Source organism: Natrix helvetica, assembly GCF_964273705.1.
Source record: "Natrix helvetica genome assembly, chromosome: 5".
Lineage (NCBI taxonomy): Eukaryota > Metazoa > Chordata > Lepidosauria > Squamata > Natricidae > Natrix > Natrix helvetica.
The window spans coordinates 116,988,085-117,060,173 of NC_138551.1; the positions used below are offsets into that span (position 1 = coordinate 116,988,085).

Below are 72,089 nucleotides of genomic sequence, written 5' to 3' on the forward strand. Positions count from 1 at the left end.
CTTCTCCTCTCCTTCAACATGGTCTTTTGTCTCCAGAGGCTGCTGGGGAAGGTCAGCCAGAGCTATGGAGTTTGGTGACACTACAAGATGATCTCACTTAACTCTATTGCTGCCTATGGTTGAATGCCGAGGAAGCAATCGGTACCCTTGAACCCTGCCTAATGTTAAATGTTGGCCCTGTTGGGGATTTTCTCTTCTATTAGATCTCCATACACGAATCCTAAATTGGAGCTGGTTTTAAAATTGCTTCTGGCTGAAGTGAAATGTCATTTCCCATCATTTCTAGCAATATACATTTTTGGATGAGAGCAGACTAAGAGGCAGGAAACTGGCAGTCTGTGGATTGTATCATTGGGTAAACAGTGGGAAAGTTAGGGAGTGGGTAGAAATGTTTTTCTTTGCCACTCTCTCTGTTGTCCCTCATAGTTCATTTAAGACATTCAGATCCTTTCCATTTTGAAATTTATTAGTTTATGAACTAAACTGGGTGCTTTGAGGTCTGTGGGTGAAATCGTGGAGGTGTCCACTGTGTGGTGGATGGTGCAAAGTGGTTTTTTGCCACACCCATCCAGAAAATTGTTTGGGGGACTGGTGACCCTCCCTCTGGTTGTGTACTTGGTGTGGTGGGACCAGGGGTGAAATTGAGCAGGTTCTGACAGGTTCTGAAGAACGAGTAGTTTGGAGAACCACAAATACTACCTCTGGCCCAGGAGTGGGCTGAGAATGGGGAGTAAAAATATTTGAATGTCACCACTGGGTGGGAGCTCTGTGACATTCCCATCCCTAAGGCTGTGTAAGAATGCACACAAAAGACCTCCAAGGGCTTTGAAGGAGCCGTTGGGAGTCCCTCTGTTCCTGGCCTATCTGGGTTGGTTGTTCAGAGATTACTTTTCTTGTCTGGAGGAGGACATTAATAAGCATGACTTGGCCTAGAGGGGAGAACTGGAAGGCTGGGTGAGAGCAGGGAGCTGAAGGGACAGGCAGGCTCATCCTGACAGTGAAGAACTGAGGATGGCCCATAGCCCAGGTCCATTACTTGAAAGTTCTCCCACTGAACGTCCCTCAATGCATGGAGACCAGATCCTCGGTGGCTCTGGGTTCAGGCTGTTCCTCTTGAATGCCAGGTTGATGCCTAACAAAGCTGCTCTCCTCCACAATGTTCTCTGCCATGTCTCCCTGAAGCTGGTTTGTGCCCAGAGGGGAGGAAGCCCCTTCTCTGTCAGAAAGGGCTCCCCACTCCACCCCAGTGGAGACCCCAGAGGAGAGGAGGAGGGGTGGCTGTTGTCATCTGTGGTTTGTTACAGGCTCTGTGGAGGCTTCACCTAGAGCTGCGTGTTGTCTCCAGGTGGCTGTGAGAACATTTCCTTGGCCTGGTGAGTATGTTGTGTGAATATGGTCCTTGCAGAAAGAAAATTACCCCCAGCTTATTTCAGTTATGAGTAATTGTTCAGCTGGTCTCCACTGAATTAATGTTCTGAGGAGTATAGAATCAAACTAATATTGGCTACCTGCTTTTATTATGATGCTATTATACAACTTGGCACAAATGATGATGCTATTATACATCTTGGCACAAATGATCTGTCCCAAAAAGATGTACTTTCTGTGAAGAATGATTTCCAGAGCTTGGGGTATGAACTTAGTAGTATAGGTTGTAGGCTTATCTTTTCAGAGGTTTTACCCGTATATAAGGAACAAAAAGGGAAGGGCCAGTGTGTATCAGAGTTTAATGTTTGGCTAAAGGAGTGGTGTAAAAGGGAAGGCTTTGGTTTTATTAGTCATGATGCCTGTAGCTGGTCCAATGAAAAACTGTACAAAAGAGATGGTTTGCATCCATCCAAGAAAGGGACTGAGTTACTTGGCATTAAATTCAAAGATTTTCTGGATAAACATTTAAACTGAACAGTGGGGACAGAGAATTAATTGATACAGAACATTTCTGTCACCAGCAATCTAAAATTCATAGGATTATCAGTGCATGTAACACAGATGTTTGTGCGGGTAAGATTATCACTCCCGCTGTCATGCAAAACCAAGCATTTAATAGTGAGTGCCATACCATGTGCATGAATCATACAAGTGGCAAGAAAATAGGGGCAGTCATGTATAACACAGGTTATGTAGACAGTAAACACAGGGTCAATCAAAATGGACTCAAATGTCTATACACCAATGCATAGAGTATGAGGAATAAACAGGGTGAATACGATATTGTTGCCATTACAGAAACTTGGTGGGATGAAACCGACAAATGGAACATACAGCTAGAAGGATTTAAATTATTTAAAAGAAATAGACCAAATAAAAGAGGAGGTGGAGTTGCACTATATATAAGAAATAATTACCTCTCTACAGAAATAGAGCACAACAATGATGAGAACTATCTTGAATGCATTTGGGTCAATATTAAAGGTTGGGGGGGGGAATGACATTGCCCTAGGTCTATACTACGGGCCACCCAACCAAGCAGAGGAAGTAGAAAGGAACTTTTTGCTAGTCAGCTAACTAAGGTATATAGGAAGCACACACAATAGTAGTGGGGGATTTTAACTATCCTGACATCAACTGGGAAACAAATTCTGCACCAATTGGAAGATCCAACAGGTTCCTAACAAACCTAGCAGACAACTTTGTTTCCCAAAAAGTAGAGAGGGGAACAAGGGGATCAGCCATATTGGACTTAATTCTCACTAACAGAGAGGAAATGATAGAAGGTGTTGAAGCCACAGGAACCCTGGGGGCAAGTGACCATGCAATATTGGAATTCAACATTATGCAAACACAAGTAGTAGAAAAAAGTGAAACCAGAGCCCTGGACTTTAAGAGAGCTAATTTCAATAAACTTAGAGAGAGCTTGGCAAAAATTCCATGGATGAGAATCCTCAAAGGGAAAACAACTCAAGAAGCGTGGGAAATTTTGAAAAATGAGATTACAAAAGCCCAGTCTAGCACAATACCAATGAAGAAGAAAAATAACAGCTCCCAAAAGAAACCAGCATGGCTGCATAAAGAACTCTGACAAATTGAAAGACAAAAAAGATAAGTACAAAAAGTGGAAAGGGGGGGGGGGACATAACTAAGGCAGAATATCAGCAAATAGCCCGAGCTTGTAAAGATGAAGTGAAGAAAGCTAAGGCTCACAATGAAGAAAGGCTTGCCACAAAAGTAAAAAATAACAAAAAAAGCTTCTTCCAACATGTTAAAAACAAGAAAAGAGTTAAGGAAACAATTGGTCCATTGCTGGGAGAAAGTGGCAAGAAGGTGACAAGCAACAGGGAGAAAGCAAAACTATTTAACTCATGTTTTGTATCTGTCTTTACAGAAAGGGATAAAACAGTCCAACCTATCAAAAACAGCACCACAAAAATCAGATTAGGAACACAAGTTGAAATAGGGAAGAAAATGGTAAGTGAGCATCTGTCTACCCTAGACGAGTTCAAATCACCAGGACCGGATGGATTACACCCCAGGGTTCTGAAGGAACTGGCAGACGAGATCTCAGAACCACTGAACTATAGCTTTCAGAGATCCTGGAACACCGAGGAACTACCAGAGGACTGGAAAAGAGCTGATGTGGTTCCCATCTTCAAAAAAGGGAAAAAAACAGATCCAAGAAACTACAGACCTATCATCCTGACCTCAATACCAGGAAAGATTCTGGAAAAGATAATCAAGCAACGAATAAGCAAACACCTAGAAGCAAACAAAGTAATAGCCAAAAGCCAACATGGGTTTGTCAAAAACAGATCATGCCAGACTAATCTTATTGCATTGTTTGACAAAGTGACAAAATTAGTGGACCAGAGGAATGCCGTCGATATAGGTTACTTGGACTTCAGTAAGGCATTTTATAAGATAGACCATAACCTACTAGTAGATAAAGTAGAAGAATGTGGGTTGGACAGCATCACCACCAGATGGATTCGTAACTGGCTGACCAACCGCACTTAACATGTAGTCCACAATGGAACTGCATCTACATGGAGGGAGGTATGCAGTGGAGTACCCCAAGGCTCTGTTTTGGGCCCAGTACTCTTCAACATCTTCATCAATTATTTGGATGAGGGAATAAATGGGGAACTCATCAAATTTGCAGATGACACCAAGATGGCAGGAATAGCCAACACTCCAGAAGATAGGCTAAAGATACAGAAGGATCTTGACAAACTTGAACATTGGGCACTATCTAATAAAATGAAATTTAATGGTGAAAAGAGTAAGGTTCAGGGGTGGGTTTCTGCCAGTTCTAACCTCTTCTATGGAAGAGGTTCCACAAATCTACTGTGCCATTTAGAACCGGTTCCAGCTCCCTCCCCCCGCCTGTCCGCAAATCATCAAGATGAAGAGCGAGAGGAGGAATTCTGGGAGTTGAAGTCCACAAGTCTTAAAGCTGTCAAGTTAGAACACCCCTGGGGGATTTTTTTCTAAAGGGTTAGGGTTGCGAGGGTCTTGTAACTTGACAGCTTTAAGACTTGCACACTTCAATGCCAGAGTTCCTGAGCCAACATGACTGGAGGAGGAATTCTGGGAGTTGAAGTCCACAAGTCTTAAAGCTGTCAAGTTTGAACACCCCGGGGTTTTTTTTCTAAAGGGTTAGGGGTGCGAGGGTCTTGCAACCTGACAGCTTTAAGACGTGCATGCTTCAAATGCCAGAGTTTCTGAGCCAACATCTTGGTTGCTAAGCAAGAGCGTTGGTAAGTGAGTGTTACCACATTTTACATGTTGGCCATGTCCACCCAGTCACATGGCTGCCAAGCCACTCCCACTCAGTCACATGGCTTGAAAGCCACTCCCACACGGTCACATGGCCTGCAAGCCACTCCCACAAAGCAGGCCACACCTACAGAAGAGGTTCTAAAAAAAATTGAAACCCACCACTGGTAAGGTTCTACATTTAGGCAACAAAAACGAAATGCACAGGTACAGCATAGGTGGTACCTTGCTCAACAGTAGTAATTGTGAAAGGGATCTTGGAGTCCTAGTGGACAACCATTTAAATATGAGCCAGCAGTGTGCAGCAGCTGCCAAAAAAGCCAACACAGTTCTAGGCTGCATCAACAGAGGATAGAATCAAGATCACGTGAAGTGTTAATACCACTTTATAATGCTTAGGTAATGCCATACTTGGAATACTGCATTCAGTTTTGGTCACCATGATGTAGAAAAGATGTGGAGACTCTAGAAAGAGTGCAGAGAAGAGCAACGAAGATGATTAGGGGACTAGAGACTAAAACATATGAAGAACGGTTGCAGGAACTGGGTATGTCTAGTTTAATAGAAAGAAGTACTAGGGGAGACATGATAGCAGTGTTCCAATATCTCAGGGGTTGCCACAAAGAAGAGGGAGTCAAACTATTCTCCAAGGAACCTGAGGGTAGAGCAAGAAGCAATGGATGTGAACAAATCAAGGAGAGAAGCAACTTAGGAGAAACCTCTTGACAGTTAGAACAATTAATCAGCGGAACAGCTTGCCTCCAGAAGTTGTGAATGCCCCAACACTGGAAGTCTTTAAGAAGATGTTGCATAGCCATTTGCCTGAAACGGTATAGGGTTTCCTGCCTAGGCAGGGGGTTGGACTAGAAGACCTCCAAGGTCCCTTCCAACTCTGCTATTATATTGTATTGTATTGATTGGTTGTGGGTTGGCATGACAATGGGGGCGGGAATAGAAACAACCATTAGAGAGAAAGAGAGGCAGGATTTTTGTCTTCCCTGAGAACTGGAGGATTTGAATGCAAAATTTGCTTTCTTTTAGGAAATCCTGCTCAGATGAAGCCCAGAATCAGAAGGAGAGAAGAGACGGAGAAAATGAAGGAAACTTTAAAAGATATATTTAAAAAATGAAAGAAAAATTAAAATCTTTGAGGGAACAAGAAGAGAAAACAGAAACTAAAAACAGGTAAAAGAATTAAAGTCTGTAGCACAAATAATTCAGCTTTATAAAGAGTGATTCTTGAGATATAAATTGTGATTAAAACCAAAGAATTTTCAATGTCGGCTTCAAGCAACTATTTTGGAAACGTGAGGTGTATCTGCAGTTTCTCCGCTTGTTCCTGGCTTGTTGCTGAGGCTGCTAATCAACCAGAGATATAAAACAACAGCCTAAAAAGGAGGAAGCCTAACCAGAGATTAGCCAAAGAAACTAGGACTCATTGCAAAATTGTCTCTGACTTATTAACCAACGTGTGAATTAGCTAAGTTTTGGTTCAGGGCTTTAATTCCTGACAGAAGGGAAGAATGTCGACCAGCATTTTTCAAATTTGGAACTTGAACATGATCGGACTTTAATTCCCAGAATCTCCTGGCCAGCATGGCGGCCAGTGAATCTTGGGAGATGAAATCCATGAATTGTTGGGTGTGGAATTCTCGGGGTTAAAGTCCATTCATCTTAAACTTTTGCAAACACAGATGCAGGCCAACAACTTTCCATGTTACCTCCATTTTATTTTTTTTATTATATACGTTTTTTATTTTTCAACAAACATAGACAGACAAGACATGTAACATAAAAGTATCTTCCATTACATACAATGTTTTGATTGGTCACAGAGTTTTTGTGCATCCTTTCCATAGTCATTGCTTACATTTTATATAGAATCACATATTTTCAGTCAAATATATTAATATACATCACTGTTCTGACTCCCCCCTTCTCATATACCAAATCACTCCAAAACAAGGTCTCTGAAAGATGTTTTATTTCAGACAGTTTAAACCTTGGCAGCAATCCAGCCTGCCTTGAGGTCCAGATAGCCCATTGGCAGCAATCCAGGTACAGCGAACACTTTGGCAGCAATCCAGTCTGCCGAGATCCAGATAACACTTTGGCAGCAATCCAGCCTGCCGAGGTCCAGATACCACCTTGACAGAAAGAGTACAACACAGATCTGAGAGCGTCTCCAACTCTAATGATCAGTTGATTCCTGCAAAACAACTGTCGGAAAGTCCCTCCTTAAATAGCCTTGAGAGGAGCCTGATTACGATCACCTGTATCCAATCATCACTTGTAAATGCGTAGCTGTTCTCTTCGTCTATCAGCTCTCCATTGCCTGGCATCCAGAAACCACTCCCTTGTCTCCTCCCCACTGCTCCAAGGTATGATATCAGGAGCACCCTCCCTTTGGCTTTCACCACTGCTCCATGCCTCAGGCACCTCCTGGTGGCCAACCAGCCTCTCTGATCCCTGCTCAGAGTCAGAACCCTGTCCAGGGTCCTCCACATCCTCCAGGGACCCTCATAGGGACCCTCGCTGTCGGAGTCTGGTGGCAGCTCCAACGGCTCCTGCTGGGCCACAACACATCACTATTATAATACTGCATTTGTTTGACTATTATTACTTCATCTTAAACGAGATATGCTGAGCATGGGTTCATTTATATTATAGTAATTCATTACATCATCTTAAATATATCCAGTAATAAAGTATTTTTATGTCTTATTCTAAATCATTCTATTATTCTAGTATTAGTGACATTCTTCAATAATTTTCATTTCCATGTTTTTTTTAATCTAACCACTGATAAAATAGATCCCATATCCCATAAAATTGTTTATCTACCTGTTCTCTAATTTTAAATATCAACTTTCTCATTTCAGCACATTCCATTATTTTATAAATAACTTCCTCCTGCGTTGGTGTTTTCTCATTCTTTCAGTTTTTAGCAAATACAATTCTAGCTGCTATTAACACATTTACAATCAAGTATTTCAATTCTGCATTCTATGTTTCTGGTATGATTCCCAACAAAAATTTCTCTGGTTTAAAGTCAATATGTTTTTGTATCATTTTTTCCAACCAAGTATGGATTTTAGTCCAATATCTTTTAGCTTCTATGCAAGTCCACCACATATGGTAATATGAACCTGGTATCTGATGACATTTCCAACACTTCTCCAATTTATTCTTGAACATTCTTGCTATTTTCGTCTGGGATAGATGCCACCTGTAAAACATCTTATACACATTTTCTTTATACGCTGTTGACATTGTCATTTTATAATTTTGAGACCACAATTTCTGCCAGTTCTCTAAATCAATCCCATGCCCAAAATTCCCCCCCCCAAGCAATCATAGATTCTTTAACTTGTTCTTCTAATTTAATCTCTAATAAATATCCATATAGTTTTAAATCACCTGTTCATCAGTACCTGTCAAAATTTTATCTAACTTAGTCATTTTATCATGGAAACCTTCCATTTTAAGATCTTTATCATATCTAGAATGTGTTTGCACATATGAAAATCAATTCATCTTTATACCCTGCTGTTCCAATTCTTGCATAGATTTAAGTTCACTCTTTGCATTCAATATTTCACCATATCTAACTGTTTGTTCCTTTTTGTATGTTATTGGATATGAAAATGCCTCAATAGTTGATAACCAGACTGGAATTTTTAAATAATGTTGTCTTTTAATTTTTTCCCAGTTTAATAACAAAGCCTCACGTATGTAATGTCTTCTAAAATATTCTATATTCTGATTTTCCAGATAAAATATTAATTTATTCCTATATATCAGTGAGTTTATATAGAAATATTTTCCTCACTTGTAATGTATTTCAACTTCTCCAGACAAATGGCTGGAATAAGAACTGAAGGAAGCCATGGAGCAGATTTCTGTGTAAAATTTTGGTTGAACATAGAACATTAAGGAGACCTCAGCTATTCCTTGACCTCAGTTCTGACCAAATTTTGGGGGGAAAAGCTGGGAATAGCTATAAGTTCAATTGTTTGGATTTTAATTGACCAATCACATTTTCCATTATTGTCAATATTCCTTGATTCCTTTAAATTACAATTTGTCCTGGCTGTCCAACAATTGTCCTAAAGGATCATTGAGGTTAAAAGAACTGGAAACCACATAAATTTAGAATATTATGTGTTCTCCTGGATATTGTCTCTCAATACCTAAATTCTGATTTTCCAAACAAAATATTAATGAAATTACTTCATCTTCTGACTGACAGCTGTCACTATTTGATGAAGGCATGCAACTTCCTTCAGAGAATGGGACTCCATGAAAAGTCTCCAAAAAGAGAAAGCAATCCTTCATGGGCCACATTAAAGGCTATCAATGTCCTTAATCCATGTCAGTAACTTTGTCTTTTTAAGTGCATTTTTTCAGCGTTGCAGGAAGAATAATCTGGACTTCCTGCAATAACCTCTATAAAGCATCTCTTTACCGATCCCAGAGGGTCGTACTTGTGGGTCAGCCAGGAGTTCTGCCTCTTGTGCATTGCATGAAAGAGCCCCAATGTGAAGCTTGTTCTGGAAAGAGGAGCCCAAGGGGTCTCTGGAGCCCCCTCCTCCCACCAGGGAGTCTTCCTGCCTGCTGCATTGGAGGATGGAGGCAGAAAGCAGGTCAGGCTGGGATAAATGCTCTCCATTCTTGAAACCTGCAGAGACCGGGCTGCCTCCTTGCACACAGACTGGGCCTCCCCAAACCCCCCCATGTCCTCAGGACTGTGTAGTAGACAGGAGCGAGGGGGGATCATACCCCTCCCCCTCTGTCAAGAGAGGGCTGTTCAGTTTTAAGATAGATGGCCTCTTGGACCCCTCTTTCCAACCAGGGGTCTCCTCTGTCCAGAGGGTGGACTTTGCTCTCTCCCAAGACAACAACACGGTCCTTTCCCCAGTTCCAAGAAAATCCCCCCCCCATTTTCCCTCTGATTCAGGTGACCCTGAGGGGGGCAGATAAACCCCCAGGTGGCCTCAAGGCCTCTCAGAGAGCTCATGGCTGACCTTCACAAGGCTAACCACCAAACGGCTGCAAAGAGGACGAATCCTTCCATTCCACACCATTCAGTCAGAACTGAAGAAGCTTCTTGGATGAGAAGTGAAACGTTTTCAAGGAAAAAAACCCAAGAAATTCCAGCTGCCTTTTGAAAAGCCCCTTTGGGATGTGCGCTGAAGATGCCCCAAAGAGGGATGGGGCTTTCGGAGTCTCTTCCGTGGCTGAAGAAGGAAAAGGGATGAAGTGGGAGAGCCTTTCTTTTAGGCTACACCTCAGGTCTTGTGCAGGAGGTGCCCTTTGCAAAGAGCAGGTGAACCTGTCAGGCCTTCTTAGCCTCCCATCTATGAGCAGGGGTGTCCTCTGTGCTTTGCCTGCCACGGCTGGTTGCTGGAGGTTACAGGCAGACAGAATTTAACAGAATAGCAGACTTGGAAGGGACGTTGGAGGTCTTCTAGTCCAACCCCCTGCTTAGGCAGAACCCCATGGATTCCCCACTGCTGAGTGACACTCAACTGTTAACCTTCCCTTCTGAGCTGAAAGGGGGGGGGATCCAAGGGAGGGAGGGGTCAAGGGTTGAGTAGAGGGAGAAGTGTTGTTTGACCTCTAGGTTACCTGGATACCTGGGGAGCCCTGGGGCACTGAAAGCCCCCCCAAATATTGGTACAACTAATTGGAGAAAGTATAGAATCCTCCAGGGCTGGAAGGGACCTTGGAGGTCTTCTAGTCCAACACCCAATCTTGAAAATTAAGAATTATCTTTGTGTACCATTCAATTATATTTGATTCTTTTCTTCTTCTTTAATCCTCAGAAAAAGGTGTCTGCAAGTGTCGCCAGAAAAACGAAATGAAGATGTGGAGGCTGCCATAATCACGGTGGAACCGTACATACCGGAACCCATTTATCCCAACATCCCCATCATTGATGAGCGAAGGATGTCGGACGTTCTGCCTTGCACGACAATGTGATGGTTGGTAAGTGAACTAATTTCGTTTTTCTGGCGACACTTGCAGACACCTTTTTCTGGGGATTAAAGAAGAAGAAAAGAATCAAATATAATTGAATGGTTTTCTTTATTTTCTATTTTAAAGGTATTCTGTTGTTATTATTATTGTTGTTATTGTTATTTAATTCTTAATACCTTTTGTTGTTTTGCATTTCTTGCTTTTGGGGTTTTGTGTGGGGGTGGTTGGACTATGGAAACTAATAGGAAAGAAAACTAGGAGCCTTTAATTTGGTTGCTCTGTTTTTTATTGCTTTGTTTCTATTTCATTATTCTTAAAATATTCAATCTGTGTTTCTTTTGCCCCAGGACAAATTGCGGCAACCATCACATTGTTGACCAGGGCTGAACGTCTGACATCGTCTCCCATCAATGATGGGGATGTTGGGATCGATGGATTCCGGTATGGAGGTTCCACAGCGATGGAGGCCTCCTCATCTTCAGCTGGTGATTCTGGTGACACTTTCAACACCTTCAACGCAGAGGCCAACCATACATGGACCCCAAGGATGACCAAAGTCGTTTTCAAGGGCCTCCAAGGAACTTTGGTGGGCTCTTGCTGGATGGCCGCACCAGTTGCTGGACTTGCTCAGATGTGACACCCAGCTGTGAGGCAACATCAGTGGTGAGAGAAGACCAGATGATGACATAGGATCGTCTTTCTGGGGCAGAGCTAGTTCACCCCCTGTGATGCACCCTGGAGAAGCTCATGAGCAGAAACTGAACGGACTAGCACTCTTTGGCAGTGAACAAAATACTATGTACTGTCATTGTAGACTCCTGGCTAATTATACCTTTGCCAAATGCTAAACTTTATTTTTTAATAAATTCAACTTTTGATGAACAAATTAAATAGATTATTGCTGATTAGCCATTATGCCATATCAAGAAGCAGAATATTAAATATAAAGCATTAACAACTCTGTATATGAAAATTGAATAAAAGAAACAAATGAAATAAAAAAGAATAAGAAAAACATAAATCACATTTCTGTATCATCCTACAATTTATTGCAATCAGACCCACCTATGCAGATGTCAAATGAATGTTTGGTTCCAATAAATGTTTAATTCTGAATGCACAGAAAATGGTTTAACCCAATAAGTATCCCAATAGGTTGTTTGTCTAATGTGCAGTCCAAGACTCTGATCTCTCTCTTTCTTATGCAGTTGACATTCAATATTCCAGATTGTTGGTGAAGCAATCTTTTTTATTGTTTTTATTTTTTATTTATTTATTTCTGTCTCACCTAGTTACATGAGAGATAAGGAGACCACAGCTCCTAATAGAATTTGTCAGCTGCATAATCCTAGAGAGCTTTATTTGAAATTCGGCATCTTCTAACACAGAGAACTTGGAGACTCTATAAGGTTCATCCAGGACTTCATGGGGGAGGAAATGGCTGCTCTGGCGTGCATCCCTGAGACTTGGCTGGGACCGGAGGGGGCGATTCTGCTCACGGAGCTCAGCCTGGATGGTTTCTGGGTTTGGCACCAGCTGAGACTCCAGGGGAGGGGAGGAGGGAATGCTTGGGGGGCATGCAGGGCCCTTGCCCCACAGATGGCCAGAGGAGAGAGACTGTTTCTTCAGTTGGGCACCAGGAGGGATCAGTGAGGGCTGCTGTTCTTGCACCAGACTCCCTGCCTGACCTCCGGGGCTCTGGGGCTGGGCGGGCGGTGGAGTCCCCTGGGCTTATGGTGCTGGGGGGCTCCAGACAGCCATCCCCAGGTGGGAGGTCAGAGGCAGCTCAGGAGTTTAGGCCCCCAAAGCAGCCCTGGGCCCAAATCATCCAGGACCAACTCCTAGCAATGGTAAAAGGAGTCTTTAACTTGCAACTGTTTCTCTATTGACCATTAAGAGTTATAATGGCACTGAGAAAATTGATTTATGACCATTTTTTTTCTCTTATGACCATTGAAGCATCCCCATGGTCACATGATCAAAAGTTGGATGCTTGGCAACTGGCATGCACTTATGATGGTTGCAGAGTCCCTGGGTCATGTGATCACCTTTTCTGACCTTCTGACAAACAAAGACAGTGGGGAAGGAAGATGTCCCTGAATGACTTTCAAGATTTATTGAGCTGGAAGGGAAGGGAGTTACACTCATTCAACCATTTCCCATTTCCAAACATGTTGATATGATTTTATTTGACTCTTGTATACTATTTAAGTGGAAATAATTAATGTGTTCTTTCAAAGAAAAGGAAATTTTACAAATCTTTCAATATTATGGTGTTATATCTCATGTTTTTATATTTGTTCTGGCTGTAAGCTGCTCCTTTGTGTTCAGGTCTGGCCTCAAAAGGATAATGTAGCACTTGGGGATGAAGATGCAGCCCAGCAGACCAGCACTGGAGGCCAGGATGGAGAAGACCTGAACAGCCACCATGTATTTCCCTTTGGTGCTCAGGTAGGTGGGCACAAAAGTCACCCAGACACTGCAGAAGACCAGCATGCTGAAGGTGATCAGCTTGGCTTCGTTGAAGGCCCCAGGCAGATTCCTGGCCAGGAAAGCCACTGTGAAGCAGATGGCAGCCAGGAAGCCCATGTAGCTGAGGGTGACGTAGAACATGACAACGGCCCCTTCGTTGCATTGCAGGATGATCTCTCCAGGCTGGGAGTGGAGGTCAGAGTCAGGGAAGGGGGGAGAAACTCCCAGCCAGATGGAGCAGATGATAATTTGGACTGCAGAAGAAGAAAGGATGATGGAGTTGGCCAAGCTCTTCCCCAACCATCTCTTCACTCGGTTTCCTGGTTTTGTGGCCAGGAAAGCCAGTACAACCGTGATGGTTTTGGCCAAGAGAGAAGAAATGGCAACTGAGAAGATGATGCTGAAAACCGTTTGTCGGAGAAGGCAGGTGGCTTTCCTGGGTTGACCAATGAAGAGAGAAGGAGACAAGAAGCAAAGCAGGAGGGAGACCAGGAGGATATAGGAGAGATCCCGATTGTTGGCTTTGACAATGGGAGTTTCTCCATATTTAATGAAGATAATTAAAACAAGGCCTGTGGTTAGGAAGAAGAATAGGGCAAAAGAGACCAGGATGATGCCCAGATGTTCTTCATAAGACAGGAAGGTTATAACTTTGGGGATACATTGGATTCTGTCCTCATTTGGATATTTGTCATCCAGACACTTGGTGCATTTTCCTGCATCTGAGGAAAAAAAAACATACTCCCTTACTATTCTCTCCTTTTATCTTTCAGGAAATACCTTATTTGGACAACAAGTGATACCAGGAGATATTGTCTAGGACACATTTATTAGTACCTCTAGTGAGAGATGGTAAAAAGTATAAGACTTTTTTTAAAAATCAATTTTTGTTTAATCGTCTATGAAAGTGAGAGAAGAATTGGGACCCGAATAATTTCCTGTGTGATGTTGAGAACCAAACTTTAATATTTAATGTATGTAATGAATCAGTTCCACTTCCTTTCCTCCAGTGTCACCCACCTTCCTGAGTGGAGAAGGTCCCCTCCGGACAAGGAACGCAGTCATAACAGCAAACTGGCTCTCCTTCTCGAGCCCTCTTGACAAATCCAGGATGACAATTTTCCACACATCTGGACTGAGGCAGAGACTGAATAGAAAAACAAGGAATGCCAAAGAAAAGATGTTAGGACTCTCCGTCCATGGAAAATGGAGGGAGAAATGGATGGAGACAAGTAGCCTCTGATCTTCACTGAGGTAAATATGAAATCTCTGACTACTTCTAAACAGATGCAGGAGGTAGAACAACTGGCAGATTCTTCATTTAGTTCCTTCCTTTTCCTTTTGGAATTTAACATTGCAATAAGGTACTTTTCTACTTAATAGTCTAGAGGGATGGAATTGAAAAAAAAGATTTAAGTATGATGATATATTCATGTTAAAACCGAGAATAAAGTTTACTATAAAAATTTTAGGAAACTTTTATTCCATTACATTTTTTTAAAGGTAGAATAAAACTGTGATGAAGAAAGAAACCTCTGACCAGTAAGATCTTGAAATATTTCCATAAAACATGTCAAAGCCCCTTCATTTAGGTCCTGTCTGTTGCAGAACTTCCATTAGATGATACCAACTGGCATGGAAGGCCAACCACCCTGGAGACTATAGGCTTTGCCCACTTGAAATGGGACCTCAGACTTTGGGAAATAAAGAAAAGACACCAACATTTCTCTCACCTTATTGAGCAACTTTAGCTCTGAAAGAGCATCTTGATTGATAGAAAGTCTCTGTCTTCTAAAATACACTAGAATTTCATTCCTGGGACCCTCCTTGGGGAGAACCAAGAAGCCGTCAATGGTCAGATCTGCTTTTATCTCTCCATTTTGGTCCAAGTACAATTTCATCTCAGAAATATTCCAAAATTCATTCTTCTCCAGAAAGGGATGAAACTAGAATGGGAACATCAAGGAATTTGAAAAACAGAAAACTTTGTTTGTTATCCCACATTGAATCTTTCTTCTACAATTGTCTCATCTCCAAATATGGTTAAATAGGATACAAATAATCTTCATAAGTGAATGAAAAAGTTTGAGAAAAAATTATCAAGATATAGAGAAAATATAATAGACACTGTTGGTCGATTATAGGGAACATTTTAGAGCAGATAACAAATAAAATGAACAGAGAAAAAAAAGGTTATTCATAAACTCTTTGAAAACAACAGATTGATTCCCAGAAATCATGGGTTGATCAAGAAGAAATCTGTCAGGCTAATCTTCTCCCTTGTGATCCTGATGGAAAACACCTCCAGATCAGAGGTGGGTTCCTACCTGTTTGGACCAGTTTGGCTGAAACGGTAGTAACCTGGTGGCCTGGGTTGCTGGAACCAGAGTCAACCCAGGCTGGCCACACCCCTGAAGCGGTTCTCTCAGCCATATTGTTTTTGGCTTCTGGGCATGCGCAGAGCAACCGGCAGTAGCAGTAGCCAGAACCCACCCCTGGCTCGATCCCACTTAGGAGCCTCAGTTTACTCGTGAGCCCCATTGGCCTTTCTCCCTGCCTCTCCTGGCCAATGTTGCTCACGAGTAAACTGCAGCTAGGATCTCCCACGTGTTGCACACCCAAAAATGACATGGAGGCATGGGTGAAAGCTGGGAGGGGGGTGCAACACACGGGGTGGGATCTTCTCAGCCCTGCTGTTGCAGTAGCTGCCTGGGTGAGCCACTCCCCACCTCCCCAGACCAGGCCCGGAGCTCGCGACAGACTGAGGCCGCAGCCGCCACCTGCTTCTTTGTCCACCCAGCCGGTGGGAGCCACAGCAATGCCGGTCATGGCTGAGAGCTTTCTTTGCCAGCTGGCAGCCGAAATGTTCTCCCTCTTAAAAGCCTCCAGTGATGGAGCTTTCGGATCCAAGCACACTTTAACCAACCAACCAACCAACCAACCAACCGGGGCTTAGTCTGGAAACAGAAGAAGAAAGAACCGGTGAGTGTCTGTGCCCAGGCATGGAGGATGTTGGGGGGAAGCTGAGGGGGGGGGAGCCGGAGGGTAGGAGGTCTCTGAGCAAATGCTGGACAAGAAGGCGGTGAATGACCTCTCTTTCCAGTCACAGGTGAGTGGCTGCATCCAGCCGGGGGATCAGAGGGGGCAGCTGAGCAAGCGCTGGGCAAGCAGGCAGGAGGGAGACCTCGGAGGCTCATTTTCAACTCAGCTTTGTGTCCAGTTGGCTCCAGTTGCATAACCATTGGTTGGCTTAACGGTCGGGCACGGGGAGTTGGGGGATGCCGCTGGGCAGGAGTGGTTTGACTCAGTTATTCACCGGACGGCAAAGCGGACTGACTCAAAAAGGATGAAGGGGATCTTCGGTGGAGCCGGTCGAGGGAGCAACCCCTGGCTTATTGACTCTTATAGAGTTGATGGGCCTTGTCTTGGGGTGGGGGGTGGGCCCAAATTGCACCCCACTGCAGGGGTGTCTCAGCCGTTGTGTGCAGGGAAAAACCTTGCACAGTAAAGAAAACCTTCTCATGAGTGTGACGTAATTAACAATTTCTCAAACTCTTGGGAAGTTTTTCTTTACTGTGCAAGGTTTTTCCCTGCACACAATGGCTGAGCGATGCTCACAATGAGGTGCAATTTGGGGGTGGCGGGTGGGGCGGGGGATGGGCTGGGCCAGGCCACAAGATGCACATCTTACTGGAGACTGGCAGCTCTGGATCTTGTGGTTTTTGGGGGGGTTTCTTTTAAAAAATGACTCTGGAGAGGAGCTGAAAACCTCCGAGGTTGTTTTGGGAGAAGGAAGACAGCATCCCCCCTCCCCCCCTCCCTGGGTGCCTGCAGCCTTGGAGCAACTCTGGGTCCTTCCACACTAAAGAAAATCTTCTGGGAGTGAGAAGTTGTTCATTGCCTTCGCTGTGCAAGGGCCGGGAGTTGCTGCAGGCTCCGAGGCTGCAGGTGCCCAGGGAGGGGGGAATGCTGCCCATCTGCCTGCCCCCTCCAGAAGCAACCTGGTGTTTTTTTGGGGGGGGGACCCCAGAGCACCCTGGGAAAGGACTTTGGTGATCGGCCTGCTGCTAAAAGCAAACAATGAGGCGAGGCACAGAGATGGTTGGAAGAAGGAGGGAGGGAGGGAAGGAGGGAGGGAGGGAGGAAGGGAGAGAGAGAGAGTGTATGTAATGGCAGGTTTCATCCACATTAGTTTTTATTTCAGGTGGATCTCCTAGCTTTGGAAGGAGGAAAGGAAGGGACACAAAGAGAAAGAAAGAAAGAGGGTGAAAGGGAGAGAAAGAAAAAGAAGGGAGAAACAAGAAAGAAAAGAAAAAAAGAAAGAAAAGATAAGAAAGAAAGAAAGAAAGAAAGAAAGAAAGAAAGAAAGAAAGAAAGAAAGAAAGAAAGAAAGAAAGAAAGAAAGAGAGGGAGGGAGGGAAAAGAAAGTGAATAAGATATAGATGGGTGGATGGATGTATATATACATACATGGAGGGAGGGAGAGAGAGAGAAAAAAAAGAAGAGAAAGGAAGGCTCCAGAAGACTCTTTGAAACAGCACAGCAATCTAGGATTGGAAGGTCTCTCTGAGGTCATCTAGTCCAATCCCCTGCTCCAGCAGGAGACCTTATATCCTCTGGATTATTTTGGTGCCTCCAACACAGAGGAAAATTGCCAGAAAAGGAGAAGGAGCTTACTAGGACAAGGCTGCCATGCAGAGGAAGGCACAGATAGTCTTTGACTTATGACAATTGAGCCCAACATTTTGGTTGCTAAGCAAGAATGTTGTTAAGTGAGTTTTGCCACATTTTACTCAATCCATGACATCTCCTGGCTCTAACAGTCATGTGCAGGCTAGGGAAGAGCATCTGCAGGCCTGTGTAATGTTCTAATGTGCAGAAGTGATAGTTAAATGTGTGCCAGAAAGTGAACTCTGGGTGTGTTTTTCCAAACGCAATAAATGAGGTTGAATGTGTATAGTTTTAGAAGAGCTGTGTGTGTGTGTGTGTGTGTGTGTGTACATACAGTATATATAGTAGATAATGTATCTTTGTGTGTGCCTATACAGACACTAAACTATGTAATGTGTATGTACACATATGGCATTTATACATAGGATTCAATTGTGTATTTTGGATGTTCAATAGTAGTAAATAAATAGACAGGGAAATTGTATCTTGTTGACGCAAGGAGAGTCCAGGCAAGGTACCCCTTGATGTGAGTGATGTCAAGTTGGCCACACTCACCCAATCACATGACCACCAAGCCACACTCACCCAATCACATGACCACCAAGCCACGCCCACCCAATCACATGACCACCAAGCCATGCCCACCCAGTCACAAGACCACCAAGCCTCACCCACAGAACCACTAGTAAAAAGATTTGAATGCCACCACTGGATACAACCCTATTCCAATAACTGAGTCCTGTTACACATGAGTGTAAGATCCGCTCACTCTTATTCCAGAGTGTCAGACGTGGAAAAAGTGAATTCAGTTACAAGAGAGGAGATTTTAACTGAATGAGAGAAAAAAAAATCATAAAAGGATGAGCTGTTTTAGAGCTGAGCCAGTAAAGCAGAGAAGTTCAGTCTCCTCTTCATGGATCGTCTGAGAGCAAAGACTGAGCAGCCATCAGTCAGAGAAGCTTGAACTGGGATTCCTGCAGAGAGGAGTGGTTGGGCTAGATGGTCTCAGGGTTTCCTCCTAATTTATAAAGGTTGTCATGCCACAACATGTACCATATTTTTCAGAGTATAAGATGCACCGGAGTATAAGACGCACCTAGGTTTTGAAGGGGCAATTTTTTTAAAAAACTAGGTAGGTAGGTAGAGAGAGAGAAAGAGAAAGAAATACAGTAGGTAGGTAGGGAGAGAGAGAGAGAGTAGTTAGGTAGGGAGGTAGTAAAGTAGAAGAAAATATGGATTAAAATATAAGAATGAAGAAGTGGAATAAAAGGGACAGTTAGAATCTTGCTTAAAGGGACAGGGAAATGTCATCAGCCTTCAACCACAACATGTTCCAGCAAACGTCCCCATGTCAAAAGTCCAAAACCACAAGGTTCAATTAAAGTTCGGCAATGGCACGTAGTCGATACCTGTAACAAAAGGAGAAGTAAGACCCCCATTCCTTATAAGGCTTTCTCCTCAAGGTAACCAATAAGAAATGAGTTAAGTGTTTCCGTGTTACACTGTCTTTGAGAATGTATAAGAATACGTGCTTAGATAATAAACGGGGTTCAGAAATTCACAACGTTAGTCATGGGCTAACTTTTCTGAACCTGGCTGCCAAATAAATTTTTCCTGTATCCTGAGAAATCTAATGCCTGTCATTTTCTGCAACAGTAGGGAGGTAGATAAAGGGATAAAGAGAGAGAGAAATGAAGAGAGATATAGAGATAGAGAAGTACATTAGGTAGGTAGAGTGATAGAGAGAGAGAAATAAAAAGAGATAGAGAGAGAAATACAGTAGGTAGGTAGGGAGAGAGAGAGAGTAGGTAGGTAGGTAGATGTTTCCAGATGTATTTATCCATGTGCTGGAGAAGGAAATCGCTGACAATCTGCAGCATCTAAGACTTTGTTTCTGCCGGCAAAGCACTTGATCAATGTAATTCTCAACAACCAGTTAAAGAGCTTTCCAAGAGGGGGAAAAAAAGTTTTTACACTCTGCAAACCTCCTCCCAAAAGCCTGTTTTTGTGAAAACGCCTGCCCTTTAAAAGTCATAAACAGCCTTGGGGGGGCTTGCAGAGTGCTCCTGGGGGGGGGGGGCAAAAATAAGCAAAAAATGGGCCGTTTTTTGAAAAAACAAGCCTTTTTTGTCAAAAAAATTGCATGCATATTATTATTATTATTTATTCACATTTCTAAACCGCCCCCTCTCCCAAAAAGGGACTCGGGGCGGCATAGCCTTATAGAGGCTTATAGAGGGCTGCTGGGGGTTGGGAGTATGGTCCATACATGGTCCATTTTTTGCTCCTTACTGCCCTCCCCAGCCCCCAGGAGCTCTCTGAAAGCCTCCATAAGGGTATGCACGGCCATTTTGGTGAAGGGGCGGGGCTGCGGGAGGCAAAAATGCTGTATTCGATTTTCAGGCTCTTTTTTGAGGGAAAAAAGTGCATCTTATATTCTGAAAAATATGCTAACTATTGTGCTGTTGTTGCTCTAGCCCCACCTAGTGGCCGGGGGCAGATAAGCCTCACTATAAGGTCTGAAGCCAGACTCCGTTTTCTGTCAGCCTTTGGAGAAGACGGAAGCAGCCGTTGTGACCGAGACCCCTGGTCATCCGGAGACGCCTCCGTCCCTCACACGGAGCATCCCTGGAGAGGTTCCAGCTGCTTCTTTGCTGGCTGTCAGTTAATGCTGCCTATCTCGTCTTTCTATTTGATTTCCACTCTTTGCATCTCCTCAGTTTCACCTGCCCTCTTCTCCCAATAAAGCATCCAGATCCACGCCAGGCTCCCTTTCACTGGAGGAGAATAGGGGGGCTTAGCTGCCTCTCCAGCTGCACACAGACCCACCTGCAATGGGGACGGAGGAAAGGTGGAATTCCACCAGGCTAATCACAAACCCACAAATACAGGAATTTATTTGAAAAAGAATATAGCATTTTCCAATTAGCAGTACTAAATATAAAAATGCCATGGTATCCATTCTTTGGAACCATTAATTCCCTGGGTAATTAAATTGGCCAGATCTGTTGAGATGGTTCCCCTCCTTCTCCTCTGGATTCCTCCTCCAAAGGATCTAAGATTAATGGATCCATATCGGGACCCCCATACCTGCCATGGCTGCAGCCTTGGAGACCCCAAGATCTTTTCTCCCTCCTTCCTTCCCCTCCTCGATCTGGAGGAATAGGCAGCATTCATGGCCTGGGCCAGAGTCTTCGTGTGACTGTAATGGTGGTAGACACTTTGGATCCTTTCTCTGTTCCAGTTCCACTGGGTCTTTAGTGGGGCTTTCTGGGTGCATCTTCTGCGGCCTTTGACAGAAAAGACATTCTTTGAAAGAGAACAATGAAAATAATGATCTTGAAACTTTTTTTCCACAAAGAAATAGGGTTTAAAGGCATCATCCATTGGCCTTTCTTTCAAAATATAACTAAAGTTCCAAATACTATGGATGTATTTGAGAAGTCTGCGCTTGTTTATTTCATACCCTGCAGAATTTGTGAGGATCCAGACTTTCCTCTCAATGGGTCCTGGGAGACGCATAAGTGTTAAATGGAAAGGAAGAATTCTGTCCCAAATGAATTCAAGTTCTATGAAGTGAATAAAGACGTTGACTTGTCTCCACTTAGAGAGGGAATCCCTGAGGTATGCAGTATATCCACTTTTTGAGAACAGTTGTGATATAACCACACAAATTCCACTCCTGACAAGCACAGGAGGAAAAGTCCTCATGAAATTCTCTCCCTTTTCTGTGTCTGAAGCAAAGAGGCCAATTAGGGTCCATCTGAAGTGGAGGAGCAGCTGGACAATTGCTGGGTTCTGGATTCCTTCTTTGGGGAGAATATGGTGGAAAAAGGGGAATTTGCTTTTATCACTCAGAGCCTCTGAAGCTTCTACATGATTGATCTGAAAAAGGAATTGAAAGGATTAGAGCCGTGATGGGGAACCTGTGGCATGAAGAGCGTCCTCTCCCGGCACGCCAGCCGCCCCAGCCCAGCTCCACTAGCATCCACATGCAGGCTCACCTCCTGCAGGCCAGCTGGTTTTGGGGCCTTTGTGGAAGGTCAGGGTGGGGGACGCCTGAGTATGCAGTGGGGAGGGACTCACATTGTGCAGGAAACTCCGGCGGGCTGGAAGTGAGTGTGAATGGCCTCCCCCTCCCCCCCCAGTGCTTCCTGGCTCAGTTGGAGGCTTCCTTCAGCCTTCAAACAGTTGCAGGGGATTTATTTTTTTGCTTCCAGGTTGGTGCAGGAGGCTTTCCAGGGCCAAAATGGGGTGCAGAAAGCACAGGGGTTTTTTTTTCCATTTTGGCCCTGGAAAGCCTCCTGCACCAACCTGGAAGCGAAAAACCCCAAACAAGCCCTGCAACTGTTTGAAGGCTGAAGGAAGCCTCCAACTGAGCCAGGAAGCCCTGGAGAGCCAGGCCATTCACACTCACTTCCAGCCCACCAGAGTTTTCTGCCCCAGGGCAGAAATGGAAACCTGTCCTGTGGAGCCCACTGCCACTTGGGCGGAGGAGGACGACCCCACGAAGAAGAAGAGGAGGAGGAGAATGGCGAGGCTTTGCAGGAGCCGGCAGGGAGCAGGTCAGGTGGGGCTGGCTGGCTGGCTGGGGAGGGGGCAATCATGGTGCTTAGGTGGCAGCAGCCTGAATGCCCCAACTGTGCTGGAGAGGAAATAAGAGGCCCTGCGTGAATGGGGATGAAAGTACACACACACCCTGCCTCCCTGCTCAGGTGTCAGCCACACCAGTTTGGGTGCCCTGGCTGAAGCACGCTTTCTCTGACACACACACACACACACACACACACACACACACACAGACAGACTTAGATTACTCTCTTACCCTTCCTGTCTCTGTCTGGCCCCATTTGCATGCTCAGCTGTCGCCCACACCATTGGCAGCAGTTTGGGTGCCTTGGCTGAAGTATGCTTTCTCTGCCAAACACACTTGGATTGCCTGTCTTTGTCTGGCTCCATTTGCTGCTCCTTGAGACAAAGAAGCCTCATTAAGTAGCTAAGTGGAAAGTAGTTGGGGGGAGGGGAGGAGCAGGAGACCTGCAGGTAACCACTTTCCCCACCCCCCACCCCCACCCCCACCCCCCCCGAGAATGAAAGTTTCTGGATCCCTGACTCTGCAAAAGAAGATGGGTGCCTGAATCTGCACAATATTATAGCACCCAGGAGCGTCCATTCTCAGCACAAAAAGCATTTCCCAGCCAACTCTCCTCTCCCTTCTTCAGAGGCAAAGAAGCCGAGAAACAAGAGAGGAGACAGAGGTTTGGAAAGTAAGTGAGTCCTTGTTGCAGGAAGGGCAGGAGAAGCAGGAGGTATCTTAGTGGGTTGGGGAGGCTTTGAGGGTCTCTTCTATCACTAGGACCCCCATGGCCTTCCCCACCCTGAGATACAATATAATAGCAGAGTTGGAAGGGACCTTGGAGGTCTTCTAGTCCAACCCCCTGCCCAGGCAGGAAACTCTATACCGTTTCAGACAAATGGCTATCCAACATCTTCTTAAAGACTTCCAGTGTTAGGGCATTCACAACTTCTGGAGGCAAGCTGTTCCACTGATTAATTGTTCTAACTGTCCGGAAGTTTCTCCTCAGTTCTAAGTTGCTTTTCTCCTTGATTAGTTTCCACTCATTGCTTCTTGTTCTACCCTCAGGTGCCTTGGAAAATAGTTTGACTCCCTCTACTTTGTGGCAACCCCTGAGATATTGGAACATTGCTATCATGTCTCCCCTCGTCCTTCTTTCTATTAAACTAGACATACCCAGTTCCTGCAACCATTCTTCTTATGTTTTAGTCTCCAGTCCCCTAATCATCTTTGTTGCTCTTCTCTGCACTCTTTCTAGAGTCTCCACATCTGTTTTACATCGTGGCGACCAAAACTGAATGCAGTATTCCAAGTGTGGCCTTACCAAGGCATTATAAAGTGGTATTAACACTTCACATGATCTTGATTCTATCCCTCTGTTGATGCAGCCTAGAACTGTGTTGGCTTTTTTGGCAGCTGCTGCACACGGCTGGCTCATATTTACGTGGTTGTCCACTAGGACTCCAAGATCCTTTTCACAGTTACTACTGTTGAGCAAGGTACCACCTATACTGTACCTGTGCATTTCGTTTTTGTTGCCTAAATGTAGAACCTTACTCTCTGCACGATTGAATTTCATTTTATTAGACAGTGCCCAACGTTCAAGTTTGTCAAGATCCTTCTGTATCTTTAGCCTGTCTTCTGGAGTGTTGGCTATTCCTGCTAGCTTGGTGTCATCTGCAAATTTGATGAGTTCCCCATTTATTCCCTTATCCAAATCATTGATAAGATGTACTGGACCCAAAACAGAGCCTTGGGGTACTCCACTGCATACCTCCCTCCATGTAGATGCAGTTCCATTGAGGACTACACGTTGAGTGCGGTTGGTCAGCCAGTTACGAATCCATCTGGTGATGGTCATGGGCACATTGGTATCCTTGAATTCTGAGCTCTTAGGAAAGTATCCCCTCCTTGTGGGTTGCAAACAGCTGTTTCCAGTGGGGGGAAAAGGACAAAGCAAATGGGAAAATAGTTTCCTTTGCTATATTTCCAGTCTGAGTTAGACCATGGGAGGGGCCCTACAGAAGAGATCTTTCAAGGATCATTATGTATTCATAGAAAAGCAAGTAACTTAGCTCTGCTCCAAAATGCTAAAGCTGTTGCACATAAAAAACAGAGGAACTCTGATCAACTACCAGAGCCATCATTTTGACAGTTTTGCTGTCCTGTAGTCTGTCGCCATGAAATGCAAGCATGGAATTAACTGAGCCTGGTTTGTCCTCAGTCTTTTCAGTGGCCACAAACTACTAGCAAAAGTGGCAGTTGATCACAAGACAAGGAATGTTTCCCCTTTTGCATTGGAGCATCCAAGAAGGGACAGGAAAGACAAATAAAAAGACGGAAAGAGGAGAAGAGAGCAAGGAAGCAAAAAGAAGGAAAGAGAGGAAGAATGAATGAAGAGCGAAGGAAAAAGAAAGGAAGGAAGGAGGTTATAATGAGAGAGGGTGAGGGTATGAGGTAAATCCTGCCTTAGCACGATCACCAACAGCCCTGTTACCTTTTACCATCTCCTTGTTCCATCCTCCTGTCCTCTCCTGGTGGTCTTCCATCCTATCATTGAGGATGCTTTGGTTACAAAGCTAGGTCTCGTAAGGAGAGGGGGTGGGCCTCCCTCTGACCCACATACTTTGGCCTCATGCACACACCATGGGCACCCAAGGAGAGTGAGCACATCAGCAGTGGGTGCTGGCCGTGCCCACCATGGCCTCCAAAGTCAACCACAATGGGGCCCTCATTGAAATTGAGTTTGACACCCCTGGACTAACAGATGACCTGAGTGCTGCATGTGTTGCTCTCAAACTTACAATGTATGAGTCAAGATTAGAAAAAAGATCAGCTTGCATTCAACAGCAAAAGTCACATTAATCAAAATGCAAATGTTTACCTTTCAATAAAAAGGTGTTTGTATCATTGAAAGCGCTGTTATTGTGGGGGGGGGGTTCAGAGAAAAGACGTTAATCATGTATGAGTTGTTTTTCTAAACTAAAACCTCATTATTCAGGTTAAATTGCCGTGTTGGCACTCCGAGATAAATAAGTGGGTGTTGGGTTGCAGTTTGGGCATTCGGTCGCTAAAAGGTTTGCCATCACTGCATTAGAGCATACACAGAGTGCAACCTAATTCAGCTTTTGTTAAATTGCTGTTGAGAGAAGCTCCATTGTAACCTAACGTGCCAACTACATAGATAAAATTTCTAGGCGAATTGCCAAGCTTAGCCTAGCAAAGTAACTTCTTGTGAAAAGTAAAATGTTGATTCTGCCAAGTAGCCTTGCTTGTAACTTGAAATGTGTGTTCAGCATTCCCCAGCAAAGCTCTGAGTTATACGCCAGAAAATGTATTTCTTTTCCCTTCTAAAGTCTGTTGTTTTCAGAGCACTAAAATCATGAAATCCGTGTGATCTCAAATTATGTTTCTATAGCAGTGACGTTCTGTGCAATCTGTGTGAGCTGTAAGATGTTTGGAAAAGTTTTTGGCACATGCCTGTTTTTCTCTCTCTGCCTGCTCTGTTAAGGTGGGAGACGAAAAGGTCATCCAGTCTTTTGCTTTCTGCAGAAATAAAACCTGATAATCCATAGCTTCGTCTTCAGAGTTTCACTGGACTTATCAGATTCTGAGCTGCATTCAAAAACCTTGCACAATGAAGAATGCTGTGTTATATTTGGGGTCAGATCAAGTCCACAATATTAGATTTTAATAAATCCAATCTTGTTCTCATGAAAGCATTAGAATAATTTGGTAATTAGACATTGTTTAAAATATTAAAGACAAAATATTAGCAAGATTGTATTTTAAAAGTGGAAAATAATAAATAAATTTAAAAACTATAAACAATGTAAATCTTATTACTGTATCACACTCCTACAATTTATTGCAATTAGATTAACATGTGCAAATGCCAACTGAAGTATTCTATTCCAATAAAGGGCCTACTATAATTTTTGAGGATTGGTGCATATCAGTCAGTGGTGGGTTTCAAAATTTTTTAGAACCTATTCTGTAGTGTGGCCTGTTTGTGGGAGTGGCTCGGTGGTCATGTGACTGGGTGGGCATGGCCAACTTGAAAAATGTGGTGAAACTCAGTTAACAACGCTCTTGTTTAGCAACCAAAATTTTGGGCTCAATTGTGGTCATAAGTTCTCCTTCCTCCCCTCCCTCCTGTTTCCTTCTTTCTCTTTCTCTCTCTTTCTCTTTCTGTCTATCTCTGTCTCTTTCTCTGTGTACCTCTTTGTCTCTCTCTTCCTCCCTCCCTCCCTGTGATGGCGAATCTTTTTTTGCTCCCGTGCCATAAGTGAGGGGAGCGCAGGGGGTCGAGTGCGGGCGTGCCGCACCCATAATGCAACGCGCGATCCCCCCAGTGCGCATGCATGCAGAATGCGCGACCCCCTCATTTTTACATGTTTTTTTTGCCCTCCCCAGGCTCCAGGGGCTTTATTGGAGCCTGGGGAGGGCAAAAAGAGCCTCCCCCGACCCCCCGGAGGCCCTCCGGAAGTTTTAGGGACTGTCCGGAGGCTTCCCTGAAGCCTTCGAAGCGCTTAAAACCACCCTCCGAGCAAATCGGAAGTGACTTCCGGGTTGCTCGGAGGGTCGTTTTAAGCGCTCCTGAGGCTTCAGGGAAGCCTCGGACGGTCCCTGAAGCCTTCAGAGCACTTAAAAAGACCTTCCGAGCAAACCGGAAGTGACCTCCGAAGCCTCGGACGGTCCCTGAAGCCTTCGGAGCGCTTAAAACGACCCTCCGAGCAAACCGGAAGTGACTTCCGGTTTGCTCGGAGGGTGGTTTTAAGTGCTCTGCAGGCGTCAGGGAAGTCTTGGACGGTCCCTGAAGCCTTCGGAACGCTTAAAACCACCCTCCGAGCAACCCAGAAGTGACTTCCCGTTTGCTCAGAGGGTGGTTTTAAGCGCTCCGCAGGCGTCAGGGAAGTCTTGGACGGTCCCTGAAGCCTTCGGAACGCTTAAAACCACCCTCCGATCAACCCAGAAGTGACTTCCGGTTTGCTCGGAGGGTGGTTTTAAGTGTTCCGAAGGCTTCAGGGACGGTCCCTGAAGCCTCTGGGGGGGGCGGAGGAGGCTCTTTTCGCCCTCCCCAGGCTCCTATAAAGCCTCTGGAGCCTGGGGAAGGCGAAAAATAGCTTTTAAAAATGGTGAACTCAGCCTCGCGTGCCCTGACAAATGGCTCCGTGTGCCACTTGTGGCACGCGTGCCATAGGTTCGCCATGACAGCTCTAAGTCATTCTCTCTCTGTGTCTGTCTTCCTGTCTGTCTGTCTGTCTCTCTCTCTGTATCTCTCTATCTCTCTCCCCTCCCTTCTTTTCTCTCTGTCACTGTCTGTGTGTATGTGTGTGTATCTTTCTGTCTGTCTGTCTGTCTCTCATTCACTCACACACTTAATCACTCACTCTCTCTGTGTATCTCTTTCTGTGTGTCTCTCTCTCTAACTGTCTGTCTCTCCATCCCTCCCTCCCCCTCTCTCTGTATCTGTCTCTCTCTCTCTCTGATTCCCTCCCTCCCTCTCTCTCTCTCTCTCTCTCTCACACACACACACACACATATACTGTGGTCACCTTGTTGAGTGTTCCTATTACATTTGAAACACTCAACAACTGGCCTGCATTTATGGTTTTTTGCAGCATTCTGCAGTCATGGGACCAAAATATATGATTAAAAGTACCTGGCAGTGGGATTTTTCCCTGGAGGTTCCACAGGGAACGCGGGGGGCACCCTTGCAGGGAAGAGCAGAGGAGTTTGGGGAATATCTGCAGGACAAAGTCGCTCAGATCCGGAGCGGATGGGCCCCCTCCAGTGGACCGGACGAGCCGTCAACAGTGAGTCTTGTGAGAACATTCTGGGAGGAGTTTGAATCTGTTGCCCCCGAGGATTTGGACAGGTTGCGTGGACGGCTGCGACCCACCACATGTTCAATGGACCCGTGTCCCTCCTGGCTGGTACTGGCATCCTGGGAGGTGACACGAGGCTGGCTTCTGGGCCTGGTGAACGCCTCATTGGGTGAGGGATCCTTACCAACTGCCTTGAAAGAGGCGGTGGTGAGGCCCTTACTCAAGAGGCCTTCACTTGACCCAACGGAGCTAGCTAATTATCGTCCAGTCTCCAACCTTCCCTTTCTAGCGAAGGTTGTTGAGAATGTGGTGGCACAGCAATTTCTGCGACACCTTGACGAATCCGAATATCTAGACCCATGCCAGTCCGGCTTCCGACCCGGGCACAGCACAGAGACAGTCTTGGTCGCGTTGGTTGATGATCTCTGGAGGGCCAGAGATAGAGGTTGTTCCTCTATCCTGGTCCTATTAGACCACTCAGCGGCTTTTGATACCATCGACCATGGTATCCTATTGCGCCGGCTGGAGGAGATGGGAGTTGGAGGCACCGTTTTACGGTGGTTCGGCTCCTACCTCTCCGACCGGACGCAATGTGTGTTGACGGGGGGGGCAGAGGTCGACCCTGAGGCCACTCACTTGTGGGGTGCCGCAGGGGTCGGTCCTCTTGCCCCTCCTGTTCAACGCATATGTGAAGCCACTGGGGGAGATCATCCGTGGTTTTGGGGTTGAATATCACCTGTACACTGATGATACTCAGCTGTACATCTCAACCCCAAACCACCCCAACGAGGCTGTCGAAGTGATTTCCCGATGTTTGGAAGCCATTGGGGTCTGGATGGGGGACAACAGACTCAAACTCAACCCCTCCAAGACTGAGTGGCTGTGGCTACCGGCACCTCGGTTCAGCCAGCTGACTCCATCGCTGGCCATAGGGGGCGAACAATTGCCCCCTGTGGAACAGGCGCGCAATTTGGGCGTCCTCCTAGATGCCCGGCTGTCAATGGACGACCATGTGGCAGCCGTGGCAAGGGGGCCATTCCACCAGGTTCGCCTGGTGCGCCAATTGCGCCCCCTTCTGGACCGGGATGCCCTACGCATGGTCACTCATGCACTGGTGACGTCTCGCCTGGACTACTGCAATGCTCTCTACATGGGGCTTCCCTTGGGACGCGCCCGAAGACTGCAGCTAGTCCAGAACGCAGCCGCGCGGGCTGTCATGGGGAGTACTAGGTACTCCCACGTAACACCACTCCTGCGCGAGCTGCACTGGCTACCTGTGGTTTTTCGGGTGCGTTTCAAGGTTTTGATCACCATCTTTAAAGCGCTCCATGGCACAGGACCTAGCTACCTGCGGGATCGCATCTCTCCACACACATCCCTGCGGCCAATTCGCTCTCACAGGGAGGGACTTCTCCTAGTGCCGTCCACTAGGCAATGCCAACGGGCGGTGCCAAGGAGTAGGGCCTTCTCTGTGATGGGCCCAACCCTCTGGAATGACCTCTCCCCCGACATTAGAACCACCACCGACTTCCGCTCCTTCCGACAAAAATTGAAGACACACCTGTTCCGATTGGCTGGCCTGGCATAATCATAACTGCTACCTCCTGGCAAACATATTTCTTAACTGGTTTTTTAGGGGAATTGTTTTTTAAATTTAATCTTATGGGAGATTTGTTGGGGTTTTAAATTATTTACTCAGCTGTACAGTTCTTCAAACCTTTTTTATCCTCCTTCGTATTTATTTATCTATTTAATAATTTTAATTGTTTAATTTTATAGTTATTTATATGTTGTATTTCTGATATGGACTGTACACCACCCCGAGTCCCTTTTGGGAGAGGGGGCGGTCTATAAGCGCTCAGTAAATAAATAAAATAAATAAGAACATCCCAAGACCGATGCCACCACATCTGCCCTCTTCGGGGAGAAGCTCTCTTCGGCAGGTCCTCTTCAGAAGGACAAGCCCCCCCTGATCTCCCTCCTGTTCTTCATCTTCCTGCCCCCATGGATTGGCTCCGGAGTCATCGCCGGCAGCACAGAATCTCGCTAGTTCCCTGCCATCAGTCCTGCAGTTCAGGTCAGTGGCTTTGATCCCACTCTCTCCCCACCTGGTTCTTCTTTTTATGCGCTTCCTGAAAGGTAGCAGCTAGTGGCCCAAAAGATGCCATGGAAAACATCTCGCACAATTACACCCCCAGAGTCTTTCGGAGGGAAGCCTCTGCACAAGCCCGGGTGAATGAGAACAAGTTCCCACTGTTACGAAGGCTCCGGGATGAGGGATAGAATCTTCGCTGTGGGACAGTAAAGCCCTATCTGCCAGAGGCAGCAGGACCAAAGCCCCTCTCCCAACTGGCCCTTCCTCCCTCTGAGGGTGAGGGACCTGGCTGCCCCGCTGCCTCTGGAGCCTCATCCCGGAGCCTTCGTGATGGTGAAAACTTGTTCTCAATTGCCCGGGCTTGTGCAGAGGCTTCCCTCCAAGATTCTCAGGGGCTGTAATTGTGTGGGTGTGTGCACGCGCCTATGTTTTCCATGGCATGGTGTCGCGGCTGTCTTTTGCGCCACTATTCCTTTCAGGAATCGCATAAAAAGAGGAACCAGGAGGGGAGAGAGTATGAACAAAGCCGCTGGCCTGAACTGCAGGACCAATGGCAGGGAGCTGTCGAGGCTCTGCGCTGCCGGTGATGACTCCGTAGCCCATCCGCAGGGGCAGAAAGACGAGGAATGGGAGGGGGACCAGGGGCCCTCATCCTTTTGAAGAGGACCTGCCAAAGAGGGCCTGTTCCTGAAGAGGACAGGTGTGGTGGCATCCATCTTGGGATATTCTACAGAGTCCTCCAAGGAAAAATGCCGCTCCAGGTACTTTTAAGTGGGAATGGCATTTTAAACAGGCGTCTGTCAAAGAGAAGAGGACAGTGCACACCACGTGGGCTTGTTCAACAGCCGAAGAAGGAACAAGAGGCAAGGATTCTGGTACGGGGCCTCCGGAAGAACGGGTACGGGAAGGCATGCTAAATATCACCAGCCGGTATGCCCGTACTGGTCAGTACCGGCTGAAACCCAGTCCTGCTGCATATTTTAATGCTTCGATAGCCCAGATTCTTTGTGGCGGAATCTTTTTAACTTCTTCTCCAGTTGTACAAGAAATAGGGAGACCTCAATTCCTAATACAATTTGTCAGTAGTACAATCCAAGATTGGTCTTTAATTGAAGTTTTGTCTGTTCAAACAGCCACCACAATTTTCAGGGTCTGTCAGTTTCCATAGATTAAATGCCAATATCCACATTTTCTGATTTTACAGTGTTAATCAACATGTTCCAATAGGTATTTAGCATGCTAAGCATATGTACCTATAACAGAACTTATAACAAAATAAAAGTGTTGGAAAGGTCCTTTGAGGTCTTCTAGTCCAATCCCCTGCTCTAGCAGGAGACCTTATACCAGGGGTCCTCAAACCCGGCCCACGGGGCTGGATACAGCCCACCAATGCCATTAATCCAGCCCACATGGGACCACGAGGCTGCCCCACCCAAATCACTCTGCCCATCCTCTGGCCCCCACCCACCGGCTGAGTTCAGGCCTTTCCTTTGCAAGCCCCATGGACTGAAACTACAAAGTAAGAAAAAAAGATTTTGGCCAGCAGAGTGCTTCTGGGGGCTGGGGAGGCCAAAAGGGGGATGCACAGAGGCCCCAGGAGGGGAAAATGCTGCCCTCTGCCTCAGCTTCTTATATCGGGCTAAGTGGAACGCAGAGCCATGTCGCCTGGCACGCACGGCCTTGCCCGTTGCTCTTCTGGGTTTCTGGTGCACATGTGCATGTGACGATCAGCTGGCCTTTGTGCGCACAGCAATGCCAGGAACTGGAAGAGCTGGTCTTCTGCTTGCATACCAGCCAGCTGATCATCACCTGCGTGTGCACCGGAAACCGGAAGAGGAGCTGCCTGGTGCACATATGCGCAGTGGCATAAACATTGGGCAACTTCTCTTCCAGATTGCGTCTCTGACAAAAGCACTTGGTGCTGTAAAGGTTCACCATCAATGCTCAATTCCAAGGGTGGTTTTACCAAGGCTTTATAAAGTGATACCAGTACTTCACGTTATTTGGATTCTATCCTTCTGTTGATGCAGCCTAGGATTGAAATGGCTTTTTTTGGATGCTGCCACACATTGTTGGCTCACATTTGAGAGATTGTCCACTAAGATTCCAAGATCCCTCTCACAGTTCCTGCTATTGAGCCAGGTTTCACCTAATCTGTACCTGTACATTTGGTTTTTCTAGCCTCAGTGTAAGACTTTACTTTTCTCTACACTGAATTTCATTTTGTTAGATAGGCCCAGGGTTCAAGTCTATCTAGATCCATCTGGATCTTGAGCCTATCTTCTGGGCTGTTGGCTATTCCTGCCAGTTTAGTGTCATCTGTAAATGTGATGATTTCCCCATCTATCCCTCATCCAAATCATTCATGAAGATGTTGAAGAGGACTGGGCCTAAAATGGAACCTTGGGGTTCCCAACTGCTTGTTTGCCTCCATGCAGATGTAGTTCCATTGAGGACCACCCACCACCACTCAGTTTTCCAGATGGAGAAAAACACAGACAGACCTGTGGGACTTTGTAGGTGCCTCCTAACGTTGACACCTGGACGGAGATGTCCCTTGTAGCTCCATCAAGGAGAGCCAGAAGGTTCTCCTTCTTTCCACAGCCGTAGTTGGGGACATTGGCTTCTCCAGTGGAGAGAATGTCCAGCAAGGCATCTGAAGTGCGGAAAGTGCTGAAATAGTTGGTATGGATGTTGTAGCCAAGTGTGAGATTGTGCAGGAGCTGGGATTTCTTGTTGACCACTTGAATGTTGAAAATAAACCGTAAGCCATTTTGAAAATCATAAACGTCCCTATGGTAAAAAAAAAAAAGAGGTGTTATTATAATGAACAGCAACAACAAATACTTTTTTTAAAAAAATATAATCCTCCAGAAGGCTACTGAGCCTTAAACCAACATTGATCCAAAACCAATGATCAATTATACAAATATGCAAATTGGCTGAGGTATGGCAACTACAACTGGTTCAACCACTACTTTAAATAAAAGTCATTATTCAGATGATAAATCAAGGATTGAACTGAGAGAGGAAAATAATCTTGAGTCCTTTCATCTTTTTTTTTTTAGACACCTTTTTGAGTCTCTTTCATAAAATCAGACAAAAGAGAGAACCCATGGAAATCAAAATCATTCAGGAAATTAGACATAATCTCCAATATAGGAATAAATGAAAAATAAAAACAGAAAAGAAGGAGAGTGTTAGAATGGAGGGAGTGCAACTCCATCACCCTGAATGACTTACAAATCACAGAAAACCAACTGAAGAGAAGGAGCCACATTGAAAAGCAACTTTACATGCAATCTTTCCGCTCCAGTGGTGACTATACCGATGAGATGGTCTCCTGGGCTGTAAAAGCTCTGTGGTCGTTTTCCATCCTGGTGCTCCAAACTCTGCGGGCATTTCATTCTCAGCTTCCCAGAGACTGGATGGGACAAAAGCAGCATCAGAAGCAGAAGCAGCAGGAGGTCCATCATTCATGGGGTGAATCAATCAATCCCTTTCCTGTTTCTAAAGAATTAGAAGAAATCAAAGGACTCTCACAAGGTGGAATATGATCCAGTGTCTTTCCTGATTGAAACACAGAGAAACACTCAGCTTCACCTGACGTATATTCAAAAGCACAGACCCTGCCTGTCCCAAAACACCATATTTCTCTGCCCAAAGTCTCCCCTGGAGGATTTGGCCAAAGAGCAGAGCTGACACTTTTATCATAATTCTCCCTCTCAAGAGGGATCCCTGGATAATTCAACCAGTTCTCGGACTCACAGATTGTTGGGAAATTCTCTGGAGGGAAATGAAAGGGAAATAATCCTCATGTGATTCATAATAATAGAGGCAGAGATGCAATTAAATCCATCATCTAGAATTGAGAGGTTTGGGGTCTCCAGGCTTGAAACTGAGCCCAGAGGGAATACACAGCACCTGTGGCTGAAGAAACAAATAAATGTGACATTTGTTGGCATTGTGGTTAAAGAGAAAAATCCCAGATGCCAGTTAATACCAGAGTATGTCACAGATCTGAAATAGCTGACTGCTGAGTTGGAACCAAAATTTTTTTAATTTGAAAGCTAATGCTCAAGGGCATCACTGGAAAAGGGCTGATGCAATAGTGCAGCCCGTCTGTTGAACAAAATCAACTTTAGTGAAAAACTAGTTACAGAACTTTGCAGAGTTAAAAAAAACACACATTGACAGAAACAAAGAGAGGTTAGAAAAAGAAACAAGTGAAAGAGATGGTGAAATCAAGTCTGCCTCTCATGGAAGGAAGGAAGAAAGGAAGGAAGGAAGGAAGGAAGGAAGGAAGGAAGGAAGGAAGGAAGGAAGGAAGGAAGGAAGGAAGGAAGGAAGGAGAGGAAGGGAGGGAGGGAGGGAGGGAAGGGGAGCTGAGGACCCTCGTGTTGCAGATGAAAAAGCTGACCTACAAAATCCAATTTCCATCTTCAGAGACTGGGAATGCAGAAGCCCATATCCCATGTTCCCCTGCCACCTTTTTCCATGCAGAGGCCAGCCAAGGGGGCTCTTGCAGGGATGCCAGAGAGGACTCTGCCTAGCTGTGGGGAGCCCTCTTGGGAGAAGGAAGCTGGAGAGCCTCATGTTGGGGAATGGAAGCAGATCTGCAAAATCCCCCTCCAGGTTCCATCTTCTGAGTCCTGGGAAGGGGGGGAGACCATATCCCATGTTGCTCAGCCACCTCTTTCCATGCATGGGGCACCCAGGGGAAAGCAAACCCCAGACCCACAGGAAAGGCCCAGGATGGCCAGGAAGGAGGAGGGGGGTCTGGGGCATTCCTGGGAAGAGGATGGGTTTATGGGTCCCAGGGTTGAATGTTGGGGGGATGTAGCCCCCGGGGTTCCTCCAGCCTTGCTTGGGCTGCATGTCTTTCCAGGAGAGGCTCCTGTGGGAGAGAAGCCATGTAGGGCTGGGTTTTCCAAGGGGGATCTGGGGTTGCCCTGGAGGAAAAGAGGAGACCCTCCGTGACTCTGAGGAAGATGGGGTTCTCCTGTGGTCCCTCCAGGCTCTCAGAGCCCCCAGCTGAGGAGACCCTCTTCATTGCAGCCTTTTCTGGGTAGGGGGCTTAAGCCCTCCTCCCTCTGCAATTCTGGGAGGTTTTGTCTCTTCCTCATCCCCTCCCCTTTGGCTTGGCTTCTTCAGCCTCTTCTCCATCAGGCTGAGGGCAGGGAAGCTCCCAGGCAACCGTCTCTTCCTCCATTGTGATTGGCTACAGGGTTGTCATGACAAAGGGGGTGGGCCAGGAATAGAGGCAGCCACTAGAGAGAAAGAAGGGCAGGATTTTTGTCTTCCCTGAGAACTTCAGGATTTGAATGCGAAATCTGCTTTCCTTTAAGAAACCCTTTAAATTATTATGGAAAAGTAAAAAGTTGAGGTTTGATTTTGATGCTTTATTTTATTGCAACAGAGGAAGTCAGAAGTCAATTCTTTTTTTTCTATTCTCCTTCCCCCCCCCTTATTTTTCTTCCCCCTTCTCCCCGCTACCAGTTTCTTCCTATTTGACTTTGCATTTTTGTATTTTATTTTGTAATTGATAAAATGTTTAAAGAACAAAAAAAGAACTGGAGGATTTGAATGTGAAATCTGCTTTCCTTTAGGAAACTCTGTTCAGATGCAGCCCAGAATCAGAGGGAGGGAAAGGTCAGAGGAAATGAAGGAATATTTAAAATATATTTATATATAAAATACTGACTGCTACATTGTTTTCGTAACAATGGTAATAAGGCTTATTCTTAATGGGGGCTCCATTACTGGAGATTTGGAAGAAAAGATTGGGGGTTGGACTAGAAGATCTCCAAAGTCCCTTTCAGACCTGAGATATTCTATCTTTTCTCCTATGAGTTCCACCAACATTTTGGGGAGCTTTCAGTCTCTTAGGCTCCCAGGTTGTGATGACACCACTCCCTTGATCAGGGCCACCTTACTTGCACTGGTGAAGAAAAACGCAGAGGCCAATGAATAAATAGACCCCAAAGACAAACAATGTCATTTTCCAGGGGTCTCCAAGGAAGTTCTGGGGTCTCTCACTGGAGGGCCACATCAGCTCATTTTGATCCATTTCTGAAAGAGAAAAGGGATGGAGGAAGAAGAGTCAATTTCTGGTTTGGATGGTTGGTGGTTCCCTCCAAGACTCTCCATCCCAAGGCCAAACTCCCAAGGAAGAAAGGAAAATACCCGAGACTAAAAACCAAGTCCTGCTTATCTACAGAATGGATTTTCTCCCTGTGTCTCTCTGTATCTATCTATATACCTATCTATACAACTATCTGTGTAACTATCTATGTAACTATCTCTGTAACTAAACCTTGTTCAGGAGCAACTTTCCTTCCCTGGTGAAGAAAAATACAGAAGCCAACCACCACAGAGATCCCAAAGATGACTAAACTTACATTATGCTTATTGTGTTTTCTTTATACACGTATGCAGTACATATATATAAAACACTGTAATACATCTTGAATTCAATTGCTTGTTTATATTTAGACTCAGGGCTCTAATAAAGAAATTTGAAAGTCAGGATTGCTGTCTAAATATTTCTCACCTGTTAAGTTCATCTTTCAGATACTTATTTTCTTTTGGGAGTTCTGCCTTCTCCCATCTTGCTTTAGACCCAAGCAAAGGAGACAATTGTTCTCCCTTCTAAGATTTTCTATCTGCAAAGCTTCATTTCTTCTCTAAAATATCCAGACCAGAATAAAATTAGCTCCCTTAGGTTTTTACGTGAATGATCAGGCTTGTTTAAAATAAAACCTAATTAAACAATAGTTTGTTTTTTTATACATAGCCTTACATTTTCATTAATGTAGTTTTCCTATGTTTTGAACAAGTTGAAAAGAGTCACCTCTTATTTTCCCAAACTTTGTTCCAGGCAACAGAGTTCAACTCAGAACATTAGAGGATATTTGTTCATGGGAGGAAGCTGTCGATAATTTAATATGAAATTCTGGAAGAAAAGCTGGGGTTGCTATCTAAAAGTTCTCAGTCTCTCTTCCAAATCTATGCAGAGCTTTTCCTTCCCTGCAATTAGTTGGAGATTTTTCTGTGGTGTTCCTGTCAGTTATGGAGAATAGAAAGCAATTAGACTCCATTTTTAAAAAAAAACTTGGAACACTTTCTTAAATTGCAAATATTAAATATAACTTCATGTATTTGTGTGTGTGTGTGTGTCTTTGTGGATAGAAATCCAATTTTGCGATTTCTGCTATAACAACCAGCAGTTTCTCCTGTAGGAAGTTAGAGTCCACCTCTCTCCTAGAAAATGAAATATTTTGGGAAATATTAAAGGGCAAAATATTTCCCCCTAAAAGGGAGGAAGAAACTCACCCCCCCCCCTTTTGGCAATGAGCCATTAAGGCCTGGGTCAGTCTATTCTACATAACAAAGATCTCTCCCCTTCAGCTCCAGGGAGTCCTGTCTACCATTAAACCTTTTTGAGTCTCATTAATGCCTGAGCATGTCACAGAATTGAAAAATAGCTGCCGGCTGAGTTGGAAGAAAAAAATATTTTAAGGAAGGAAGGAAGGAAGGAAGGAAGGAAGGAAGGAAGGAAGGAAGGAAGGAAGGAAGGAAGGAATCCATTTACAAGAGTGAAAAATCAGTAGCAACTTACACTCCCTCTTCATCTGTAAACATTCAGGGAAGACCTTTCCTTTCATTCATGTAAGGATGACACACATTAGGCTTTTTAAATGTGTGTATTTAATACAGTCATTGCATAGCTTCAACAGAAGTGTGCATGTAAGATACCATGCAAGGAGATTCATCATCTCCAGTTGCTTTCACAGCCTTCCTGGGCACAAAGGTTGTGCTGGATTGCTTTCCTGGGGTGTAGAACAACACAATCTATTTCTCTCGGGTGGAATGAGAACAAGGGATTCCTTCTGCTGATGTACCCAGCTGGTCATTCTTGAAAGTTGCCTCTGACATTTTTCCTAATTTGACTTGGACCCAAGCATAGAGGTAGTCCTCACTTAACAACTGCCCTGTTTAGCCATTATTTAGCAGTTATGACAGCACTGAAAAAGTAACATTACGGACAGTCTTTGGATTTATGAGAGTGTCCCCCTCCCCCATCCCACAGTCATGTGATTTCCATTTCCATGCTTCCCCGCTAACTTCCACCAAGCAGTCAATGAAGAAGCTGACCTGAAATTATAAAGTGGAGTTATGGGATGGCTTGCTTAATTGTGTTGCATAGCAACAGAGTTCCCCTTCTCATTTGTGGTAAAGCAAGAATGATCTGAATTGGCAAACACTCAGAGTCATAAATACACACTCCTCTCTGTTTGAAATCTGTACAAAAACTTTGAGCCCATCAACTGCTTTCATTTTCCTATTTAACATATGTATTTATTTAGTATATTTATGTTACTTCACACTCTATAATGTGGAAGTATTATTACCCCCAAGATGAGAAGGGCAGTCTTCTTTTCAGAGAGAAACGTTCCCTCAATGAATCACACTCGTTCAATCTTGATCAGTCGTTTTAACCCAAGGGGGGTAATCTGTGTTCCCCCCCCCCCCAATTTAATCTACTCTGAAGAAATCAAACATTTGTCATCGAATTTCAAAGGATCTGGGGCTTTGTAGTCCTTTGAAACCGGCTCCCCACATATGAAGCTTTTAATGAGACAAAGGAGGGATGCGGAGGGTCTCACCTGGATGGGCGATGGCTGCAGAAGAGCCAACCAGCCAACAGGTGAGTATTTCCCTCCCTCATTCCTCCCCCAAAGAAGAAGAAGAAGAAGAGAGCCCCCCTTCCTTTACTTACCTGCCAGAATCGCAGCTCCTCCTTTCCCTTCGCTCAGCCCGTGAGTTCCAAAACTTCCCCCCCCCTTCCCACAGGGGGCGCCCTTCCTCCCCAATAGCGGAAGGTTTCAGCCGCACCGAGGGACTCGTGAGCGCTCCAGCGGCCGCTGCCTCTGCTGCCTCCCCCCAAGGACTCCGCAGCCCCCGAGACGCTCCGGTTCCAGCGCCCTTCGGACTTCAGCCTGGCAGCCGGGCGGAGCTGGAGGGCCAGAAGGGCCCCTCGGGAAATGTGCAGGTGGCCCTCCGTGACGGCCATTCAGACAGCTCCGCCTCCCTAGGAAGCTCTTGCTCCCTCCCGCTGGATCCCTTTCTCTTCCACTCCGTCTTCCCGGGGCTGATCGAGGCTCCCGGGGATTTTGGGTTGGTGGTTGAGTTGGACTGGCTGGGTGGGTTTTGCTCAGCTGTGTAAGAGTGACGTAATAAGAGGACGTCACAAATAGGCTCCTCCAGGCACTCCGTGGCAGCTGATGAGGGAGGAAAAGGGGAGGAAGGAAAAGACGGGGAAAGGGGGGGCGAGGGGAGGGAAGGAGACCAACAAACGAAGCAAAGAGCGCTGCATGGGGGTCTTTTCTGAAGAGACGATCTGATTGGTTTGATCTCTGAAGTTGTGAGCGGGTCAGGCTGATTCTTCTTCAGTTATTTGTAGTTGCAAAATAATCCGAAGGGAAGGAAAGGTGAAGGGGTTTATTTCAGTTCTTCTTCCCCTTTCTGTTCCTCTTTCTCTTCTTCCAATTTCCCTTCTGCTTCCTTTTCCCTTTCCTTTCCCCTTCCTGTTTGTTTCCTTTTTACTCTGTTTCCCTTTTCCTTCTTCCCCCTTTCCCATTCAGCTGACACAGAGTTAAGGCAAATTCCTCAATCATTAGGATAACCTCGAGTATCTCGTTGGAGAGGAGACCACACAGAAAAGAAACTTTATTTGACAGAGGGAGATGGGCATTCATCATCATTTCAGGCACTTATAAAATACGTATGAGAGAAATAAAAAAGGAGCTGAGAGAGCCCCCCCCCCCCCCGGACCATTTCTTGCATCTCTATTAGCCCAGGGCTCCCATTCAGACGATCGGAGGCTGGGAGACTCCAGACGGAGAGGAACCAGCTCAGCGTCTCTTGGAAGGCTGGGAAGAGACCGGGAGACTTGCGATGCTCCCTACAAAGGACTCTGTTCCCTTGAGACCTACCAGTGCTCTGGATAAATGGGGGGGGGGGGGGCAAGTGGGAGCTGCCCTGCGGGGCGAGTTCTGGAGCTGCCGGGCAGAGCGGAGGGAAAGGAGGAGCTGGGTTTCTGGCAGCCTGGGGGGCGGGGGGGGGGAGGAAAGGAGGGGCCTCTCTTATTCTCTGGGGGAACAAAGAGGGGGATTTAATCCTGCTAGGATTGAAAAGAAGCCCCAAGGGACCCCGGTCAGTCGGTCAGTCAGGGCCACTCAGGAGCCTCCACGGTCTTTGGGGGCTGCGAAGGTCTGGAGGGGGAGGGACCGGCTTCACCTCAACCCCATGAAAAGCATAGTCCCCCCCCCCATGTGATGTCCTGTCATTTTTATGCGTCCCCCCCCCAAGTGAGAGGACACCTCTCCTTCTGGGGGGGGGTAGTTGGGGGAGTGAAGAAGGGCCGGCTGTGTCATCACTGCCCCCACCTGCCCCTTCCAAGGATACAGAAGATGGGGCGGGGGGGGGGAGAATGAGTTGAGGAGCCTCAACGCAACTGCCGCTGAGAAAAGCAGAGGCAGAAAGGGGGCTTTTCTCTCTCCTTGGGGGGCAGCGCCCCTCGGCTGCCCCTCCAGGGGCTTCTCGGCAGGCAGAAGGACCGCCGCCCTCGGAGTGCACGGTCGGACAAAGACCGGGGAAGTGATGGGGGGGGGTGGAAGTGGAGGGGGAGAAAGTCGGGTCGTCCTTTCAGATCATGGGGGGGGGGGCAGAATTGAGAAAGCGCAAATCTACGGCTGAGGAGAAGCTCCAAGGGATGCAGCGGCTCTTCCAGCCTTATTTGGATGCAGCCAAGAAAAGGGGGGATGTTGACACCTTCAACCCCCCCAAAAGGAGATTCCCTTCCCTCCCTCCTCCCCCCCCTTCCAAGAGCCTCCAACGTTACACCCACCCACACCCACACCCGCCGCTGCTGCTCTTGGCCTCTCCTCCTCCCTCCGCGGAGCCGGGCGCCGTTTCTCCCCCGCCCCACAGCTGCACCCTTGGACGGAGAGAACGTGTCCCAGAGTCCGGCGGTGCCTGATGTGCTCCTCCCAAGACCTGCTTCCCCGCCGCCCCCTCCGCAGTGCCTGCCCACTTTGCAGAGTCTGCCCCCCCCCCCCCCCCCGAGACTCTCCTTGGTCGCAGCCTCTGCAGACAGAGCCCCGACGCGGCCCGGGAGGGAAGAGGCCCCGGCTCAGAGAGACCGCCTGCCAGGGATGGCCCTGCCCGACCTGAGAGCGAGGCAGCGGGGCATTATGGGTGTGCGAGGCCCGCACAAGACCCCCCCTACACTCTACCCCCCCCCCGCTTTTGCCAAAAAATGTTCGCCACCACTGGTGTAACTGAAAGATGCTCAGACAAAAGTTTGGAATCTTTTCAGGGTTATTCCAGAGAGTCAGTCCTGGTAACATGAACTCGGGGACAAGAGAGGAGATTCTGGCCGAATAAGAGGGGGGAAATCCTGAAAGGAGGAGGAGCCCTTTGAGAGCTGAGTGGATAAAAGCATCAAGTTTGGAGTGTGTGTGTGTGTGTGTGTGTGTGTGTGTGTGTGTGTGTGTGTGTGAGAGAGAGAGAGAGAGAGAGAGAGAGAGAGAGAGAGAGAGAGAGAGAGAGAGAGAGAGGAGCTTGCCAATGAGACGTTCTTCTCCCCATCCCAGGCATCCTTGGCATTTGGGAGGCAGAGGACGAGGCTGCTGCACGTGGAAGCGCAGAGGAGAAAGTTTGCAGGAAGCCGTTGAGTCCAACTTCTGCCTTGAGAGATCTCAAGGGACCTGTGGCAGCAGAAATCAAAGTGGGGGGGGGGGTTCAGAGGGAGGCCCCCTCCCTCTCCATGCAAGGAGACCAGGCTTTGTAAGCAAAGCATCCCCAGCAATAAGATGGGCGACCCAGCAGGAGAGGAGGGGGCAAGGGGAGATGCTGCCACCAGCTTCAGCTGTCTCGAGGGAGCTGGGTCGGGATGGAATAAGTTGCACCAGCTAAGTCAACATGGGGACAATTGCCCCTTTTCGTTCCATCGCCCCCTTGAAAAACGAAATTAGTCCCTGGGGGGCAATATCACCCAGGTTAAGAACCACTGCTCCAGATGACAAGGGATCTCAAACAGCCAGATTTTTACTGTTTTTATTACTTAAATTCATTTTTCAAGATGACTCTGTTGCCCTGCCTGGTTGATGCTCTTAGGACAAACCATATAAAATATATACCATCCTCATTCTGATGCTGTTAAGTCTGCTCTTCTCTATAACCTTAACACAGGTAATAAGGTTTGTACTGTCCATGGGATGAGTCAAATGTACAGAAACATAAGCGAGGGCATCTTGGTGGCAGGTGCTGAATTATGTGCAGTCCCCACCACCACACCACCTGCTGTAAAGTCAGACATCCCCCAAAATAAGATTTAATATCCATTTTTTATATTTAAAATCTTCATTAGGGCACAGAACCCGTTGTTACATTATTTGAATCCCACCACTGCTCACAGTTGGGGGTCCCATCCGAGCATGTCCAGCACTGGCAGGGGGCCTGACCATCTCCATGAAACAGACCACATTTCCCACCAAAGTGGTACCTGCATTCTGTGCACAATTATTAGGCAAGCTGTATTTTGGAGGATTAATTGTGTTATTGAACAACTCCAGTGTTCTCGGTCAATCCAAAATGTTAATAAACCTCAAACCTGAACATTGAAGAAAGTAAAAGTGAGGTTTTGGCTTTCTTAGGAGAATATCTGTGTCTGCACAATTATTGGGCAACTATTAGTCTGCAGAATTATTACACAACAAAATGAAAATTTGCCCATACACTCATTTATTTACAGAATAATAAACAAACAACTCAAAATGTACAAATAAACATTTCTGAAAGTTCACAAAAAGAAATAAGTGACCAATATAGCCACCATTCTAACCAACCCTAACCTTTCCATTCATGGAATCTGTCCGTTTCTTGATCTGTTGAGGATCCAGTTTGTGCTGCAGGCACCATAGCCTCCTAGACACTGTTCAGAGAGGTGAACTGTTTCCCTTCACCATAAATCTCCCCTTTAAGGAGGACCCACAAGATCTCAATGGGGTTTAGGCCAGGTGAGGAGGTCACCTATGAGTCGAAGTGGAGCTCTGTTACTCATCCAGCCACGGGTCCATCCATCAGGTCCATCTGTCAGAACTGGTGCGGCCATCCAGTGAGAGATCTCAGAACTTCCTCGGAGACTCTGGAAAATGACATTTGTCATCCTTGGGGCCCATGTATGATTTGGCCTCTGCGTTGAAGGTGTTGCAAGTGTCACCAGAACCACTGAAGATGAGGAGGCCTCCATCACTGTGGAACCTCCATACCGGAATCCATCAATCCCAACATCACCATCATTGATGGGAGACGATGTCAGACGTTCAGCCCTGGTCAACAATGTGATGGTTGCTGCAATTTGTCATGGGGCAAAAGAAACACAGATTGTATATTTTAAGAATAATGAAATAGAAACAAAACAATAAAAAACAGAGCAACCAAATTAAAGGCTCCTAGTTTTCTTTCCTATTAGTTTCTATAGTCCAACCACCCCCACACAAAACCCCAAAAGCAAAAATGCAAAACAACAAAAGGTATTAAGAATTAAATAACAATAACAACAATAATAACAACAACAGAATACCTTTAAAATAGAAAAATAAAGAAAACCTGACAACCAAATTAGTTCACTTACCAACCATCACATTGTCCTGCAAGGCAGAACGTCTGACATCCTTCGCTCATCAATGATGGGGATGTTGGGGTAAATGGGTTCCGGTATGTACGGTTCCACCGTGATTATGGCGGCCTCCACATCTTCATTTCGTTGTTCTGGCAACACTTGCAGACACCTTTTTCTGGGGATTAAAGAAGAAGAAAAGAATCAAATATAATTGAATGGTACATTGTTTTCTTAACAATGATAACAAAGATAATTCTTAATGGGGGCTCCAGATTTTCAAGATTGGGGGTTGGACTAGAAGACCTCTAAAGTCCCTTCCAGCCCTGGGGGATTCTATACTTTCTACAATTAGTTGTACCAACATTTTGGGGGGCTTTCAGTGCCCCAGGGCTCCCCAGGTTGTGGTGATGATACTCCCTTTAACAGGAGCAACTTACTTGCATAGGTGGAGAAATAAGCAGAGGCCAATGAATACATAGACCCCAAGGACGGACAAAGTGGCCTTCCAGGGGTCCCCAAGGACGTTCTGGGGTCTGTCGCTGGATGGCCGCAGCTGCTCATTTGGATCCATTTCTGAAAAAGAAAAGGGATGGAGAAAGAAGAGTCAATATCTGGATTCAATGGTTGGTGCTTCCCCAACAACTAAGGTATTCACCCCAAGGTCAAACTCCCAAGCAGGAAAAATAAAAATACCAGAAACCAGAAACCAAGTCCTACTCACCTCTCAGTCTCTCTCTATCTTTCTGTTTTTCTTTCTCTCTCTGTCTCTCTGTCTCTTCTGTCTCTTCTGTCTCTCTCTGTGTCTCTGTCTCTCCTCTGTCTCTCTCTCTCTCTCTGTCTCTCTCTCTCATCCAGTCAAGCTTTTATAGCCTGCATGCCCCCACCCATCAACAGAAAAGAGTTCCAACAGAATCCAGGTATCCAGGTAACCTAGAGGTCAAACAACACTTCTCCCTCTACTCAACCCTTGACCCCTCCCTCCCTTGAATTCCCCCCCCCCTTTCAGCTCAGAAGGGAAGGTTGACAGTTGAGTGTCACTCAGCAGTGGGGAATCCATGGGGTTCTGCCTAAGCAGGGGGTTGGACTAGAAGACCTCCAAGGTCCCTTCCAAGTCTGCTATTCTGTTAAATTCTGTCTACCTGAAACCACCAGCAACCAGCTGTGGCAGGGAAAGCACAGAGGACCCCCCTGTTCAGGGATGGGAGGCTAAGAAGGACTGACAGGCTCACCTGCTCTTTGCAAAGGGAGGCAAAGAGTTGGGATAGAGACATAGGAAGGGAAGCAGAGAGCAACAATGTTCCCTCTAATTTTTTTCAGTGTGAGCAGAAAAGTATAGTGTTTGAGCGGCACATTTTCATGCCTGAGCAGCACCTGAATTTTTTTCACAGGTGTCACCTAAGACAACAACAAAATCAGTATTATTTGAAACTCAAAGTTATGTTTATTCAAGGTACCCGCTTAATTAAAAGTGTTATATAGTATCACTTAACAACGCTCCTGCTTAGCAACCAAAATGTTGGGTCAGAAACTCTGGCATTTTAAGCACGCAAGTCTTAAAGCTGTCAAGTTACAAGATCCTTGCATCCCTAAACCTTTAGGAAAAAAAACTCCAAGGGGTCTTCAAACCTGACAGCTTTAAGACTTGTGGACTTCAACTCCCAGAATTCCTCCTCCAGTCATGTTGCGGCGACGTCATTTGCGTGGATCTGCTCCATCTTCGATTTTTTTCACAGGGGGCAGGGCTGCCGCTGAAGATGCCTACGAGCTCCTGCCGCCACCAGAATAACAGCTGCCTCCTCTTCCTCCTCCTCCTCCTCCAACAGCACCACCACATTTGGAGTGAAGCCGGCAAAGCTCCCGCTGGCGCCCCCGCCTGTGGCAGCGGCGGCGGCGCGTCCCCCTCTGTTCGGAGCACCTGAGCTGGGCACCGCGTTACCCCTGCTGCCCCCTCCTCCTCCACCATGCTTTTGAGAAGCCATGAGGCTTTTTTTCCCCTGCTGCCCTCCGCCGCCTTCCTACTGGCTCCCGCGGCCTCATGGCTCCTCAAAAGCACAGCAGAGGAGGAGGGGGCAGGGGTAATGCGGGGCTCAGCTCAGGTGCTCCGAACAGAGGGGGAGGCGCCGCTGCCATGTGCGGGGGCGCCAGCGGGAGCTTTGGCGGCTTCACTTCTCACTGTCAGGAAATCTGCCGCAGCGTCGGGCAGCAAATGTGGTGGTGCTGTTAGAGGAGGAGGAGCCGGCAGCAGATATTCCAGTAGCGGCAGGGGCTTTGAGGGTTTATTTTAGCCGCAGCGCCGGGCGCAAGCAGCTAGGATTGGAGGCCCACAAAGGACCTCCCCGGGCTTGCTTTGCTGAACTAGTGTCAGTCGCCCCACGCTCACCAAAACAAGTCCGGGGAGGTCCTTTGCGGGCGGCCAGTTCTAGCCGTCTGCAAAGGACCTCCCCAGCCTCCGGTGCCTGTGACAGTACAAAACACTGCGCGGCAGTTGGAAACTGCTTCGCGGTGTTCTGTTGCCACCTGCGCAGCCACGCACCCGCGCACCTTAGAGGGAACAGTGGAGAGCAAAATGAAAGGAAACAGGAAGAGAAAGGAGAAAAGGAAGCAGAAGGGGAATTGGAAGAAGAGAAAGGGATAAAGGGAAACAGAAAGGAGAAGAAAAGGGAACTGAAATAAACCGCTTCACCTTCCCTTCCCCTTGGATTATTTTGCAACTACAAATAACTGAAGAAGAATCAGCCTGACCTACTTACAACTTCAGAGAGCAAACCAATCAGAAGGCCTCTTCAGAAGGGACTCACACAATGAGTCTCCCCCTCCGTCACTCCCTCCCTCTCCCTCCTCCTCTTTTCCCTCCATGGAGTTTTCTTCCCTGATCAGCTGCCAATATCTGGTCAGTGTCTGCAGCCTATTTGTGACGTCGTCTTATTACGTAGCCTTTACACCGCAGAGCAAAACTCACCTAGCTAGTCTTGTCTGAATAAGCAACCCAAAATCCCTGGGAGCCTCGATCTGCCCCAGGAAGTCAGAGATCTCAGCCACAGTTGGAGAGAAAGGGATCTAGTGGGATCCCAGCTTCTTTGAGAAGTTGGACAGGAGGAAGGAAGAGGCTCCTGTGAAGGTGGAGCTGAATTCCCATCAGGAAGGGCCCACTTGCAGAGTCCCCGAGGGGCCCTTCAGCTCCGCCCGGCTGCTTGGGTGAAGTCCAAATGTCGCTGCTACTGGAGCATCTCCGGGGCTGCAGAATCCTTCGGCGGGGGTGGCAGAGGGGCCTCAGTGGGGCCGAAACCTTCGGCTAAAGGGGAGGAAGAGTGGGGGAAGGGCGACACAACCATCTGCCTTGAGGCTCAGCGGCCAGAGGCTTCCGAGCGCTCAGAGTTTTGGGACTCTTGGGCGGGGCGAAGGGAAAGGAGGGGCTGGGATTCTGAGAAGGGGGGGCAAATGCAGAGAGCCCCGCTTGTCTTTGGGGGAAGAAAGAGGCAGGAGAAGGCTCCCCTGCTGATGGCCGGTTGGCTTTTCCACAGCGCTCGCCCTGGTCGCCCCTCCAGGTGAGACTCTCCGCATCCCAGCTGAGCCCCGGAGACGCTGCGGGAGAATGGCGGTTCTTTGGCCCCTTGAACTCTCACTTCTCTTGCGGCTCCTCTGCCGCCTTTCTCGGGCGCTTTGCCCGCTGCTCTCGCTTTTCCTCTCTTTCCCTCCCTGGCTTTAAGCCCCCCCCTCCTCAAATGCTCTCCTTCACCCACACACAACACGCCCCCACAAAAACAGCCCCCCGCAACCAATCTCCCACCAACCCCCACCCAGAATACTCTGCCCTTACCAAACAAAGACAGCCCAACCCCACCTCGCTCCTTTGTCCCTCCCCAAGCACAAAAGGCTCCTTCTGCCGCTGTGCCCCCTGTGGTCCCCTCGCCCTGCCCAGACTTCCAGTCAAGTCAACCCTGAGCTACGAATAGTCTCCTTCTTTGGCTCCCAGTTTTGCCTCTAGGAAAAACACGCTTTCTTTTAATACTCTCATCAGATCCCAACAGCATTCAGGAGGGCAGAGACCTCTAAAGAATGGGGGCGGGGGGGGGGGGCTGCTGAACCCTCAGGAAGGTGGGTGACACCAGAGGAAAGGAAGGCCTGGTGGAAATGGATTCATCCACAGCATTTTGATGAAATATAACTTTAAAAAATGCATTGAAGCTCAACTCTTTTTTTATTTATTCAAAATGCACTAGAAACCCTCCAATTTCATATACCTTAACTATAAAAGTATTAGAAAATTATATTATCATATTTTTTCTGTGGAATGGAAGATATTCCTGGAATCAGGTGTTGTCGAAAGAATTTCTTGAAATGTAAAAACAGAATATTAAAGAAATATTGTTTTTTTGTCTTTCTCAGATATAGAAAAATGCACCAAATGTCCAGATGACAAATATCCAAAGGAGAACAGAGTCAAATTTATCCCCAAAGTTATAAATTTCTTCTCTTATGAAGAATATCTGGGAATCATCCTGGTCTCTTTTGCCCTACTATTGTTCCTAACTACAGGACTTGTTTTAATCATCTTCATTAAATACGGAGAAACTTCCCTTGTCAAAGCCAACAACCTCTCCTATATCCTCCTGGTCTCCCTCCTGCTTTGCTTCTTGTCTTCTCCTTTCTTCATTGGTCAACCAAGGAAAGCCACCTGCCTTCTCCAACAAACGGTTTTCAGCATCATCTTCTCAATTGCTGTTTCTTCTCTCTTGGCCAAAACCATCACGGTGGTGCTGGCTTTCCTGGCCACAAAACCAGGAAACCAAATGAAGAGATGGTTGGGGAAGAGCTTGGCCAACTCCATCATCCTTTCTTCTTCTGCTGTCCAAATTATCATTTGCTCCATCAGCTACATTATCCTTCTGAGGCCAGACCTGAACACAAAGGAGCAGCTTACGGCCAGAATAAATGTAAAAGCATGAGCTATAACACCATTATGATATTGGAATAATTGTTAAAGTTTATTTTATTTGAAAGGAGATATTATTTCCACTTAGATAGTAGGCAAGAGCCAAAGAAAAGCAAATCTACTTGCTTCAGAATGAATCCCAGCTCTATTCTGATTGATTGAAATCCTAAACGGTCAGCAGCATCCCAAGTTGGGCATGGCTAAATCATGTTTCAAGCTACAGCATGTAAAGAATACCTTGGTCAATAGTATGGAATCCTTCCAAGCGGTCTAAGAAGACTCAATGTGTTCTGTTTCCAATATTCAATTCTCTTTGAAGGTCTTCCCTTTAATGATCAGATTTAGCCAGCTTGAAACGGGTTCAACAGCTTTCAAAAATAAAGAAAGGATACCGATATTTCACCCACCTTGTTGAGCAACTTGAGCCGTAAAAGAGCATCTTGGCTGATAATAAGTCTCTCTCTTTGAAAACTCCCCAGCTGCTCTTTAATGGCATCCTTCTTATGGAAAGTAACCCAGCTTATGATATTCAAATCTGCAGCTACATCTCCATTTTGATCCAAGTACAGTTTCTTCTTGGAAAGATTGCAAAATTCACTCATCTCCAGAAACGGATGGAACTGGAATAGAAACACCCGTGAAGGTTAAAAGCAGGAAGCTTGGTTTCTTACCAATCATGGTCTTTTCACATGTGAATCTTTCTCCTAGCGTTGTCTAATTTGCAAATTTTGTGAGTTGGGAAATAAGTGTTAGCCCTGTCTTCAAAACTGACAAAAGTTCAGCAAAATTTGTCAATCATATATTGAAAAACTACATTTGTATTGATGAAATATCATTGACCAAATTTGTATACAAAAGAGGATATTTTAGAACAGACTACAAATAAATTGAACAAAGAAACAAACAAAGAGATTTGTAAACTCCTTGGGGAAAACAGGGGGATTACCAGAAAACTTGGATTTGTCAAGAAGAAAGTTGCCAGCCTAATCTTCTCCCAGGTACACCAGGTAGGAAACACAACCACATGAGGTGACTCGACTTTATTGGAAGGCCACATCAAGACAATCTCGCAAGTCTGAAAGTTTAAATCTCCCACCAACCCTTTTTCAAGCCTGGAGAATTACACAAGATCTAAAAAAAATGTTTACAACAGAGAATGAGGTGGCTGGACGGAGTCTCCGAAGCAATAACTCAAGTCAGCAAACATATCAAACACACCCTCCTCTTCTTATTTTTCACACAACATTGTGAGGAGGGTTGTGGCTGAGACAGTGTGACTAGTCGAAAGTCACCCAGCTGGCTTTCACGGCTAAGGCAGGACTTGAACTCAGGATCTCCAACTTTCTAGCCTGGTGAAGATGTTGGTATTGTATTATATTTGCACATGTCATTACCCTTCCTTAATAGATTGTGGAAATGCTGGTGATGTAAAGATTTCAGCAAAGTAGTAACAACCTACTTGCTAATAACTAATTAATTGAGATAATTAATTTCAATGTCCCTCATAAAACTGGGAATTTATGAATAACAATTAGTCCTTGATCATCTATTTTTCTATATTGTCATTAATGCAGGCGGGTAGTTGATAAAATATGATTTTCTGATGCAACGTTTATATCAACTTTTAAATATATTTTGATGTCATATCAAAAATATGTAAATTTTAGCAATTAGAACTTAACAAATTATGTTATTTTGTATAAGAACATTTTATTAAGATTTCATTTGCACCTTTTCTTAAATCATTTCTTTATTTATAACTTAGACCCAGGCATAAAATTCAAAAAAACATCTGGATGGTTCACCAAAATTGTCTGAAAAACCCCCAAAAGGAATTTAAGAGAGAGAGAAGTGAAAAGATATCCACTTAGAAGTAAAATGTGATGCAAGGGAAAAGGGATGATGGATACCAAACTGGATAGGAACATTTGGTGAAATGATCTCAACATAGTCATTGATTGGAAGCCACAGCAGAGCGAATATTCTTGTCTGGGGAAACCCCAACTTAAGGTCCCCTTGTAGGCACCACCCTTGGGGAAGACGTGACAGAATATCTGGCTCAGGAAGGGCAAGAAAGGGGAAAGGAAGCTGCTGCCATCTTGGCTGCCAAAGGGCCCTATTGAAATAAGGCAGATGAAAATCAGAGGGAGCCTGGGACCATCCTTCCATGCAGTCATAGAGTCAGAGGGCTGGAAGGGATCTTGGTCTTCTAGGCCAACCCCTTACTCAATACCATCCCACTCAAATGGTTACGCAGTCTATTTTTGAAAGTTGCCAGTGGTGGAGAATCCACAAGCCCAAGAGGCAAGCTCTTCCACCCATTAAACACTTCTCGCTGTCAGGAAATTTCTCCTTCCTTCTCGGTTGGATCTCTCTTTAACAGGCTCCCACCCATTGCTTCTTGCCCTGCCCTCAGGGGCCTTACAGAATAAATGAAACCCCTCTTCTTTAGGGCAGCCTCTCAGGTACATCTGTTATGTCCCTCCTAATCCTTCTCTTCGGTTAACTAGATATTCTAGGACAATCTCTCAATTGGCGAATGGAGGATGCAGCCCTCTTCCAATGACGGAAAGATTTCACACAGAAGCTTAAGATCTGTTTACTGTTATCCCAGAGTGTCAGGCATGGAAAAATGAACTCAGTTACAAGAGAGGAAACTCAGTGAAGCAGAGGAGTTCAGTCTCCCCTTCGCTGTTTGTCTTTCTCAGGCGCAAGTAGCCAAGAACAGCAGTTGATCTCAAAGCCAACAAAATCCATGGGGGGTGGGGGGAATGGAGTTGTTGGAATATAATGTTTCCAACAAGATGATGCATTGAACCCCCACCTGCTCAGCTCCTACAATCTTCATGCAAAGACAAAGCAGTCATCAGACAGAAAAGCTTTAATTCCTGCAGAGAGGACACGTTGAGCTAGATGGTCTCAGAGTTTCCTTCAAAGGTATAAATATAAAATTCTATGGTGCTAATTTCAAACCCCTGCCTACAGTATTTTATTGAAAAATGTATGCATGGTTTTAAAATTAGCAGTGTTTAACACCCCTTTCCATGAATAATTAAATTGCCCCAAACTCTTGGCCTTTTGTACCCCAAAGAGCTCTGATGGTTCCCCTCCGTCTCCTTTGGATGCTTCCTAAAAAGTAAGGAAATCTGATGGATCCTTGTCGGGACCCCTTACCTGCCACGGCTGCAGCTTTGGAGGCCCCAAACTCTCTTCGACCCCTTTGTTTCTCCTCCTCAGAATGGAGGAATAGGCAGCATTCAAGGCCTGGGCCAGAGTCTTGGTGATACTGTACACATTGGGGTTATTTAGGACCTGGATCCTGTTCCATTTCCACTGGGTCTCCAGTGGGGCTTTCTGAGTACATCTTCCCCTGTCTTTGACCAAGAAGATGGACTTTGAAACAGAAAATACTCATCTTGATATTGAGGTCCCGCAAAGAAATTGCGTTCAAAGGGATCATCCTTAGGACTTTTTTCCTGAAAAGCAAAGTTCCAAATACTTTGGACATATTTGAAAAGCCTGTGCCTTCTCATTGTCGCTTCACCCAAGATTGACAAGATCCAAACTTTCCCTTCAGTGGGTCCTGGCAAGTGTGCAAGTGCTTAATGGAAAGGAAGAACTCTGTTTGCAAGAGGAACATGTTCCAGGAAGTGAACAAAGACATGGACTTGTCTCCACTTAGAGAGGGGAGCTGTATTTCCATCTGTGGAGAATTGTTGTGATATAACAACACAAATTCCATTCCTGACCAGCATAGGGGTGAAAATCCACATGAAATTCTCTCCCTTCTCCGTGTCTGAATCAAAGAGGCCAATCAGGGTCCATCTGAAATGGAGGAGCAGCTGGACAATGGCTGGGTACTGGAATCCTTCTTTGGGGAACATCTGGTGGAAAAATGGGAACTGATTTTTATCTCTCAGGGTCTCTGAAGCAATTCTATCACTGATCTAAAAAAGCAATGAAGAATGCCGTGTTATATTGGGGGTTAGATCAAATCCAAAACGTTAGCATTTAATAAATCCAACCTGGTTCTCAGGAACCTATTAGAAGAATTTATTGTCAATTAGCCATTAAGCCATGTCAAGATGAATAATGTAGAACACAGAGCATCAAAAAGTCCATATATAAAAATGGAAAGTAATAAAAAAAATAAGTGAGAAAGAATATGAATAAAGACTAGAAAACATATTTATGAATTACCCTTAAAATTTGCCACAGTCATACCCACATATCCAGTTCTCAATGGAAGAGCTTTGCTCCAATAGGGGCTGCATTATATGTAATTTTGGAATTCTGACCACCCAGGAAATCAATTGTTTTGATTTAAGCAATGGGTCATTTGTCTAACAATGCAGTCCAAGATCTTTCTCTTTCTTAGACAGTAGACATTCCAATAACAGATATATTAAGTTGCATGACATCTTCTTAACTGGGGCTCCACAAATAAAATCCTTTTCATTATAAGCAGTTGATTATATTTCTTTAATTAACCATTATGACTAGCTTTTCAAATCTTGCTCAAATAAATACGACCCTGAGATATTAAGGCATTTCTGTGTCTCAATACTTGGCAATTTGGGAGGTCTGTTTGTAGCAGCTCATCCACTTCAACGTGCCAACCTTACTGAGGTTGGGTGTATCTTTCTCTGCTCAGATATCCCAGATTCCTTGTGCAGCCTTCTCTTATTTATTTATTTATTTATTTTACCGTGCTTCTAGACCGCCCCCTCTCCCGAAAGGGACTCGGGGCGGTGTACAGTCCAAGTAAAGAATATATCAAAATACAATAAATAGAATTAAATATGTACAGTTAAATCTTGAACTTGTTCTCCGAGGACGCAAGAGACAAGGAAACCACAGCTCCTAATAGGATTTGTCAGATGTTCAAGAAAAGTGGGCTGTAATTGAAAATTTGTTGGTTCTGACAGACCAGATTTTGGGGTTCTCTCATTTTCCACTAATTTCATTTTAGTTCAATAATAATATTCCCTAATTTTAGTGAGAGAGAAAAATGAACAACTTCCTAAATTAGTTCTGAGGGCAGAAGCTAAAGTTCTTTTATCCATCTCTAAGATACTCTTCAGATGCTGGGACTGGAATTGTACTAAGCATGAACTATTTTAACTATAGTTTGATATAGGAGCTTGGAAATACAGACTTTAATATATTGGGCTAAGGAAGCTGGATGGTTTTTAAAATTTAAGCAGCAAATTCACGGAGTCCCCTGCTCTAAAGGCGCTTCATTGAACAAGAGTGAGTGAACTTTCAGTTCTGGGGAAAACTACCCTAAATAAGGAAAGATGTTAATTCACTCTATTGACTCACCATCAAATAGCCATCTATGGCTATGATGTTATTTTCCAAACACCCTAACTGTTGACTTTCATTTATTAATTTTAAAACAATTATTAGCACAGTAGGAAGCAACTCTTCTCAACAACCCACGTTGAAACTATAAAAGTAATATCATAACATCAGCAAAGAGGCATTTATCTCCTAAGGCATGCTTACTTCATGCCTTGATTTTGACATCTTTTCACTCATTTCTTTAAACTTTTCTTTCCCCCTCCCCCCTTCCTTCCTTCCTTCCTTCCTTCCTTCCTTCCTTCCTTCCTTCCTTCCTTCCTTCCTTCCTTCCTTCCTTCCTTCCTTCCTTCCTTCCTGTGTTCATTTCATGGGGTGAGAGGCAGCCCCGATTTCATTTTTTCTAACCTCTCTCTCTCCCCCCTCCCTCCCTCCCTCCCTCCCTTTCTATCATTTTTTTTAACTCTGCAAAATTCTGGTAACTAGTTTTTCAATAAAGTTGCTTTTCTTCTTGGAGACAGGCCATACTATAGCATCAGCCCTTTTGTGTGGTGCCCTTGAGCATTAGCTTTCAAAATAAAGTACATTTTGGTTCCAACTCAGGTGCCAACTATTTCAGTTCTGTGATATGCTCTGGCATTAACTGGTCCCTGGAGTTTTGTCTTTTATCACTATGCCAACAAATCTCAGATTTATTTGTTTCTTCAGCCACAGGTGCCGTGTATTCCCTCTGGGCTCAGTTTCAAGCATGGAGACCCCAAATCTCTCAATTCTAGATGATGGCTTTAATTCAATATCTGCCCCTGTTATTATGAATCACATGGGGATTATTTCCCTTTCATTTCCCTCTACAGAATTTCCCAACAATCTTTCAGTCCAAGAACTGGTTGAATTATCTAGGGATCCCTCCTGAGAGGGAGAATTATGATAAAAGTTTCAGCTCTGTTCTTTGGCCGAATCCTCCAGGGGAGACTTTGGGCAGAGAAATATGGAGTTTTGGGACAGGCAGGGTCTGTGCTCTTGAATGTCCGTCTCTCTCCTTTCCAGATGAAGCTGAGTGTTTCTCTGTGTTTCAATCAGGAAAGCAACTGGATCATATTCCACCTTGTGAGAGTCCTTTGAATTCTTCAAATTCATCTTTAGAAACAGAAAAGGGATTCATTGATTCACTCCATGAATTATGGACCTCCTGCTTCTCCTTCTGATGCTGCTGGTGTCCCATCCAGTCTCTGGGAAGCTGAGAATGAAATGCCCGCAGAGTTTGGAGAACCAGGATGGAAAACAACCACAGAGCTTTTACAGCCCAGGAGACCATCTCATCGGTATAGTCATCAGTGGAGATGAAATATTGCATACAAACTTGCTTTTCAACGTGGCTCCTTCTCTTCAGTTTGTTTTTCGTGATATGTAAGTCATTCAGGGTGATAGAGTTGCACTCCCTCCATTCTAACACTCTCCTTCTTTTCTGTTTTTATTTTTCATTTATTCTTATATTGGAGATTATGTCTACTTTCCGCAATGATTTTGATTTCCATGGCTTCTCTCTTTTGTCTGATTTTGTGAAATATACTCAAATCGAAAAATAGGCCTGAAAAAAGCTGAAAGGTGTGCAGGTTATTTTCCTCTCTCAGTTCAATCCTTAATTTATCACTTGAATAATGAATTTTATTTAAAGTAGTGGTGGAATCAGTTGTAGTTGCTGTACCTCAGCCCATTTCCATATTTGTATAACTGATCATTGCTTTTGGATCAATGTTGGCTTAAGGCTCAGTAGGCTTTTGGAGGCTTATATATTTTGAAAAAGTATTTGTTGCTGCCCATTATAATAACATTTTTTTTTACAATAGGGATGTTTATGGTTTTGTAGATGACTTAATGTTCATTTTCAACATTCAAATGGTCAACAAGAATTCCCAGCTCCTGCACAATCTCACTGTTGGCTACAACATCCATGACAATCATTTGAGCACTTTCCGCACTTCAGATGCCTTGCTGGACATTCTCTCCACTGGAGAAGCCAATGTCCCCAACTACGGCTGTGGAAGGAAGGACAACCTTCTGGCTCTTCTTGATAAAGCTGACAGGGACATCTCCATCCAGATGTCAACATTAGGAGGCACCTACAAAGTCCCACAGGTTTGTGTGTGTTTTTCTCCTTCTGGTAAAGTGAGGGGTGAGGGGTGGTGGGTGAGCAATAGATGCAATCATGTCTTTTCCATGGAATTCAAGAGCTGCTTTTCATTTTGGCAAAAATGTCAATATTTTACCCCATTATATTCATGTTGAGATTAATCATAAAAGGCCTGAAATGCAAGCAATACATTCCCTGGAGAGGACATTCTACCAACTATTTAACTGATCAAAAAATATCCCTGGTTGTTGGGGCCTCTATTGGCATCTTCATTTCCACATATAAATAATATCCAGTCGGATTGAAGTTGGCAATAGTAGCATTTTATCTATCTAAAAAGTGGAATAAAAAGGACTCTAGCAATTATAGGCGAAATAGACTAGCAGATATTGTGGCTGAAATGTATGCCTGGATCCTCTTAGTTAAACTTGAGAAAAATGCATTCCTTGCAGAAGAAACAGAAGGTTTTAGGTAGTGAATAGCTATATAGATTTTATAAGAAATATTGCATGTCAATAATCTAATATTGGTAACAAATTTGTCTTGAAATATTTAATCTAAATCAGCAAAGTAAAACATGGTTTTGCTGGCTTTCTAGATGTTAGTGCATTTGCCATAATTAACAGATAAATATTATATAGGAAATTGTTTGCCCTCAAAATGGAGCTCCACCTGTTGGCCCTGATCCAGGCTCTTTCTCCAGCTCCTTGTTTGAGAGGGAGGTTGGGGCTCAATGGAGCAATGAGAAGAAGGATTGATACTGACCGAGGAGGAAGGAAAGGATGCATATTTGAACCCTTGTTATTCTCTCTTCATATTGACAATTTACTTCAACTAATGAAGGATAAAAAAACACATCATAAATAAATGTTATTTCTTTCTTTGACAAAAATTATGAAATTAGTGGACCAATGAAATGCAGTGCACATAGTTTCCAGTACTTGGATTTTAGAAAGGCTTTGAAAAAGTAAACCACCATCTACTTCTTGGTAAGCTAAAATATGTGGGATAGACAGCATCACCCCCAGATGGACTCAGCCTGTGGTCCTCAGTGGAACTTCATCTACATGAGGAAAACAAACAGTGGGGGACCCCAAGGTTCCATTTTAGGCCCAGTCCTCTTCAACATCTTCATGAATGGTTTGGATGAGGGATAGATGGGGAACTCATCAAATTTACAGATGACACTAAACTGACTGGAATAGCCAACAGCCCAGAAGATAGGCTCAAGATCCAGATGGATGTAGATAGACTTGAACCCTGGGCCTACCTAACAAAAGAAAATTCAGTATAGAGAAAAGTAAAGTAATACAATAGCAGAGTTGGAAGGGACCTTGGAGGTCTTCTAGTCCAACCCCCTGCCTAGGCAGGAAACCCTATACCGCTTCAGACAAATGGCTATCCAACATCTTCTTAAAGATTTCCACAATTTCTGGAGGCAAGCTGTTTCATTGATTAATTGTTCTAACTGTCAGGAAATTTCTCCTCAGTTCTAAGTTGCTTCTTTCCTTGATTAGTTTCCACCCATTGCTTCTTGTTCTACCCTCAGGTGCCTTGGAAAATAGTGTGACTCCCTCTTCTTTGTAGCAACCCCTGAGTCTTACACTGAGGCTAGAAAAACCAAATGTACAGGTACAGATTAGGCGAAACCTGGCTCAATAGCAGGAACTGTGAAAGGGATCTTGGAATCTTAGTGGACAATCTCTCAAATGTGAGCCAAGAATGTGTGGCAGCAGCCAAAAAAAGCCACTGCAATCCTAGGCTGCATCAACAGAAGGATAGAATCCAAATCACGTGAAGTATTGCTACCATTTTATAATGCCCTGATAAAACCACCCTTGGAATAGGGCATTGATGGCGAACCCATTTGGCACCAAGTGCTCTTGTCAGGGATGCAATCTGGAAGAGGAGTTGACCAGTGTGCATGTTGGTCCTTACATGTGCACCAGGCAGCTCCTCTTCCAGTTCCTGGCACTGCCGCGCATGTAAAGGCCAGCTGATCGTCATGCTCACATGCACACAAGAAACCCGGAAGAGCAACGGGCAAGGCCACGCGTGCCAGTCGAAATGGCTTTGCGTTCCACTTAGCCCAAGCTAAGAATCTGAAGCAGAGGGCAGCATTTCCCCTCCTGGGGCCTCCCTGCATCCCATTTTTGGCCTCCCCAGCCCCCAGAAGCACTCTGCCGGCCAAAAGCTTTGGTCTTACTTTGCAGTTTCGGTCCGTGGGGCTTGCGAAGGTAAGATCTGTGCTCAGCCGGTGGGTGGGGGGTGGAGGGTGGGCGGGGTGATTTGGGCAGGGCAGCCTCATGGTCCCACGTGGGCTGGATTAATGGCTTCAGTGGCCTGTATCCGGCACGTGGGACGTAGTTTGAGGACCCCTGGTATAGGATCCCCTTCTTGAGCAGGGGGTTGGACTAGAAGACCTCAAAGGTCCTTTCCAACCCTTTTATTTTGTTATAGGTTCTTTTATGGGTACATATGTTTAGCATGCTAAATACCTATTGGAACATGCTGATTTACACTGTGATATTATCATACTTACACATTGGATTATATACCCTGTGAGGAAGACTTGGGTTCTTTTGTCATAATAATTATCTGATAATTAATTAATCAAGTTCAAAAATTATGGTCTTTGGGAAATGACATCCTAGCCATAGATGGTCAGCCAATAGAGCAAGTAAGACCTTTCCTTACCTGGGGTTGTTTTTTCTGAGACTGAATCTTGGCTCCCTCATCATCAAAGGAGCTCAGTTAGATCAAAGACATGAGTGAAAGTGGTGCTTAAAAGAAAACCTCATAGCTCTCCAGCTTCCTCAGCCCCAATTATTGAAGTATATGAGGCCAAGGTTTCCCCCATGTTCTTATATCAGTCTGATGTTTGGGGCTTCAGAGAGAAACCACCAGCAGAACCAACCCAATCACAGCCTCTGAGGACTATCTTGGGGTGGACAAAAGGACTCCAGCTGCTGCCCCTCAGAGCTGATTTGGGAATTTACACAATTTTTACTTTGTCTAAAATCAGAAAATATGGGTATTGGCATCAAATTTAATCTAGGCTACGGATTATCAGCTTTTATTTCTGCAGAAAGCAAAAGACTGGATGGCCTTTTTGTCTCTCACCTTAACAGAGCAGGCAGAGAGAGGAAAAACAGGCATGTGCCAAAAACTTTTCCAAACATCTTATAGCTTGCACAGAACGTCATTGCTATAGAAACATAATTTGATATCACGCAAATTTCATGATTTTTGTCAACGCTCTGAAAACCATAGACTGTAGAAGGGAAAAGAAATCCATTTTTGGGAGTATAACTCATAGCTTTGTTAGGGAATGCTGAACACACATTTTATGTAACAAGCAAGGCTACTTGGCAGATTCCACATTTTACTTTTCACAAGACGTTACTTTGCTAGGCTAAGCTTGGCAATTCGCCTAGAAGTTTTATCTACGTAGTTGGCACGTTATGTTACAATGGAGCTTCTCTCAACAGCAATTTAACAAAAGCTGAATTAGGTTGCACTCTGTGTATGCTCTAATGCAGTGATGGCAAACCTTTTAGAGACCGAATGCCCAAACTGCAACCCAAAACCCACTTATTTATCTCGGAGTGCCAACACGGCAATTTAACCTGAATAATGAGGTTTTCGTTTAGAAAAACAACTCATACATGATTAACGTCTTTTCTCTGAAAAAAACCCACAATAACAGCGGTTTCAATGATACAAACACCTTTTTATTGAAAGGTAAACGTTTGCATTTGGCATGCTTTTGATTAATGTGACCTTTGCTGTTGAATGCAAGCTGATAATTTTTCTAACCTTGACTCATCCTTTGTAAGTTTGAGAGCAACACATGCAGCACTCAGGTCATCTGTTAGTCCAGGGATGTCAAACTCAATTTCAATGAGGGCCCCATTGTGGTTGACTTTGGAGGCCATGGTGGGCACGGCTGCTCCTACTGCTGCTGTGCTCCTTGGCTGCCCATGGTGAGTGCAGGAGGTCAAAGTATGTGGGTCAGAGGGAAGCCCACTCCCTCTCCTTACGAGACCTAGCTTTGTAACCAAAGCCTCCTCAATGATAGGATGGGAGACCACCAGGAGAGGTCAGGAGGATGGGACAAGGAGATGGTAAAAGGCAACAGGGCTGTTGTTGATCAAGCGCTAAGGCAGGATTTACATCACATCCTCACCCTCTCTCATTATAATCTCCTTCCTTCCCTTCTTTTTCCTTCCCTCTTCATTCTTTCTTCCCCTCTTTCCTTCCTTTTGCTTCCTTGCTCCCTTCTCCTTTTTCCATCTTTTTCTTGGTCTTTCCTGTCCCTTCTTGGATGCTCCAATGCAAAAGGGGAAACATTCCTTGCCTTGTGATAAAATGCCACTTTTGCTAGTAGTTTGTGGCAGTGAAAAAATTGAGAACAAACCAGGCTCAGTTTATTCCATGCTTGCATTTCATGGGGAAAGACTACAGGACAGCAAAACTGTCAAAATGATGGCTCTGGTAGTTGATCAGAGCTCCTCTGTTTTTTATGTACAACAGCTTTAGCATTTAAGAGCAGAGCTAAGTTAGTTGCTTTACTATGAATACATAATGATCCTTAAAAGATCTCTTCTGTAGGGCCCCTGCCATGGTGTAATTCAGACTGGAAATGTAGCAAAGGAAACTATTTCCCCAATTGCTTTGTCCTTTTTTCCCCACTGGAAACAGCTGTTTGCAACCCACAAGGAGGGGATACTTTCCTAAGAGCTCAGAATTCAAGGATACCAATGTGCCCATGACCACCACCAGATGGATTCGTAACTGGCTGACCAACCGCACTCAACGTGTAGTCCTCAATGGAACTGCATCTACATAGAGGGAAGTCTGCAGTGGAGTACCCCAAGGCTCTGTTTTAAGCCCAGTACTCTTCAACATCTTCATCAATGATTTGGATGAGGGAATAAATGGGGAACTCATCAAATTTGCAGATGACACCAAGCTGGCAGGAATAGCCAACCCTCCAGAAGATAGGCTAAAGATACAGAAGGATCTTGACAAACTTGAACATTGGGCACTATCTAATAAAATGAAATTCAATGGTGAAAAGAGTAAGGTTCTACATTTAGGCAACAAAAATGAAATGCACAGGTACAGTATAGATGGTACCTTGCTCAACAGTAGTAACTGTGAAAAGGATCTTGGAGTCCTAGTGGACAACCATTTAAATAGGAGCCAGCCGTGTGCAGCAGCTGCCAAAAAAGCCAACCCAGTTCTAGGCTGCATCAACAGAGGGATAGAATCAAGATCACATGAAGTGTTAATACCACTTTATAATGCCTTGGTAAGGCCACACTTGGAATACTGCATTCAATTTTGGTCGCCACGATGTAAAAAAGATGTGGAGACTCTAGAAAGAGTGCAGTGAAGAGCAACAAAGATGATTAGGGGACTGGAGACTAAAACATATGAAGAATGGTTGCAGGAACTGGGTATGTCTAGTTTAATAAAAAGAAGGACTAGGGGAGACAGGATAGCAGTGTTCCAGTATCTCAGGGGTTGCCCAAAGAAGAGGGAGTCAAACTATTTTCCAAGGCACCTGGTGGTAGAACATGAAGCAATGGGTGGAAACTAATCAAGGAGAGAAGCAACTTAGAACTGAGAAGAAACTTCCTGATAGTTAGAACAATTAATCAGCGGAACAGCTTGCCTCCAGAAGTTGTGAATGCCCCAACACTGGAAATCTTTAAGAAGAGGTTGGATAGCCATTTGTCTGAAACGGTGCCTGGGAAGGGGGTTGGACTAGAAGACCTCCAAGGTCCCTTTCAACTCTGCTATTCTATTGTATCTCAGGGTGGGGAAGGCCATGGGGGTCCTTGTGATAGAAGAGACCCTCAAGGCCTCCTCAACCCACTAAGATACCTCCTGCTTCTCCCTCCCTTCCTGCAACAAGGACTCACTTACTTTCCAAACCTCTGTCTCCTCTCATGTTTCTCGGCTTCTTTGCCTTTGAAGAAGGGAGAGGAGAGTTGGCTGGGAAATGCTTTTTGTGCCGAGAATGGACGCTCCTGGGTGCTATAATATTGTGCAAATTCAGGCACCCATCTTCTTTTGCAGAGTCAGGGATCCAGAAACTTTCATTCTCGGGGGTGGGTGGGTGGGGAAAGTGGTTACCTGCAGGTCTCCTGCTCTTCCCCTCCCCCCAACTACTTTCCACTTAGCTACTTAATGAGGCTTCTTTGTCTCAAGGAGCAGCAAATGGGGCCAGACAGAGACAGGCAATCCAAGTGTGTTTGGCAGAGAAAGCATACTTCAGCCAAGGCACCCAAACTGCTGCCAATGGTGTGGGCGACAGCTGAGCATGCAAATGGGGCCAGACAGAGACAGGGAGGATAAGAGAGTAATCTAAGTGTGTGTGTGTGTGTGTTTGTGTGTGTGTGTGTGTGTCAGAGAAAGCGTGCTTCAACCAGGGCACCCAAACTGGTGTGGCCGACACCTGAGCAAGGAGGCAGGGTGTGTGTGTACTTTCATCCCCATTCAAGCAGGGCCTCTTATTTCCTCCCCAGCACAGTTGGGGCATGCAGGCTGCTTCCACCTAAGCACCATGATTGCCCCCTCCCCAGCCAGCCAGCCAGCCCCACCTGACCTGCTCCCTGCCGGCTCCTGCAAAGCCTCGCCATTCTCCTCCTCCTCCTCTTCTTCGTGTGGTCGTCCTCCTCCGCCCAAGTGGCAGTGGGCTCCACAGGACAGCTTTCCATTTCTGCCCTGGGGCAGAAAACTCTGGTGGGCTGGAAGTGAGTGTGAATGGCCTGGATCTCCAGGGCTTCCTGGGTCAGTTGGAGGCTTCCTTCAGCCTTCAAACAGTTGCAGGGCTTGTTTGGGGTTTTTTGCTTCCAGGTTGTTGCAGGAGGCTTTCCAGGGCCAAAATTGTGCGGGGGGGGGGGGACCCTGTGCTTTCTGCACCCCATTTTGGCCCTGGAAAGCCTCCTGCACCAACCTGGAAGCAAAAAATAAAACCCCTGCAATTGTTTGAAGGCTGAAAGAAGCCTCCAACTGAGCCAGGAAGCACTGGAGGCCCAGACCATTCACTTCCAGCCCAGCGGAGTTTCCTGCACAATGTGAGCACACAAACACACACACACACACAGAGTACATACTCATGCATCCCTCGCTCTGGCCCTTGGCAATTTAAAAACCCACCACTGTTAGCAACCCACAAGGAGGGGATACTTTACTAAGAGCTCACAGTTCGGGAATAACAGGGGGGGGGGAAACACTGCGCTTTCCACGCCCCATTTTGGTCCTGGAAAGCCTCCTGCACCAACCTGGAAGCAACCACCCCCCCCCCAAAAAAAACCTGCAATTGTTTGAAGGCTGAAGGAAGCCTCCAACTGAGCCAGGAAGCACTGGGGGGGGGGGGAGGCCATTCACACTCACTTCCAGCCTGCCGGAGTTTCCTGCACAATGTGACACCCCCCCCCCCCCACTGCATACTCACGCGTCCCCCGCCCTGGCCCTCTACAAAGGACCGAAAACCAGCTGGCCGGCAGGAGGTGCGCCTGCATGTGGATACTAGTGGAGCTGGGCTGGGGCGGCTGGTGTGCCGGGAGAGGATGCTCTGCATGCCACAGGTTCCCCATCATGGCTCTCATCCTTTCAATTCCTTTTCCAGATCAATTATATAACAGCTTCAGAGGCTCTGAGTGATAAAAGTCGATTCCCCTTTTTCCACCACATGTACCCCAAAGAAGGATTCCAGTACCCAGCAATTGTCCAGCTGCTCCTCCACTTCAGATGGACCCTGATTGGCCTCTTTGCTTCAGACACAGAAAAGGGAGAGAATTTCATGAGGACTTTGACTCCTGTGCTTGTCAGGAATGGAATTTGTGTGGTTATATCACAACTGTTCTCAAAGACTGGATATACTGCAGCCCTCAGGGATTCCCTCTCTAAGTGGAGACAAGTCAACGTCTTTGTTCACTTCATAGAATTTGATTCAATTTGGGACAGAATTCTTCCTTTCCATTTAACACTTATGCGTCTCCCAGGACCCATTGAGGGGAAAGTCTGGATCCTCACAAATTTTGCAGCATTTCAAATAAACAATCGCAGACTTCTCAAATACATTCATAGTATTTGGAGCTTTGGTTATCGGGGGAAAGAAAGGCCATGGGATGATGCCTTTAAACACTATTACTTTGTGGAAGAAAAGTTTCAAGATCCTTATTTTCATTGTTCTCTTTCAAAGAATGTCTTTTCTGTCAAGGGCCGCAGAAGATGCACCCAGAAAGCCCCACTGGAGACCCAAAGGAAAAGGGACAGATTAAGGACCCCAAATTACTACCAACCTTACAGTTTCATGAAGACTCTGGCCCAGGCCCTGAATGCTGCATATTCCTCCAGATCAAGGAAGGGAAGGAAGGAGGGAGAAAAGATCTTGGGGTCTCCAAGGCTGCAGCCATGGCAGGTAAGGGGGTCCCGATATGGATCCATTAATCTTAGATCCTTTGGAGGAGGAATCCAGAGGAGAAGGAGGGGAACCATCTCAACAGATCTGGCCAATTTAATTACTCAGGGAATTAATGGTTCCAAAGAGTAGATACCATGGCATTTTGATATTTAGCACTGCTAATTGGAAAATGCTGTATTCTTTTTAAAATAAATTCCTGTATTTGTGGGTTTGTGATTAGCCTGGTGGAATTCCACCTTCCTTCCGTCCCCATTGCAGGTTGGTCTGTGTGCAGCTGGAGAGGCAGCTATGCCCCCCTATTCTCCTCCAATGAAAGGGAGCCTGGCGTGGAGCTGGAGGCTTTATTGGGAGAAGAGGGCAGGTGAAACTGAGGAGATGCAAAGAGTGGAAATCAAATAGAAAGACGAGATAGGCAGCATTAACTAACAGCCAGCAAAGAAGCAGCTGGAACCTCCCCAGCGATGCTCCGTGTGAGGGACGGAGGCCGTCTCCGGATGACCAGGGGTCTTGGTCACAACGGCTGCTTCCGTCTTCCCCAAAGGCTGACAGAAAATGGAGTCTGGCTTCAGACCTTATAGTGAGGTTTATCTGCCCCCGGCCACTAGGTGGGGCTAGAGCAATAACAGCACAACAGTTAACGTATTTTTCAGAATATAAGACGCACCTTTTCCCTTCAAAAAAGAGGCTGAAAATCTGGGTGCGTCTTATACATTGAATACAGCATTTTTTGCCTCACGAAGCCCCGCCCCTTCACCAAAATGGCCGTGCATACCCTTATGGAGGCTTTCAGAGAGCTCCTGGGGGCTGGGGAGGGCAGAAATGAGCACAAAATGGACCATTTTGCCCCCCCCCCAACCTCCAGCAGCACTCTATAAGCTTCCATAAGGCTATGCATGCAATTTTTTTTTTTTACAAAAAATAGGCTTGTTTTTGAGAAAAGCCTGGCATTTTTTGATCATTTTTGGCCCCCCAGGAGCATTCTGCAAGCCCCCCCCCAAGGCTATTCATGACTTGTTTTTTAAAAGGGGGTGCATTTTCACAAAAACAGGCTGTTTTGGGGAGCTTTGCAGATTGTAAAAACTTTTTTTCCCCTCTTGGAAAGCTCTTTAACTGGTTGATGAGAATTACATTGACCAAGTGCTGTGCCAGCAGAAACAAAGTCTTAGGTGCTGCAGATTGTCAGCGATTTCCTTCTCCAGCACATGGATAAATACACCTGGAAACATCTACCTATCTACCTTCTCTCTCTCCCTCCCTCCCTACTGTATTTCTCTATCTCTTTTTATTTCTCTCTATCTATCCCTCTATCCCTCTATTTACCTACCCTCTGTCTCTACCCCTACCTACCTACTGTATTTCTCTATCTCTATATCTCTCTCTATTTCTCTCTCTCTCTATCCCCTTATCTACCTCCTTACCTCCCTAACTACTCTCTCTCTCCCCCTACCTACCTACTGTATTTCTCTCTCTTTCTCTCCCTCTATCTACCTACCTACTTTTTAAAAAAAAAAAACCTCTTCAAATCCTTGGTGCGTCTTATACTCCGATGCATCGTATACTCCGAAAAATACGGTACATGTTGTGGCATGACAACCTTTATAAATTAGGAGGAGACCCTGAGACCATCTAAACCAACCCCCTCCACTCTGCAGGAATCCCAGTTCAAGCTTCTCTGACTGATGGCTGCTCAGTCTTTGCTCTCAGACGATCCATGAAGAGGAGACTGAACTTCTCTGCTTTACTGGCCCAGCTCTAAAACAGCTCATCCTTTTATCATATTTTTTCTCTCATTCAGTTAAAATCTCCTCTCTTATAACTGAATTCACTTTTTCCATGTCTGATACTCTGGAATAAGAGTGAGCTGATCTTACACGCGTGTGTAACAGGAGTCAGTTATTGGAAGAGGATTGTATCCAGTGGTGGGATTCAAATCTTTTTACTACTGGTTCTGTGGGCATGGCTTGGTGGTCATGTGATTGGGTGGGTGTGGCTTGCTGGTCTTGTGACTGGGTGTGTGTAGCCAACTTGACATCACTCACGTCAAGGGGTACCTTGCCTGGCCTCTCCTTGCGTCAACAAGATACAATTTCCCTGTCTATTTATTTACTACTAATGAACATCCAAAATACCCAATTTAATCCTATGTATATATGCCATTTGTGTACATACATATTACAAGGTATAGTGTGTGTATAGGCACACAAAAAGATACATTATTTACTTTATACACTGTATGAGTACGTACACACACAAACACACACACACAGAGAGCTCTTCTAAAACTATACACATTGAAGCTCACTTATTGCGTTTGGAAAAACACACCCAGAGTCCACTTTCTGGCACACATTTAACTATCACTTCTGCACATTAGAACATTACACGGGCCTTCACATATTCTTCCCTAGCCTGCACATGACTGTTAGAGCCAGGAGATGTCATGGATTGAGTAAAATGTGACAAAGCTCACTTAACAACGCTCTTGCTTAGCAACCAAAATATTGGGCTCAATTGTCTTAAGTCAAGGAATGTCTCTTCCTTCCTCTGCATGGCAGCCTTGTCCTAGTAAACTCCTTCCCTTTTCTTGCAATTTTCCTCTCTATTAGAGGCACCAAAATAATCCAGGGGATATAAGGTCTCCAGCTGGAGCAGGGGATTGGACTAGATGGCTTCCAAGGTCCCTTCTGACCCTACTGGAGCAGGGCTTGGACTAGAAAATGACCTCCAAGATCCCTTCCAGCCCTTTCAAACATTGTTGTGCTGTTTGAAAGAGTCTTCTGAAGCCATGGTTTCCCTCCTTCTTTCCTCTCATTTTCTCTTTCCCTCCCTCCCTCCGTCCCTCCCTCCATGTATCGATTGATCCATCCATCCAACTATATCTCATTCACTTCCTCCCCTCTCCCTCTCTTTCTTTCTTTCTTTCCCTTCCTTCCATAACTCCCTCTTTCTTTCTCTCTGTCCTTTCCTTTCTTTTCCTTTTCTTTCTTTTTCCTTTTCTTTCGTCTCTCTCTTTCTACCCCTTCCTTTCCTCCTTCCAAAGGAGATCCACCTGAAACAAAAATTCCTTTGGATGAAACCACCCATTTTACACACACACACACACACACACACACACACACACACACACTCTTCCAATCAGCTCTGCGCCTCGCCTCATTGTTTGATTTTAGTGGTGGGCCGGTGGCCAAAGTCCTTTCCAAGCGCCCGGCAGCATCGCTCACATCCCAGGAAAGCCCGGCTGATTAACTTACTGGGACGCGCTTTGATCGGTGCCTCTTCTGCGCAGGCAAGCTTCTCTCTCTGGAGCAGGCAGAGAAGGGGGACTTGCAGGGATAAGATTGTGAGTTTGTGTGTGTGGGTGTGTGTGTGTGTGAGAGAGAGAGAGAGAGAGAGAGTGAGTAAGAGGAAGAGAGAGGAGGGAAAGAAAAAAGAAAAAGAATGAGAGTGAGGAATCAGAAGCTTTTCAACCTTGTGGGCTGCCTGGGAGGAGGTGGAAATGAGGCGAGGGCCTCTCCCCATTTCCTCTGGATCTCTCTCCCTCTTCCCCAAGTTTTTCTTTCCTCCTATCCATTCTCTCTCCCACTCCTGAGAGCGAGGCGGTGCTGTTTTCCTGGTAGTTTTCTGGGCTCTGGAAGGGGCAGCGGGGGGGGGGGAGGTTCCCCAGAACTCCTTTGGGAGAAGCGTCATTCTGAACTCCGCGTTGGGGGCCGTGTGCGTGGGGTGTCCACTGAGGGGCTTTTAGCTGGAGGTGCCTCTGGCCAGGGGGAAAATTGGAGTGGCTCGGGTGAGCCAGGAGGGATGATTAAAATCTGTTGGCTGAGCTGGTCAATCCCACCCCCCGGCCGAACTTTCCTCCCTCCCTCCGGTCACCGCGGAGCTGCTGCAGTCTCTCCCCCAACACGCTGCCCAGTTATGGGCCCAACTTGTCTTCCCTGCTGTATTCGGGGGGGGGGGTTCCTCTGTTTGGGGGTAGAATTTGGTTGCAGAAACGCAAAGGGGTGGGCAGCCTTGGAGGGCCTCTTCACCCTTCCCCTTTTCCTCTCAGCCCTGCAAAACCAGAAATCTCCCCCCTCCAAGCAGCAACTGAGACTGTGCAGGGGGGAGGAGGGGGGTCAGGAGAAGAAGATCTGAAAGATCCCAATTCTGCAGCAAGAGGGAAGGGGAAGCGGAAGGGGAAGGGAGGGATGGGAAAGGAAATGGAAAAGAAGGAAAGGATGAAAAACGGAGGGAATGGGAAGGGAAGGAAAAAGGAAAAGAGAAAGGAAAGAGGGAAAAGGTGAAGAATGGCCGCTGCTGGAGTGGTCAGGAGCACCCTGAGGTGGGCATTCGGGAGCAGACCAAGACGAACAGGAGGCCACGGCAAAGACAGGCAAACAGGATTGGCTGTGTGGCCACGTGGTCGAGGCAAGGGAGCCAAACAGCAGCTGCAGCAATGACTCTAAGGCCCCAGCCAAGGCGTGCGAGGCAAGTAGTGGTGGGGAGAGACGTGGCCAGGCAGAAATTTTACTATCGGTTCACTCAAACCGGGCCGGACCGTCTGAATCCCACCACTGGCTGTATCCTCCCTTCCCCAACCAAGAGATTGTTTCAGTTGGAAAGGGGGCTCCCAAACTCCTCTTGATCTTCAACTCTTCTCCTTGTTGTCTTTCCTCAAGGCTATGAGCAGCTCCTTTCAACTCTTCCTTGGCTTCATTGTCCTTCCCTGAAGTTCACGTAGATTGTGTACTAATTCTCTGCCACGTGTGATGCCTGCAAGGGGACCTGGTCCTTGAGTTGGGGTCTCCCCAAACCAGAACGTTCACTTCCTCAGATTCTTATGGCTGCATTTGCCTTCTTTCCCCAATTGAATACAATGCAGCAATAATAGTTTCTCCCACTTGCAAAATAGGCCCACAATTATAAACTATAATTGTATTGGACCTGTCATCTATCTGCTTTATATAAAAAACATAGTTAACAGGCAATCTAACAATAAAGTTAAATTTCAAAACTTCAAAATTGTCTGTTATCTGCTATTGTATTTAATTCACAGAAAATTTCTACCACAGACCAGCACAATCATTACCTCTGATCCATCCAGAATCTGTCCAGGGTTAAACATCTTTGGTTGATTCTTAATAATAATACATTTCCTTAAAATTTTAATTAGGATCTTTCCCAACAACTGCTTTCCATTCCCCAAAGTCATAGGACCTCCTGTAAATGGAAAAACAACAGCTCTTAAGACTTGTTTTCCAGTTAAATATGACAAGTTCATTCCCCAATCTCCCTCAATCTTCTTGAAAGAATCCATTTCATCAGTCATCCGTTCTGTCCACTTTGAGTCTTCGGGGTCCATGGCCTCTCCAGCCATCTCCAAGCAGCCTGCCTTCAAACCAGACTCCTCTTTCAGGGATGCCAGCAGCAAGTTAAGTTCCAGTCCATCCATCCAATCCATCCGATTCAACAATTGTTGCTTGCTTCTGATTATTGCCTTTAAGTTGATTTAAAACCATTGTTATTTTATCAAACTTTTAATATGGAGTTTCAAATAAGGCTTCTAAGTTGAAAGACTTTACATTCTTTAAATCACATCAAATTAGCTTACTCTAAGATCCTATTAATTACCGTATTAATGACAACATAGAATAATTGATGACCAAAGGCAAATTTGTATTCATCACCTTTAGGTTTCATAAGAAAGATTAAAAAGGGTTAAAATTATTTGAGTATCATTTTGAAGGCAGTTTTTATCCACTTAGTTATCATGCCATCCACCCCTCAGGTTTCTAATCGTATCACAAAATTATTTCTGAGTCCTTTACTGAAGTCCAGTTCTATCACCAGAGTTCCCATAATCTATTTAGGAAGTGTAATGATGTGTGAGATGACTTTTGGGATGAGGGGAAGAGAGGCTGCCTAGGGAAGGATCAGATAAGAGGGGAGAATCCTGCAGCTGCATAATGGGAGAGAAAGAAACTCAGGATCCTCACTAACTTTTCAGACTGAGAAAAGAGCTGGTGGGAGACTTGTTCTTTCAGATCTGCAATATATATATATATATATATATATATATATATATATATATATATATATATATATATATATATATATATATATATATATATATATATATATATATATATATATATATATATATATATATATATATATATATATATATATATATATATATATACATACATACATACATACATACATACATACATACATACATATATATATATATATATATATGCCGTATTACAATCAAGTAGAATTAGGACATTTAGAGATGTTTTCCATCAGGATGACCAGGGAGAAGATTAGCCTGACAACTTTCTTCTTGATCAACCCATGCTTTCTGGGAAACCTGTTGTTTTCAAAGATTTTATGAATCATCTTTTTTTTCTCTGTTCATTTTATTTGCCTTTTGCTCTAGAATGTTCCCTAAAATTGACCAATTGTGTCGATTATATTTTCTTTATATTTTGTCACTAAATGATTGACAAATTTTTCTCAAACTTTTTCATTCACTTATGAAGAGACTGGCAGTATTTGCATCCTATTTAACCATATTTGGAGATTAGACAATTGTAGAAGAAAGATTCAATGTGGGATAAGAAACAAAGTTTTCTGCTTTTCAAATTCCTGGATGTTCCCATTCTAGTTTCATCCCTTTCTGGAGAAGAATGAATTTTGGAATATTTCCCACTTTAAACTGTACTTGGACCAAAATGGAGAGATAAATGCAGATCTGTACATTTCGGGCTACTTGGTTCTCCCCAAGAAGGATGTTGTGGAAAGGACTCTGGCGTATTTTCAAAAAGAGAGACTTTCTATCAAAGAAGATGCTCTTTCAGGGCTAAAGTTGCTCAATAAGGTGAGATAAATTTTGGTGTTTTTTCTCTGTTTTCCAAAGCCTGAGGTCCCATTTCAAGTGGGCAAAGCCTAGAGTCTCCAGGGTGGTTGGCCTCCCATGCCAGTTGGTGTTATCTGATTGTAGTTCTTCAATAGACGGAACCTACAGTAAGTGGAGGGGCTTTGCCATGTTTTATGGAAACCTTTCATGATCTTACTGGTCAGAGGTTTCTTTCTTCATCACAGTTTTATTCTTTATTGAAAAACCTAATGGAATAGAAATTTTCTAAATCTTTTACAATGAATTTTATTCTCAGTTTTAATATGAATATATCATCATATGTAAATCTTTTTTCAATTCCATCTCTGCTGATTTTATTAAGTAGAAAAGTACTTTATTGTAATGTT

At 45.3% G+C, this 72,089-nt stretch overlaps 1 protein-coding gene across 2 annotated transcripts; it reads right to left on the reverse strand.

Annotated features, from left to right (window-relative positions):
- Nucleotides 1–12,978: 12,978 nt before the first annotated feature.
- Nucleotides 12,979–33,813, reverse strand: LOC309393824 (vomeronasal type-2 receptor 26-like; the record flags this gene model as incomplete). Of its 2 annotated transcripts, XM_081956320.1 has the most annotated exons (6): nt 12,979–13,889; nt 14,188–14,314; nt 14,901–15,113; nt 20,929–21,723; nt 32,845–33,133; nt 33,584–33,813. In XM_081956320.1, 6 exons carry the CDS (start codon nt 33,811–33,813, stop codon nt 12,979–12,981), a joined length of 2,565 nt encoding a protein of 854 aa, XP_081812446.1. The 2 variants fall into 2 exon arrangements, 1 of the variants encoding a protein (XP_081812446.1); XR_014175644.1 differs by lacking the exons at nt 12,979–13,889; nt 14,188–14,314; nt 14,901–15,113; nt 32,845–33,133; nt 33,584–33,813 and adding an exon at nt 22,664–22,800 and having other exon boundaries at nt 21,644–21,723.
- Nucleotides 33,814–72,089: the final 38,276 nt, after the last annotated feature.